Source organism: Mus musculus, chromosome 13 (genome assembly GCF_000001635.26).
Source record: "Mus musculus strain C57BL/6J chromosome 13, GRCm38.p6 C57BL/6J".
In the NCBI taxonomy this organism is placed as follows: Eukaryota; Metazoa; Chordata; class Mammalia; order Rodentia; family Muridae; genus Mus; species Mus musculus.
In genome coordinates this window covers 38,857,127-38,929,215 of record NC_000079.6, presented here as the reverse complement: position 1 = coordinate 38,929,215, position 72,089 = coordinate 38,857,127, and the positions used below count along the sequence as shown (strand labels likewise).

The window sequence follows — 72,089 nt, the reverse complement described above, 5'->3', positions numbered from 1 at the left end:
AGAGTTGGATTTAAGCTTGAGATTCTACCCCAACAAACTGCTGTGCAGCATTGATGCTGCTGGACCACAGACCACCTGATTCGCAGGTCCAAGCTTCAGATGGTGCCCAGCGTCTGAATACCTTATTTGAGTAATTCTCGCCTGTTTTCCTCCATTTCCCCATGGCTCAATTCTATATAAGTTCTCTCAGAGTCTCTGCTGAAAGTAAAATAATACGTTAGCATCTAGTGGCGGTAAAAGGTTCTTTGATCATAACAGAGGGTTGAGACCTTAATATTCATAACGTCTCCATGAAAATGACTCTTCTAGCCTTTACCAAAGTAAGATTAAGCCCTTAATCCCCTCCCAGTCGTGATCCACTGTTTTAATGTCATGAAAGTCAGTTTAAGTACGTTTTTGTTGTAGCGACATGAAAATACTTCAGTGGTTTGCTGCTCTTGCAAGGTGAACCACACATTACAGGAATAGGAGACATAGTCTTAGCACTTAGGGGGCTCTTAAGAATGTCAGTCACAAAATATCTTATTGACCATCTCATCCTATAATACTCCCAGTCTCTAAAGCATTGTAGGTCATTGCGGATAATAATCGGACTCCCCAGACTCAAGTCCAATGATCACAGGTCACAGCCAATTCTTCTTTCTCTCCTAATTCACTGAAAAGAATTAAGCAGGAGATGAAACTCACCCTCCTTCCTGTGTCAGCAGTACATAAGCACATAAAAATGTAACTATTTGGAAAGGAATTTTTTATCCTCTCTGGAATAATCCATTGCTGATCTATATCCTAAGTGCAAGATTTATTTTTGTATGTGATGAGAGAAGTTCATGAGAGCAAGTAATCATCTTTGGCTTCTAGTTATATTCTGTTCATCATGCCGGCCTCAGTATCTGTGCTGAGCAACGCAAGCCTGTAAAATCTCAGGACCATTTGGATGTGTGAGCACTTGCCATGGAGCCGTGGGAAACAACCCAATGGCATAGAGATTGCTGTCTTAAACAGGTAGGAGTTATCGATGGATTCAGGCAAAGCAGGAAGGGACTAGTGCAGCCCAGCAGCCAGGCAAGCAGTGGATAGGACCCAGCTAAGGCTGCATCAGGGAGTGAGGGAGGGAGGGAGGGAGGGAGCTAGGGAGGGAGGGAGGGAGGGAGGGAGCTAGGGAGGGAGGGAGGGAGGGAAAAGCCACACACTGAAATCCTACCCCTCGGCATCCCCATGACCTATGACTTAACCCATTTTCTTAATCAGCTTGCTACCCAGAAATGCCCATCGTTGTTGGGGGTTTTTTTTTGGGGGGGTGTATTTGTTATGACCCCAAGGACTTGTCTGTTTACAAGGGTTTTAAGAATATTTAACAAGTTGCTCTTCACTTGACCTGTCTTCTGACCCTGAGCTGCCCTTCATAGTTTCCAGCCTGATGCTCCTTGCTGATGCTCTTTAGTCTGCCCTGCAGCCTACTTTGTTCTTCATCTGTACAGCTAACACCTGCTGTGCACCCATCCCCCATACAGATGTTTCTGGCACTTCTGCTGTGCACCCATCCCTCATGTAGAAAACTTCCCACACCATCAGTGTTATACATTCAGACCTTATATCTCCATTTGGACTTTCTAATTTGTTCTCTTAGCATGTTTTATGTCACCAGTGTTTTAACCTGTACCCTTGTTTCTTGGATCAGTTTAAAGTCCTAGGATTGATCTTCTAATCACTCTGCTTCCAATGGCAGAATTTTCTCCCCAGTTAGTTGTGTTCCCTGATATTACGCACTTTACCATTGGCAGCTTCACTCCAACCTCTCTTCTCAGTGTCTCTGGCAGATCATGCAGCTCACCCTCAGTGTCTCCAGGACTTCTCTCTCTGAAGTATTGTTTTGGTTTGTCCTGGGATACATAGACACGTCCGACTCTGAGTTTTACCAGTCTCTCTCCTACACTCCATTTTTCCCTACCTCCCTCTGTGCTGGTTGATCTTCATCAACTTGACACAAATTAGTGTTCCCATTTCCCAGGAAGACAGAATACCGACTGAGGAATTGGCTCTATCAGATTGGCCTGGGAGTATATCTGGGGGCATTTTGATGAATGATGTCTGTAGGAGGGCCCAGCCCACAATGGGTGCTGCTTCCCCTAGGCAGGTAGTCCTAGGTTATATAAGAAAGCAGGCTGAGCAAGCCACGAACAAATCAGAAAGCACCTTTACCCTATGGGCTCTGCTTCAGTTCCTGCCTTCCAGGTTCCTGCCCTACTGAGTCCCTGCCTCAGCTTCCTTCAGTGGTAGACTATGATTAGGACACTGTAAGCCAGGTAAATCCTTTCCACTTTAGGTTGCTGGTTGTCTTAGTTAGGGTGTTACTGCTGTGAACAGACACCATGACCAAGGCAACTCTTAAAAGGAGTACAATTGGGGCTGGCTTACAGGTTCAGAGGTTCAGTCCATTATCATCAAGGCAGGGGAGCATGGCAACATGCAGGCAGGCATGGTACAGGAGGAACTGAGAGTTCTACATCTTCATCTGAAGGCTGTGAGCAGAATACTGACTTCTAGGGAGGTAAGATGAGGGTCTTAAAGCTCACACCCACAGTGACACACCTACTCCAACAAGACTACACCTTCTAATAGTGCCACTCCCTGGGCAGAGCATATATGAACTATACACTGGTAGTATTTATCACAGAAACAGGAACTGAGCTAAAATCCCTCCTCCTTTCACTTTTCCCTCCCCTCTCCCTCCTTGAATCCTTTCCTTTCTCCTGTGTCTGATTCTAGTCTCGCTCTTCCCCTGCTCTCTAACTCTTGCTCAGCATCCTCTTCCTATCTCTCCCTCTGACGTGGTTTCTCCTGGTGATTTTTGGAGCTAGAACGTCCGAATCTTCCTCTCATAAAGGTTTATACTCAGGTTTTTCAGGTTTCCCGTTGTGATGCCCATAAATAAGAGAGTTTCTTGGCTGCTGTCTTTGGTTCTTTTTACTTCTGAGATGTTTCATTTGCCAATGTAATTTGGTAGAATTTAAATGTAAGCAGTATTTTTAATGTTTATGATTTAAATAAGGAGAGAAAAAATTAAGTGATAGAAATATAAGCTATTCTCTCCTAACAATAAACAGAAGTTGATGTTCACATTATAGCAAACTAGGGAGGATTGTTTTAATACATATCTCTAATTGGTAGAGTTTAGAAAATGTTCCTTTATCATAAAGCTCTGACTCAAATTCATAGAGAGAAGAGAGTCCCCAGATCTGCAATCATCCGGTGTAAATCATCGGCACAACGTCCAGTGAATAAGACCTCAGAGAAGTCAGTTGCGTTTCTCAGACATTAGTTATGGGTCGCAGGCTGATAAGCACATGTGTAAGGCTCACATACAATAGGTGACAGAAAAAAGCTGAGGTAGTCTAAGTGAAAAAATGTCTCTCCGAGGCTCTTGAATTTTAAAACTTGGTCCCCCAGATGGTGGGTCTGTTTAGAGAGGTTATGGAACCTCTAGGAGGCAGAGCCTTGCAGGAGGAAGTGTATCAATGTGGTGGTGGGGCAGGTGAGGGTTGGAAGTCTCATCCCTGTTCCAGGTGTTCTCACTGCTCCTTGGTTTGAGGTTGATATGTGACATTTCAATTTCCTACCATTTGCTGCCACGGCCTCTGTGGCACCGTGATGGGCTCTCCTCTCTCTAGAGGCCTTTTCATCGGGAAAGTTGCTTTGGCTCATGCTAACTGCATAGCAACAGAAAGATCACTAATGCAGGACCTGAAATTTTTGAGCCTGCATCTGGCAATCCTCTCTTCAGAAGCCCTTTCCCCTTCCCAACACTGTGCACAGGTAATGACTGACACAGGCCAAGTTGCTTGTTCTCACAGGGACCCTAAGGCTGTCTTCTCTGGCTCACTTAAACTGGGTGAGACTCTTTCCAGGGACATGTAGACAACCAATTCACATACCAATTAAGCAACAGAAGGAATTGGCCTCCTTGTCAGGCCCTGCGAGATAGACACAGTATTAATGAAGAGTTATCTTCCTCCTATCAATCCTCAAACAGCCAGATCTACCTGTGTGTGCAGGGATGGTCTGTGTTTCAGGTAGACGCCTTGAGTAATCAGCTGGCAGCTGAAACACATAGAGATGCTTAAAATACTGGGAGAAAGGGCAGAGTCAGTGGACCAATTTACCAACAGAGGCACTGAGCATGGTAAGATGTCAAGACAGGAGACACCACTGGAAATAACCAGGCAAATACATAATCATGCAGAGTGTGGGCTCCAAGGTCAGAAAAGAGATGAAGAAATCTGGTTAGAGAGCTCCCAAGACAAAAGGCATCTTCTCAGCTATGGACCCAGTGAGATTAAGCCTAACAAGAGGGCAGGAATAATAGAAGAGTGGGCAAAAAGATTGGGGATGGAAGAGACAGATTGGAGTTCTACTTAATGATTTCATGGGACTCTCTGAAAGCTGCAAACATTGTTACCGTAATAAATTATGAATCTGAATTGCTGTCAGTAATGAAATAGGAGTTAGCATAAACTGCCATATGTGGTTCATTTACCATGAGGCCAAAGAGGCAACTAAAACTAAAAACAACTTTGGGGCTGGAGAGCTGGCTTAGATGCTAGAGGTTCTTGCCACTGTTCCAAGAACCTAAGTTTGGTTCCCAGCACCCAAACCAAAGCAGCTTAGAAATTCCTGTAAACCCAGCTCCGGGAACTCTGATGCCTTTTGGCCTCCATGGGTACCAGCCCACATGTGAGCACAACAAATGTAAAGAGAATAAACATTATGTATGTATGTGAATATATATGTGTATATATACACATATATGTGTATATGTGTATAATACACACATATACATATATGGAATATATATTTTATATATTATATGTTACAAAACATTTTATATATTATGTATATTTTATATAAATATATACATATATGTGTGTATATAAATATATATACAGTACAAACATAAAAGATATATGTGTGTGTAAATAATATCTATACATGAGATGTGTAATATATAGATATATGCATATCTCTTCTCATCAAACTAAATTACCTTCTTATGCTAGTCTTATTAAATGAAAATTATGATATTCCAAACTCAAATTACACAATCCTATGCATGTCTAGGCAGACAGTTTCAGTATTATGGTTTGTCTGTCATCCCAAGTCTGTATGACTATTAAAATGAAGTGGCTGTAAAGTCAAATGGCTTTATTATAGCCCTGTGGCAAGAGACCCCTCAGATGCATAGTCCCATCCTAACTGACATTTGAAAACAGTGACAACCCAGGGATCTAAACCACAGAAAAGGCTTAAGTCCCCCTCAACAGTCAACCTCTGAGAAGGTAAGCCACTTCTTTGCAGCCCCCACTGGTGACGCCGGTGGTAGAGAATTCGGAAGGCTCTTAGGAAGTAAATGGTGACATAGGAAGAGGACTGGGCACATTAAAGCCAAGCCTTAGGAACTGCTGAACAAGCAGCTCTGAGGGCCACACGTTTTCCTCCATGACAATAATCAATGTTCCAAGCCAAGGCGAATTTGCCTTCTCTTAACTGTACTGAAGACTTTAGAAGCATAGGCTGCCTGTATGTGGAGACTGGGTTGAACCGCAGCTTCACAACCCTGGGGAAATGATGTGCCTCGTTTTCATCAGGCAATGCCGAATTAGCATGTCTTCTTCCCAAAGTGATTGTGAAAAGCAAAATGGCACGTAGAGCAGCATTTTACATAAGCAATTGTTACTTTAAGCACCATTTTAGAGAAGATGTGCAATAAGTAAAGCCTAATGTACAGTGCGTAAGTAGAAAGAATGGGCAAGTTAAATTGCAAATTAAAATGTAGAGTACAGATAGAAAAATGGGTGTTTGAAAAGACTGTGTTTTAAAATTCTCTTAGCTGATCAACAAATTAGATAAAATAACCATTATCTTAAGTGAAAAGCGATGATTTTAAAAATCCTACAAAGAACTCAAATAAAATGTCACTGTTAAGCACTTTCTGTCTACAGATTTAAAAATGTAGATGAGACCAACCAATTCCTACTATGACACACTTTACCTAGAAGATACAGGAAAACAGAAAGTCTGACTAGCTCTTGATCTTCTTTTAAGGATAAATTACTTGTAATTAAGAGCTGTCCCTCAGAGGAACTTCACTGAACCTTTAAAAACAGCCATCAGTCTTACCAAAACATTCTCAAATACTGCTAGCAGCAGACCTGTCCCACTTCTCCCTTTACGCCAGGATGATCCTGGGAGGGAAACCTCCCCAGGGAAAGAGAATTTCCTGACCAGTTCTCAGTGCACACATGAACCCAGCAGGAAGAGCCTAAGAGTATGCAAACCACATTCACGCAAATGCTAACAGGGTGATACCTCATCCTTCAAGAATCCAGCTGTTGCATCCTTTGAAAACCAGTGCTGTTCACTACATTAATAGAAAGAAAAAAGAAACCTCAATTATGTGTTAAAACTACTGAATGGAATTCAATATCAACTCGTGATACATATTAGCAATATAGCTAATAAAGTATTATCTACAGGGAAAAAAATAACCCTACTTGAGTAGGGTGCTTTTTGTCAATTGCTAGAAGCATTCTCTCTGATTTCAGGAATGAAGGGCATTTTTGTAATGGGGGAAGTATTTAATGTTTTATTGCAATTCATTCCATGATATAAAAAGCAAGAAAAGGAAATAAAATTACAACAAAAATATTTTATTGACAAATGATACAACTGTGAACATACAAAAATGCATGTGAAATGTCAGATAATATATTAAGTTTAAAAAGTGGACCTGGCAAACCCTAAACCCAAGGTTAACATGCACAAAGATTATATTGTAGAGAGCAGCAGTTGGGGAGTTTTAAATTGAATTTTAACTTTTATTTACATTAGAATAAAACACCATGAAATTATTTGGAAAATATACAAAAGATAAATGTAAGATCTCTACCAGAAAATAGAAGTTGTTGAGAGTAGTCAAAGAATATATGTGTAAATTAAAAAATACAAGTGGCCATGCATGAAAAAGTGTCCTGAGGCAAACGGTCATTTCCTAAGGAATCTATTCAGTTCAAACCCCGTGAGATTGAGAGCAAGGAAGAGAAAAGTAACGGTGGAAAGAAAGAAGGAAGGAGGGAAGAGAAAAGAAAGGAAAAGAAAGGAAGGAAAGAAAGAAAATAAAGAGAAAGAAAGAAAAGATATATACATATATGTTTGTGTGTGTGTGTTTCTTTTTTTTGGTGCTGGTCATCTTTTTGTGGCATGCATATATATATATATATATATATATATATATATATATATATATATATATATATATATATACATATTGTGGCTGTGGAGGCTGTCACCAAGATTTCAAAAGAAAAAAAATAAAAAGCTAGGAGAAGGTGTGGTATGGGAGCCTCAGAGTCCCTGCAGATGGCTCTTGGGAGGATGGTGTATGATACCACTGTTGCCATGGAAATCCTACTAAGGATTCTAGAACACCTGCAGGAGGGGGGGGGGGGGGGCTGGGGGGAGAGGATCTGCAAGATGCAAGCTGAGCAAGTTCAAAAGAGTATCCCAGTGGACTCCAGAGAACAGACAAAAGGTGAGGCTGTCCAAGTCCTAGTGACCTCAGATCATGCCAGCTTGTGCTTCTTGCACCTTGAGTCAACAAGTTCTCTGTTAATTACTTGGTCTTGCTTTGGTCTGGTTCTTCAGTATCACTTCCCTGTTCCTCTCTTTTAGAGCGGAAATGTTTACCCCATGTCATTGGGTCTTGGACATGTAAATGCTTTTGGATCTAAGTTTGCCAGGAGTCTCCCAAGAGATTTTAGATTGGATTTTCAGTTGTGCTGAAACAAGGAGGACTTTTTTTTTAATTAGGTATTTTCTTCATTTACATTTCAAATGCTATCCCAAAAGTTCCCCAGACCCTCCCCCCCCACCCCTCACCCCCTCCAACCCCCACCCCTCCACCCACCCACCCCCCCCCCCCCGCACTCCCCTACCCACCCACTCCCACTTCTTGGCCCTGGCGTTCCCCATACTGAGGCATATAAAGTTGCAAGAACAAGGGGCCTCTCTTCCCAATGATGGCCGACTAGGCCATCTTCTGATACATATGCAGCTAGAGACACGAGCTCCGGGGTACTGGTTAGTTTATATTGTTGTTCCACCTATAGGGTTGCAGTTCCCTTTAGTTCCTTGGGTTCTTTCTCTAGCTCCTCCATTGGGGGCCCTGTGATCCATCCAATAGCTGACTGTGAGCATCCACTTCTGTGTTTGCCAGGACCGGCATAGCCTCACAAGAAACAACTATATCGGGGTCCTTTCAGCAAAATCTTGCTGGTGTATGCAATGGTGTCAGTGTTTGGAGGCTGATTATGGGATGGATCCCCAGGTATGGCAGTCTCTAGATGGTCCGTTCTTTCGTCTCAGCTCCAAATTTTGTCTCTGTAACTCCTTCCATGGGTGTTTTGTTCCCAATTCTAAGAAGGGACAAAGTGTCCACACTTTGTTCTTCATACTTCTTGAGTTTCATGTGTTTTGCAAATTGTATCTTGTATATTGGGTATTCTAAGTTTCTGGGCTAATATCCACTTATCAGTGAGTACATGTCATGTGAGTTCTTTTGTGATTGGGTTACCTCAGTCAGGATGATACCCTCCAGGTCCGTCCATTTGCCTAGGAATTTCATAAATTCATTCTTTTTAATAGCTGAGTAGTACTCCATTGTGTAAATCTACCACATTTTCTGTATCCATTCCTCTGTTGAGGAACATCTGGGTTCTTTCCAGCTTCTGGCTATTATAAATAAGGCTGCTATGAACATAGTGGAGCATGCGACCTTCTTACCAGTTGGAAAAATCTTCTGGATATGCCCAGGAGAGGTATTGCAGGATCCTCCGGTAGTACTGTGTCCAACTTTCTGAGGAACCGCCAGACTGATTTCCAGAGTGGTTGTACAAGCTTACAATCCCACCAACAATGGAGAAGTGTTTCTCTTTCTCCACATCTTCACCAGCATCTGCTGTCACCTGAATTTTTGATCTTAGCCATTCTGACTGGTGTGAGGTGGAATCTCAGGGTTGTTTTGATTTGCATTTCCCTGATGATTAAGGATGCTGAACATTTTTTCAGGTGCTTCTCAGCCATTCGGTATTCCTCAGGTGAGAATTCTTTGTTTAGCTCTGAGCCTCATCTTTTAATGGGGTTATTTGATTTTCTGGAGTCCTAAAGCTGTACTACAGAGCTATTGTGATAAAAACTCCATGGTACTGGTATAGCAACAGACAAGTAGACCAATGGAATAGAATTGAAGACCCAGAAATGAACCCACACACCTATGGTCACTTGATCTTTGACAAGGGAGCTAAAACCATCCAGTGGAAAAAAGACAGCATTTTCAACAAATGGTGCTGGCACAACTGGTGGTTATCATGTAGAAGAATGTAAATTGATCCATTCCTATCTTCTTGTACTAAGGTCAAATCTAAGTGGATCAAGGAACTCCACATAAAACCAGAGACAGTGAAACTTATAGAGGAGAAAGTGGGGAAAAGTCTCAAAGATATGGGCACAGGGGAAAAATTCCTGAATAGAACAGCAATGGCTTGTGCTGTAAGATCAAGAATCGACAGATGGGACCTCAAAAAATTACTGAGGACATTTTGATCTGTGCACTGATTATAGTTTCACTTTCGTGGCACCTGAGATTTGAAGGCCGACCAAGGAGAAAATGCTAAAGGTTTGACCTCAAGTCTCCGCACCTCCAAAAGCTCACTTGTTAGGCCTCAGTTATGCTATTAGGGAAAATGGCAGAATCTTAAGGTGGGACCAGATAGCTGGCTGCAGTGTACCCTCGAAAGGGATACTGTGAGCCACAGACCAACTGTCCCATGAGCTCTCTCTGCCCAGTTTTTCTTATTTCCTGGCCCCTGTGAAAGCTAGCCATCCTCCCCCACATAATCTCTCCATCAGGCACAATGCTGACACCAGCCCGAAGCAAGGGTCAAAAATACTGGCTTGGAGTTGATACCATATCATCTAAAACCATAAGCCCTGCCCCGCCCCCCATCAAAAAATCTCTGAAGCTGATTCTTTTGTCTCAGTAATGAATATCTGACTAACACAGTGCAGTTTCCAGAGAGTATACTAATTTCCAATAAGGTAGAGTATTCTAACAAGGGGAAATAGAAAACTTTTTAAAAGATGGCTTTAAAAAAATAAGTAATAAAACCAAAGACTCTAACTATTAACTAGCCTATGGTATTTCATCTTAGATCTTGTTTTCTTTATCAGAGAAAGCATCCTTTAAGATTGCATGGGGTATTTTAATAGAATGTGACTTTTTCTTATCACCAAACTTTCTCTTCTTCTTAGCCACACTGAATATGTACACTAAAACAGTTGCTCTTTGGTTAACGACAGCAGTGACCAGTTATATAACTACACAGAAATCTCCCTTTCAAATCCTTCCATCAGAGTCTATGTGACTGCCCGATGTGCACTGCATCAGATACTCCAGCATCGTTGCAGGCTGCCTCAAACGCTGTCCATTTAGAAGACAGATCAGAAGTACCAGCCCTGCCATTCTTAGGTTTGCAATTTAAGTGTAAAATCTTGCCAGAGTGGCAATCCGTTGAAACAAAACAGTCCTGGAAATTAGGCACTAATTTCCCTTCAAATGGACATTTCTGGTTCTTTCCTTTCTAATTACCATTATAATGAAGTGGCCCTGAATTATGGGAGGAAGCGGTTTCAAAGGCAGCAATCTCTTATTATGAATCATACACTTGATTTTCTACCCTAATGGGAATCAGCCTTAGCTATAAAGCATGCACGTGCAAACCCCCTCTCCACTGAGACTGCAATGGTCCCAGAACTGCAAATCCTTCTTTCACTAATTGTTGGCTCAGAGAATGAATAGGCTTGTAAGCTTTGCACTATAGCAAAGCTGGGGACAACCACCCTGATCTTCATGACAGCATCGTTTGCAATCCTTCATATTTGTTGCTCCTGACGACAGTTTCAGTACCTTAAAACACTGTTGTGTTAATACAATAAAACCTGCTTGTCTCAGAAAACCAAGGGCTTTGGTCTGACCACACCCTCCCGGACCACACCCCTCAGTCCTTCCTACTTTAACATGGGTACCTCCCTTTTTATATTACCTGCCAAAGTGAACTATCTGCTTCCATCAATTTAAATGGAATTTCTCACTTTGACTGTATCTCCACATGGACTTCTGGTCCTGTGTCTCCCTAAGTTTATCTTAAATTAAACTCTTCTCAATATGCCACTGTTCTTGGTCTATGTATTGCAGGATAGTGGTCTTAGACATCTTATTAAACTGATATTACAATGATTTATTCCAGTGAAATAATGATAAATGCTCACCCAACTGCTTGGTATCAGTGATGTCAAACATAAATAGGAATGGTATCACAAACAAGCTAAGACATCGATGTGCTGAGTCTGCAGTTTAAAATGCTAGGGAACTCCTAAACAGCAAACCGTAGAAAGTTTTGTCCGTGGCAATTGCTCCTTTGTGCAGCGGGGGATCTCATAAAATTGGCTGTAGGAAACAGACAACACTAGCCTGCTAGCAGCACTCGTACTATTGAGAACTGGTGGTAGACAAAAGGAGTCAGTCTCTTTTCCCTGGGCAGTCCTATGTCTGTTAGAACTTGAATGTGTTTTCTATGGTCATTCTTCGGTCCACAGCATGGCTTGATTGGAGATGCATTTCCTGTGGCTTCATGGGAGGAGAAAATGCAATGTGTACCTTGTAAGAAAACTACCTCTATGTTTTTGTTACGTTTTTATTTAAGCAAGGCAGAGGTTCTTGGAGGCACAAGATGTTTAAGTACAATCCCTGCTGCTTAACAGTTGAAGGGGGATTGTTAATTTTTTTTTTTTGAGATCCTGCAGGGAGATGGAGAATTATGGGATTAAATGTGTTAAGTGTATATAAATCTTTACATCTTGTAGTCACTGCATATGTCCACACAAATGTTTGTTGATAGTCAGGAGATTCACTAATATTTTACCCCAATACCTGATGATAGGCATCACACAGGTCCTTTGTTTCTGGTCAAGGTTCTGGCACCAATGTGAGCCAAAGGCAGTTAGTTGAGGGCTTCCCAGCATCACGTAGAGTGAAGCCATTGGAGCGGGGCTTAGGGTTCTTTTGTCTTCATCAACTTAAAAGTTTTACTTGACTTAAAGCTCTGCTGGATATTTTTCTTGCAGAATCAGAACGATGACAATTCTAGAAGGTTCTTCCAGGTCCCGAGTTTAATCGAAATGTGAAACTGTGGTGATCCTCCCTCCTCTCTTACTAAGGAGAAAAGCTTATGACATGCATACAGAATTTAACAACTTGACACATGGAGGCCATGTGCAATGATATAATTTGATTTTATATATTGCCCAGAAATCAGCAGAGTGTATCTTTCAGTGTTTGATAAGTGAGCTCACTTCATATTTTTCTCTCCCTACTCATTTTTATTACTTGTATTTCTTGAGGTTATAACCATATTCCCTTGCAGTTCTCTTTCAAATCCATGGTTTTGTTTTCATCGTTATTACATGCATATGTGACTACAGATATACCTATTGTAGTGGTTTGAGTGAGAATGGCCTCCATAGGCTCATATATTAGCTTGTTTGGTCTCCAGTTCATGGAACTATTTGAGAAGGATGAAGAGGTCTGGCTTTGTTAGAGGTGTGGTCTTGTTGGATGAGGTATGTTGTTGGGGTCAACTTTGAGATTTCTAAAGTCCATGCCTAGCCCAGTCTCTCTCTCAATGCCACCCCTATCCCCTTCTCTCTCCCTCTCCTTTTCCCTCTCCCTCCTCTCTCTCTCTCTCTGACCCCCCTCTCTCTTCTCTCTCTCTTCCTCTCTCCCTCTCCCCTCTTCTCTCTTCTCTCTCTCTTTTCTCTCTGCTCCTCTCTCCTCTCTCTCTCCTCTCTCTCTCCTCTCTCTCTCTTCTCTCTCTCTTCCTCCCTCTCTCCCCTCTTCTCTCTTCTCTCTTCCTCTCTCTCCTCTCCTCTCTCTCCTCTCTCTCTTCCTCCCTCTCCTTTCTCTCTCTCTCTCTCTCTCTCTCTCTCTCTCTCTCTCTCTCTCTCTCTCTCTCTCTCTCTCTCTCTCTCTGTACATTATGACTTTCAGGCAAGAAGTCTACTACTGAGTTATATCTCTGGCCCCTGATTTCATTTTCTTAATACCTTTCCAAGAGCAGGAGCCTTTTTTTTTTTTTAATGTAGTCTAATTTACCTTCTTTTGTGGAGCTTGGTCTGCTGAGTTCTAAGACATACTCGCCTTACTTTTGGTCAGTAGAGTGAGTTCTACTATATATTTGCACAGTTAATAAGTCCATACAACATGAAGTATAGCTCAAACTTCATTGATGCTCATGTTCCCATTCAACTGTTTCAGCACCATTTGCTGGCGAGATGTGCTTTTCTCCATTAAAGTCCTCAATGGATTATCCCTGCCTCCACCGGTGTTCTGTGTGCATTCTGCCCGTGTAAGTCAGTACTACAGTACCTGTAGCTTTGTATGTCTTAAAATGATCTGATAGACCCTGCACATTTGTTCTGCTCTCCTGGCCTTTTCAGGGTATTTGAGTTTGTGTTTCTATGCATATTGTAGAATTGCCTTTTCAATTTCTATAAAAAAATAAATAAAACAAAGAAATGTTGCTATGATTTTGATTGGGATTGAGTGGAAATGTTAAGGACAATGTTGACCTTAGCACTAATGAACTTTCTGTTCCTTGCTATTGTCTGTCTCTCTACCTATTCGTGCCTTCTTCAATTTCATCCACGTTTCTTTGCTTTCATCATGTGTGCACTCACTGTACGTATCATTAGATTTAGACCCAACTGTGGCTTTAAAAGCTACTCTAAGTTGCACTTCATACTGACTTGAATTTCTTCACGGGCATTGTTGGGATATAGAAACACATTTTTCCTATACTGATAAGAATTTTATTTTCAATTATAAAATTTCCACTGACCATCATACACATGCTAAAATAATGGTCTCTTCAGCATCACCTAAAGAATTATTTACAGATTCCCAGACCTCATCTAGACAGGTTTTTTACCCACAGCTCTGGATGGCCAAGGAATCTGTGTTTACAAAGCTTCCCTGGTCCTCCGTGAGGTTTGTGAATCACTGTTAGGCATTTGTGGGTATCAATTATTCAACAGATATGACAAATAACTGATTCACTCGCCCCACAGATGTGACTAGCCTGCACTCACTCAGCATTTTAATTAGATGTCTGGTGATGGATTTGCAGTGAAAATGTATTTTCTGAACCAGCCCTTCGCTTTTAACCAACCGCACATGTAGGAAACTGAGCCAGATCATTTGCTGAGGTTAGACATTCATTAAAGGTCAATCTGTGGCCGGATTTGGCTGGAATAGCGCATATTGCTAATTATCCAAGTGAATTATACAGACTTGCTTTGGAGAGGGAGCAGATGAAGAGATGCTGGCTGAAAAAAGAAAAAAAAAACCACTAAACCTTTAAAATTGGCTAAATTCTAAAATGGTTGGTTGAGCTAAAAAAAAAATGTGCAGAGAAAGGAATGGTGGTACCAAGTCACATTAAAGTAGCTTTGTTTAAGTGGCTCTGAGAGGTGGCAGGCAGAGTTATTACCAGAACATTGTGAATTCTACAGAGGAATCCAAGACAAGGAATTTCAAGCTTGTTCCCCCGGGGATCAGAAAAGCTCTCTTCAGATTAGATCAGTTTATCACTAAGTGAGCAACTGTGATGGCTAATCTTCATGGTCGACTTGACTAGATTTAGAATCACCCTTGGGTGTATCTATGAGAGTATTTCCAGAAAGTTTTAGCTAGAGAAAGAAGACACACCCTGAACATGCATGACACCATTCCGTGGACTCGGATCATGTGTTAAATGAAAGCAATGAGCAAGAGCTGAAAAGCAGAGGTCACCTCCCTACCCACTGACTGCAGAAGTGATAGGACCAGCTGCCTCACGCTCCTGCGGAGCCTTCCCCACCATAATTAAGTATCCCCTTCAACTGGGAGCTAAAATAAACTCTTTTTTTCCCTCAAGGTGTTTCTGTCAGGTGTTTGCTCACATAATGATAAAAGTAACAGAGACTCGGTATGAGCCAGGTACTCCTTTAATCACAGTATTTGGAAGACGGAGTCAAGCCCATCTCTTGGAGTTGGAGGCCAGCCTGGTTTACATAGGAAGCTCTGGGACAGTCAGCACCACACAGAGAGACTCTATTGGAAAAACAAACAAACAAACAAACAAACAAACAAACAGGGTGGGGAGAGGGAGAGAGAGAGAGAAACAAACAATAGAGAGCTGGGTCTGATGAAGTTTTAGGGAACACTAGTGGGCACTGGGTCATTGGTGTGATATTTTGGCAAGAAGTCTGGCTGTGCCCTGCTGCTGTCTTGAAAGTTTGACCCAGTTGTGTGTCTTCCAGGCTGTGGTGTAGCTATTGTGGGCTCTCCGAATTCATACCTTCTGTCAGAGAGGAGAGACCCAGCCTGAACAAGTTTAAAGCTACAGACAAGAAGATGAAATGGCAGCTGTAATTGTTAAATAGATTATCCCCCCCACCACCACCACCCCCATTAAAGGGAAACCTAGTGTTCTGTGCTGGGACAATAGAAAAAAAATGTCCTCGGGGTAAGATCCATCCATCGAAGGCTCCAACCAGTGAAAATGCAAATTCGCTTGAAAGAGGGGAGTCACTGTTGAGAAGACACCCCCAACCCCTCCCTAGGGACTAGTTTTCCCAGGGCTAGCCTCAAAGGCAGCAACAACTGTTGTCCTAAAAGGACAGAGAATCTGGCAGCATCGCCTGTGAGGACTGGTTCTTTTTTAGGAATGAAAGATGTAAAAACTAGAAGGGTCGAGCTTCCCAAAGCTATGGCCTAGATGATGCATCATGAGCCCCAAATTTCAGATATGGATTTGTAGAGTTTTCTATCTTCTTTGCTGGATTTTAGCCTCACTTCAGTAGGTTTTTTTTGTTTTTGGTTTTGGTTTTGGTTTTTTGGTTTTTTGGTTTTTCCGAGACAGGGTTTCTCTGTATAGCTATCACTGTCCTGGAACTCACTCTGTAGACCAGGCTGGTCTCGAACTCAGAAATCTGCCTGCCACTGCCTCCCAAGTGCTGAAATTAAAGGCATGTGCCACCACCACCCGGCATCAGTAGTATTTTTCTTAGCATTCCCCTCATCCCTCCCTTTTGGATTGGGAATGGTCACTCATTTTTTGCCACTGGCTACTGGAAGTAACTTGTGTTTTGTTTGTTTGTTTGGTTGGTTTGTTTTGTTTTTTGTTTGTTGTTTGCTTGTTTCTTATTTACAGAGAATTGGAGTTAGGAAAGTATCTGGAAACTTTGGACTTTTAAACTTTATTGGAACTTTTAGACTGTGCGGACTTTTAGAGATGGAGTAAATATGTCTGTACATTATGGGGTGAAAAATGAAACTTTAGTGGCCAAAAGTGTCATCTCATAATTTAAATTAGTACGTCTGAGTGTCCTGTTGACAAGAGGTAGATTGTTGATGGCCAATCTTCACTGTTAACTTGATTCGATTTAGAATCCCCACAGAAAGAAATCCCCGGACGTTAAGTGTATCCAGAAAGACTTTACTGAAAGGGGTAGACCCATCCTGAAGGTTGGTGGCATCCCATAGTCTATAGTCCTGAATTCCCAAAAGGAGAAAGCCAGATGAGAGCCGGGATTTGTCTCTCTTTCCTGATGGTGGCTGTGGTGTGGGCAGCCACCTCACATTCCTGATGGTCTCTCCTTCCTGATGGTGGCTGTGGTGTGGGCAGCCACCTCACATTCCTGATGTTCAGCATCCCTGTTGTGATGGACTGGACCCTCAAACTGCAAGCCAAAACGAATCCTTTCTTAAGTTACTCTTGGCAGGTGTTTGGTCACAGCAGTAAGAAAAGTAATTTCTTATAAATAATAAAGCACCCTTTAGATTGACTGGCAGAGACTGTGGGAAACCCTAGGCGGGGAGGAAGGATTCTTCAAAAATAAATTGGAGTAAGGTGTTTAATTTGATGAATTTCGTCCGTCAACACAATCTCCTTTCTTAAACATGAATGATGGCCATGTGTTCCTGCCCTATAGTTTTGTGAGCACACAAGTGTCTTTATTCCATACGTGTACATATTTTGAATCGTCTAATAAGCTCAAAGCAGCATTTGCTAAATAAAACTCTTGAGTTAGTAAAGAAAACAACCTGTCTTAAACACATAAACTTAGATTTAGTCCATTCTTTGAACTCTAGCTTTACGCAAACCATTATTAGGGTAATTAGAGCTAAATGACTTTTAAATAAAGGATTTCTAACGACGCGATGGCATTGGGGAAATAAGGGCATTGGTTGGGTGTTGTGTGATGTTTTTCTTCCTTACTACTTCTCAAATTATAGCGGCTTCCAGATTGGACCTCAGAATTTAATGATTCTAGGGGTAAGGCTTGGCTTTATAGACCCACCGGTATCTGAGAGGGGATGGATGGCTTTCCTGGGTTGTTTATGAAATATTCTAGAGAAATAAACGTAGCATATGCCTTCTCTCACAGAGGTGGTGCAGTCCCCAGAATCAGGCCGGCTAGGGGAGAGTGCCTCGTGGTGAGCTCATCTTGCTTTATCAAAGAAGAAATGAGGACCTGGAGAATTATGTCTTGTCTAAACTCTTAATGTAATCTTAGAGTAGTGACCTGGAAGAGAAGCTGGCTCCTCTGCTCTCTACACTCAGCTGTCTCCTGCGAATCCACAGTTCTCCACCTCCACGCCCTAAGTATTGAAAACCTAATCAACAGTGAGCTTCTTTAGGCCAACTCTCGTGTTCTCATTGAAGAAACAACTCTACAGGCTTTCCTCCACTCTCACCCTGTTGTTTCCAAACTGTCTCCTGCTGTCTGGGATTCTGACAGCCAGGCTTCTTGCCCGCTGCTGTAGTAGAATGAGCGTTTCTTTCATTCCACAGGTCCGGTGGTGCATCTTAGCATTACTCAGTTGTACACACTGGTCCTAAATTTTCAGACTGAAGCCTTGTATAAGAACTCCATGAAACAAGTCGCATATATGTGAAGATCTAACACTAGAGCCGATTCTCCTTGGTGGGGTGGTTCTCAGCTTGTGGATTGCCACCCCCTTGGGGGTAACATATCAAATATCCTGCATATCAGATATCTACATCACAATTCATAACTCTAACACAACGACAACTATGAAATAGCAATGTATGGTTGGGGTGGGGTCACCACAACATAAGTGTCCACTGAATTAAAGGGTCATAGTGTTAGGAAAGTTGAGAACTACTTCCCCTGGTGGCTTAGAAAGGTTTAGTAGCTAAAGCTGTGGTTGGTGAGCCACGGAATTACCTCTGCTCACAGTTGATGCTAATGAGTGTTCTGGACTGAACGTGCCATGCACATCCTCTGACATTTATATGCCCCACCCCCAGTGTGGTCTGTTCCTGGATATGGAGGTGATCAAAGGATTTGAGCTTCTAAAGCAGTGATGCCAGTATCCATATAGGAGAATAAAGGGCAGCAAAGGGCTCTTTCCACCTCTACTCGGAGGAGCAAACTTGTAAAGACAGTACGACACAGGGACCTTCGAGAGAGGCCTTGCCAGTACCCAAAGCTGGCTCCTTGATCTTAGGCTGATGCCTTCCAGAACTGTGGAAAAATAAAAGACTGCTGATTCAGACAGAGTTGCTGGTACTGTATTGTGGCCACCTGGCAGAGTGATGTAATGAGCAAGATGGCACAGTGTGTTGTTTGATGGTGAACGGGAATCCAGAGATTAGTGAGAGAGGCAGCAAAGGCACCCTGAGAGCGTACTAAACTCTAAGGCCTGTCGTCATTCCCTTGTTTCTACGCTTTTATTTTCTTTTTAGTGGTTTATTTTTTTTCAGTTGTGCAATGCTAGAGCTTGAACCCAAGCCCCTATGCACACTGGGCAAGTGGCAATCGTCTCACCAAAAAAATCTATACCAGCCAAAAGTTCTCAACCTGTGGGACTCCCCTTGGGAGTCAAATGACTCTTTCACAGAGGTGGCCTAAGACCATGAGAAAACAGATATTTATGTTACAATTCATAGCAGTAGAAAAAATGACGGTTATGAAGTAGTAATAAAATAATGTTAAGGTTAGGGAGTCACCACAGCGTGAGGAACTGTATTAGAGGGTCACAGCTTTAGGAAGGTGGAGAACCACTGGTCTATACCTTTAGGTATTATTAATGTGTTTGTCTGTAGATAGTTCTACAATAAAATGTTTTGTTCAATTGCTCTTAACAGTCTAGAGCAGTTTGGATATTTTGATTTCTTAAATTTATTTCAGGTTTACCATTTACAAAACGTGTTCTCAACGGCTTACCTTTCATATTGTGTGTGTGTGTGTGTGTGTGTGTGTGTGTGTGTGTGTGTGTGTGAGTGAGTGGTGTATGCCTGCATGCCTGTATATGAGGAGGTACTGTGCATATGTGTGTGCATGCAGGCCTGGGGAGCCAGAGATTGATGCTGGATATTTTCTTTGACTCTTCTCTGCTTCAGTTCTGGTGCAGGTTCTCTTGCTGAGATAAGAGCTCACTGCTAGCCTAGCTCACTACCCTGCTCCTGGGAAAATCTCCAGGCTCTGTTTCACAAGCCAAAGATTACAGGCTAGCAGCCACACCCACCAAGTTTTTATGTGGATGCTGGGAATCCGAATTCCGGTCTTCACAGTTGTGAAGTAAGGTCTTTACCCATGGGACAATCTCCCAAACAACTCATCCAATTTTCCGCCCACAGTTTTGTGGCACTTTATCTACTTCTCCAAAATATTCAAATATTTTGTTAAACTGTATTAATAGGTACACTTAATAACTGTTATTGAAATACTTTAAAAATATTTAAAATGTCAGTCTTATATATCCTAATGTATACAATTTTAGATGGTGTAATTTCCATTGACACTTAAGGTTCCCTGAAAATAAGCTATTACTTACTGACTGTCTCATGGCCCTGATAAAGAGCTTCTAACGTCTCTGCTTCCGTCATCTCCACACCCCACTCCCAGCGAATACAGGTACCCACTAGGATAATGCCACCCTTTTGTTTTTAGAGATAAGATCTCACCAAGCCTCCCAGGCTGTTGAACTTGCAGCAAGTCTCTTGCCTCTACCTCCTGAGTGCTGGGATAGTGGCTGCGTACTAGCACACTGGACTCCCGTGCAGGCGCTTCTTTTCTGATCCTTGGAATCCTCCAGAGCTCGAAATGCCAGTATATTCCATTTCACCAATAAATCCTGATGTAATATGGGAAATTGACATTAGTTACAGTGTAACCGTTACACCATCCATCCCAAGCAAGTTTCTAACAGAGAGCTTTAGGGGATAATTTCATAGTAAACTGCATGGCAAGATTGCGTGGTTTTATTCAGAATCATGTGAAGAGAGCATGCATTAGTGATGTTGCTATTGCTGTGATAAAACACCGAGACCAAGCAGCTTAGAGAAGCTCACTTAGGCCCACAGGTCCAGAATATTAAAGTCCATGGTGGCAGAGTGAAAAATGGTGGCAGGAGGAGGAAGCTGAGGATCCCATTCTGCACCACAAGTGTAAAGCAAAGGGGCTGAAATGCAGATAGGGAAAGGCTTCGAAACCTCAATTGGTAGTTGATGTTCTTCCGCCTCAGGGTCACATCTCCTAAACGGTTCCAAGAAGTGCCACCAGTTCGGTAGCAAGTTTTCATAAGTCAGAAAATATGGGGGACACTTCTCTTCAAACCATTACTGACCCCAATGAAATCGTTCATGCAGTCTCTTCTAAGTAGTTCCATTGTCCACCATTTTTTTTAATAACATTTGAATCAAGGAAGGAAGACAATATCTACAAGTTTGGGGTTTTTTTGTTGTTGTTATTGTTTTGTTTTGTTTTGTTTTGGTTTGGTTTGGTTTGGTTTGGTTTTTACAATTATAACAGGGTCTGGGCAAATGCAATTTGTTGAGGTTATTAAATAGGTTCAATTTTTGAGAAAAAAAAAGTCTTTATAGAGTTCAGATCTGTTTGAGCACACACACACAAATGCTAAATGGTGCAATGGAAACTAAACACGCTGGAAAACAGACAAAGTTAGTTATCTGAGGAAGTGTGCCCTTAACTTGTATAGCCAAGCATTGCACTCACTTTCTAGGTCTTGTGTTTTACTGGCCAACTTGGGGCTGGTGGGTTTGATGGCCCTGTTCCTGCAACCTGATTTGGTCATCTGACCACATGGCATCATGCACAGGAGACTCGCATCACCCGAGCCTCACAATAAGAATGCCAGAACAGGACCATGGACTCTGATGGCCTTCCAGATCAGCACCAATGTCTTGAGAAGGTACAGAGAATCGGGGTGACTTCCCTTTCTTCTCCTCACCCTGCTGCCTTCCAGTCCCTCCTCACAAACCTGCACTCTCTTCAACTCCTTTCTCCATGTCCTGTAGAATATCTATGTCCTGTCTCCATCGATGTCAGAATCCCTTACTACGGTGGACCAGCGTGCCTCTGGCTTGGCTCCAGCCTGCGCCTTCATCCATCACTCTCATTGTTTCCAGCACACAAGACTCGCTGTAACTAAAGGAAGATGCTCGGTCGTTCAAAAAGTCCCCTTCTACTAATGGCTATCTTAATTGCGGAAAACCACGGGATAGGGTGTAACAATTTGATACACGGGTCTAGTGTGTAATAGAAGCAAGTGAGTTAGTCGCTTCTCCAGCTCCTTAAACTTTTGTTTAAATCGATGAATGTGGTAATCGTTCATTTGATGAAGGATGATACAGTATTCCTTTCTTCTTTCCCTCACCAAATGATTCCAATCACCTAGAATGTCAGTTCCAATCAAATTCTACGTAATTCCTTCTTGTCTTAGCGTTTCTCTTGTAAGATTCCTGGTAAGCAAAACAACTACAAGGAACTTTTTCTCCTCCTGCTTCGCCCCAGCGGAGTCACGTGACCTCCCTTGGCTCGCAGGTAAGATACTACGCGTGCCTGCTTTGGCGTGGCTCCCACCACACATATTAAAATAGTTTCCTTAGAGTCACTTCCATCTTGAACTTCATAGCAGGAACCATGTCATTTATCTTTGTGACTCTACCTCATAGATGGGTGAGTGGAACCGTAAACGTTTATCAAACCCGGAAACCAAATTCTACCTTCCTTAACCCGCCTTGCCACCCCACCCCCGCCCCCAAGTCTTCAGTCCAGCCTTCCCACGCTTCACTCTTAACTAAACTCCACTCAACTCTATCCCTCTGTGATTCCTTTTCCGAATCTTTCCCTGGAGCATGCGATTCATATCTTTCAACCTTATTTCCTGGAAGTATGCTATGTCCAAACCTGAGTAGAAAGCCAGCTGCGGAGAAGCTGCGCCTTAACATCTTCACACAGCCTCACGCTGGGCACACAGAAGCTTCCAGTATTTATAGTTTGATGTTCTCGAGTGGGATGGGGTGGGGTGACACAGTCTGGAAAGAGGGTACAGACTAAGTCCTCCAAAAGGTGACCATCTTCGCAAGCCCCAACACCATTTTCTAAATAAAACACTTCCCTTTGTTTAACAGAAGCACTCCCGTGGTCCTTGTCCCCATCCCTCTTCTTATTATTATCCGTTGCCAAATAAAACGCATCTATCCTGCAGCTAAGAAAGGCAATAAGAACGGGTGGCATGCTTTGAGTGCGTTTATTAGTCAGAGCACCCGTCCTTTACATGCACGGGTCTTTAATATGCATGAAACAGTGTTCTCCGATGCAACAGATGATTAAAGAAATATATTAAAGCATTCATTCTGAATGAAAATACACGGACAAGGTAATTCCCACGGCTCAGGGCAGCGACGGGGAGTAATGTCAGCTGAAGTAGGTCATTTCTCCTGAGAGAGACTCTATGGAGATTGCTTTCCATCTCTCGCACTGCTGTTAAATCCAAGAAGTTGCAGCACGGAGAGACAGAAAAATAAGTTTCTTGCGTGTTCATAGGCGAGATCTGGTGTTTTCGATGTTCCGGTCTTCTTCTGTCCTCCCTTTGTTTTCTACTTTAATGATGGATGGGATGATGTCATCACGGGGCTGGCTCATTGCTAAAGCCCCAGACGCTCTCTTTGCTCTCCTGGACTCCAGCTCGTCATGGTAGTTGCAGAAGCCTCTCAACCTTTCCTTTCTTCTTATTGAAAACCAAATGTTGCCCATATTTGTCACATCCATCATGATATTTTGAAATAAGTGGATATTATAAAATAGTTAAACACAATTAGTTAACATATGCATGGCCTAGTGTGTCCCTCCTCCTCCTCCTCCTCCTCCTCCTCCTCCTCTCTCTCCTCTCCCACCTCCCCCCCCCCCCTTTCCTCCTGTTCTTTCTTCTTTCTTGAGCCAGAATCTTACTATGTAGCCCTGGCTCGCCTGGAATTGGCTCTGTAGACCAGGCTAGCCTGGGACAAAACTTCTGCCTCTCAAGTGCTGGTATTAAAGGCATTCGCTGCCACACCACATTCTTTTTTATTTGTTTGCTTTACGGCCAGAACACTGCATACCTTTGCCCTCAGCATGTATAATGAATTGTGACTAACTGTAAGCACCAAGGTCCTTCTTTGTATAAAATGTAAAACTGCATTTATCCATTTATTTGGGGGCAGGGCATGTGAAGGTCAGATGACAACTTGTAAGGCCCTGTTCTCTGCTTCCTTCCATCATGTGTGCTCTGAAGGCTGAACTCAGGTTGTCAGGCTTGGTGACAAGTACATTTTCCCCTGACTGATCAGTCTTAGCGGCTCTCTTCTGGCCTTTCCTAACCTTTGCTTTTCATCTTTCAAATAGGAACCACAAAGTCTTTGCCTCACTTAGGTTGTTGTGGATAAAGTAAGAATGAGAGGCCAGATAAAATAAGGACTTCAAAACTTTCAAATTGGCAGATTAATTATCACTGAAGTGGCAAGACCAGGGCCAGCATGGCTCTGTACCAGGTCCTCTGGGTATCTGTATGGCTGTTAGCTTGGTGTTTCCGTGGGACTCCAATAAGGAAGTGGGTGTATCTCTAGCTCTTTTGCCTGCTCTTGCGACTCTTCTTCTCCTATTGGATTGCCTTGTCCAGCCTTGATATGAGAGTTTGTGCTTATTGTTATTGTATCTTGTGTTGTCCTGTTTGGCTGTCTTTTCTTGGAGGCATGCTCCTTTGTGAAGAGGAAATGGAGGGGGAGTTGATCTTGAGGAGATGACAGGTGGGTGGCAGGATCTGGAAGAAGTGGAGAGAGGGAAAACTGTTGGGATGTATTATATGAGAGAAGAATCTAAGTACCCAAGGAGTTGAAGGGGTCTGCAACCCTATAGGTGGAACAACATTATGAACTAACCAGTACCCCCAGAGCTCGTGTCTCTAGCTGCATATGTATCAGAAGATGGCCTAGTCAGCCATCACTGGGAAGAGAGGCCCCTTGGTCTTGCAAACTTTATATGCCCCAGTAAAGGGGAATGCCAGGGCCAAGAAGTGGGATTGGGTGGATAGGGGAGCAGGGCAGGGGGGAGGGTATAGGGGACTTTCAGGATATCATTTGAAATGTAAATGAAGAAAATATCTAATAAAAAATTAAAAAACAATGTTTAAAAAATAAAGCAAAAGAAAACAAACAAACAAAATTATCAAGACTTTCTTGATTCCACAGTGTAGGATCCCCCAAATTTGAATGGCATACTATTTCTATGTTAAGTCATGAGATCAGTCCCAACACATACATAGTATGGACTAAATGCAAACTTGGCTTTACTTAATCTAGAATCAGAAGGACAACCTTTGGACAAACTGGCACCTTTGAGATAGGGCTGTGAAGTCCCTAATGGGGACTCTGCTTTTAAACAATTGATCCACAAAGAATTGTTGATTAGTGACAGCCACAGGCGGGTAGGGTGCACACAGGATACAATTTCCCAAGTGTCTGGAATTATAATGCAAATTTGATGTCCTGTGACTTGCGTCTGTGTCAAGTTCATCCACTGTGTATGTGCAGAGACAGGGCTGAGTCGCCACACGTGGTCTGAGATGAGGAAAAGAAGGAAAGACAACACATCTCTTTCCCTACGATGCCTGAGCAATGCATTGCTGACACGGGACTTGAACGGCAGCAGTTCATTCCCCCACGGTTCTGGAAGCTGAAGTCTGAGCTTTAAAAAGGGCTGATTACTCTGAAGTCCTATTCCATACCTTGTAGTTACTGTCTTTCTCCAATGCTTCAATGATCTTTTGAGTGTGTGTGAATGTGTGTATAAATATGTGTGTGAGTGTGTTTATATGAGAGTGTGTATAAATATATGTGTAAATGTGCATAAATTGTGTATGAGTGTGTTTCTCTGTGTATGTATGTGTATTTGTACTTGTATGTGTGAGAGTGTTTATAAATATGTGTGATTGTATGTTTGTGAGTGTGTGAATGTATGTATATATATAAATAAGTATGAGTGCGTATAAGATGTCTGTCCATGTGTATGTGTGAGCGTATGTGAATGTGTGTATAAATATTTGAGCATGGGGGGAGTGTTTATAAATATGTGATTGTGTGTGTTAATGTGTGGGAGGGAGTATGTGTATGTGTATATCAATATGTGTGTGAGAGATGTCTGCGAGTGTGTATGTGAGCATTGTGCTTAGTTTGTGTGGAAGTTTGTATATGTGAGGACATGTTTGTGAAAATGTGTGATTGTGTGTGTATGAGTGTGTGTAAGTGTGTGAGTTTGTCTGAGTATGTATATATAAATATATATATGCATAAATATATGTGTTTGAGAGTTGTTTGTGTGTGTTTCAGTTTGTGTTAGTGTGTTAGTGTGTGACCATGTAAATATTTGAGTGTGAAAGAGTGTTTGTATAAGGTGTGAGAGTGAGTGTATGTGTGTGAGAGTGTGTATGCATGCATGTATATGAGTGTAGGTATGTGTGAGAGTGTGTACATATGAATGCGTATATGTGAGTGTGTGAGCATGTGTGAGCATGTGTGTGCTTGTGCACATGTACATGTGTGTGTGCCTATATCCTTTTTTCCCCAACTTTCCTCTAAGTCAGTTTGGATTATGGCCCACTCTAAACAATTCATTCAAATGGGTTTTCCCTTCCAGACTCAATATCAAAATACATGCGGCTTTGAGGTCATGTGGACTGGGACTTGTGGGGTGAATTTGGGAGGGACACAAGTCAGCCCCGAGTAGACAGAAGCAGTTCAAAGATTAGAGGGAAAGTCAGGAAGATGGTCCAGGCAGAGGGAAGGAGGGATCAGGAGAAGGCAAGCATGTCATGCCAGCAGCAAATTCCTCAAAGGAAAATGCACTTTTCAGTCACAGAGCACAGTGCTCTGGGTCACAGCAGACCCAGAGGAAGAGACTGAGTTTTACCGATTGGGAACTGAAGTCTGGGTCTTGCCTCTTAACAGGGTTTTTTTACAACCCAGGACCTTCTGAGGGTACTGCCCACAGTGGGGTAGGCTTTCCTACACCAATTAATAATCACAACATCCCCCCCTCCCCCAGACAAGCTTATATGCCAATTTGATGTAGGAAATCCCTCAACTGAGGCTGTCCTGTCAGATGACTGTTCCCTGGGTTAAACTGACAATTAAAGCTAACCAAAATATTAGGATTAGACCAGATCCTCTGCAGTGACTTTTCTCCATGATATTGATGTCTTTTAAGTGATATTGATGTCTTTTAGGTGATATTGATGTCTCTGGTCCTTGCCTATGCTCTGAATAGCAAAGACACAAATGCAGGTAGACTCTATCAGGGAAAAAAAACCTATATTTTTAAAAATTCTTATTGCTTGAGAATTTCATGCATACATCTAATGTGTCTTAATCAAAGCCCATATCCCAATCAACTGATTCCTCCCCTGCCACACCCTTCACCACGTTTCCTGCCCAACTGCACATGCTTTGTTTGTAAACACACTGAGTCTCCTTAGAGCTCATTCTATTGACATAGTGTAGGATCCTCTACTGGAGCATGAGCTCTGGGATCACATTTGTGAAGACACTGACCCGCTCTGCCAGCAGCCATCAATTACTCCTTAGCTAGGGGTGGGGCTTCCTAAGCCCTCCTCCCTTCCAGGCTGGGATTTGGGCTGATTTGATCATGTGGAGGACCCGAGCATATAGTCACAGGTACTGTGCAATGACCCTGTCATGCCAAACACATACTGTTTCTCTGCACCTGTCCACGACCCTCTGAGTCTCACAATCTTTACACTCCTTTTGCAATGATCTCTTAGGCTTAGAAGAAGATGTGATAAAGAATGAATCCTCCAGCCAGGCAGTGATGGCACATGCCTTTAATCCCAGCACTTGGGAGGCAGAGGCAGGCAGATTTCTGAGTTCGAGGTCAGCCTGGTCTACAGAGTGAGTTTCAGGACAGTCAGGACTACACAGAGAAACCCTGTCTCAAAAAAAAAAAAAAAAAAAAAAAAAAGAAAAAGAAAAAGAAAAAGAAAAAAGAAAAAAAGAAAAAAAAAGAAAAAAAAGAATCCTCCAAAGTACAATAATGACCTGACCTGGCCTGGCATGGCCTGGCCTGGCCCACTTGTGTAATAGTGGTTCTAATATTACAGGAGTAACCAAGCATTTTCTAGCTGGATTTAAACCCACTTCTACAAAGTATATTTTTCAAAAGAATATGACCAGAGTAGGCTTTGAGATCTGAATAAACATTGGTGTTGTCACAGATCATGAATTAGATTAGACATCATCTTATAAAAATCAAACAAACAGTAGCGTTGGCTTATCAGTTCATAGAAAAATAAATTCTTGAATTCAGTTCTCTCAAGTTTTTCATTTAAAAAATTACACTGCTCTCACACATAGTGGCATATACTTTTATTCCCAAAACTCAGCAGACAAAGGCAGATAGATTAGTGTGACTTTGAGACCAGCCTGGTCTACATATCAAGTTCCAGGCCAGACAAGGCTACCTAGTGAGATCCTATCTCAAAAATAATAAACATTATACATTATTGAAAAATAAAATGTAACCGGAAAGTTTCTGAGAGACTGGAAATGAGCCAGGCATGCTAGAACACATCTCTAACCCCAGCACTTGAGAAATTAGAGACAAGGATCCAGAGGCTAACGTCAGCCAGGGAGACACATTCCCACGATAGATTTTTTTTCCACTTTATGGCTTTTATATTGGAGGTAATATAAACATTTCCAGCTATACTATGATTTTTCACTGTGTTGAATGGAATTTGATAGAAGATAATTAAATGGAATTGGTCAAACAATATCAAAAGTTCCAAATGAATCAGCTGGAGTTGACTCTATAGGAATGAGAACGGTTGATGTTTATGGACCAGGACCAGGGCATAAGTTGATGAAAATGATGTTTGGAAAGGTCAGGCATGGAGTCTTATACAGGATGGGCTAGAGGGAAAACAGGAGTGGAAGCAAGAGTCTGGTATGTTGCTAAGAAGCTATAAGCAAGGACTGGAGAGATGACACGGTGGTTAAGAGCACTGATTGCTCTTGTCAAGGTCCCGAGTTCAATTCCCAGCAACCACAGAGTGGCTCACAACCATCAGCAATGGAATCTGGCATGTTTCAAGACAGTGACAGTGTACTAGTGTGTGTGTGTGTGTGTGTGTGTGTGTGTGTGTGTGTGTGTGTGTGTGTGTATAATCTTTTTTAAAAAAGAAGAAGCTCTGAGCAAGCATGGCAATATAGGGAAAAGGAAGGGAGACTAAATTATTCAGTTGGGGTGGAGAGTGTCTATCCTGACATCGGCATTCTATGCTTGTATTCCAAAAGAACGCCTTCCCATGCTTACCAGTAGGAAGGGATGGTAAAAAAGTAGTGTGATGCTTAACCCTCAACAGAGAGGTTTCTTCTTGTAGTGGATTGTAATCAGTACAGAGACTCAACACTCATCAAAACACAGAGACTGACTGTGGAGTGCTCAGGACTAAATTGGACCCCTATAGCATAATCTTCTCCCTCCCCCACGCCCACCACCCCCAACCAGGCAACAGCAGAGAAGAGGAGGAAACAGCCAGAGGTCAGGAAGTGCTGCTGCAGTGGACAAGCCAGGGCTGTGACACTCATGAACTCATATCAGCTGTGATTCCCTACACAAGACCTGTACAAGATTAAGCCAGTCAGCATGCAAGCAGGGACAGGGCAGTGACTCTTAGCATCCCTAGCTGGGGAGCTAATGGCAGCTGGTGGCTTCAGGTGAGGGGAGGCTCAGTTTTCTTTAGGAGTGTGGCCACTAAAAAACTCTTTTCCACATCACTGTTCCTCTAGTTGTCCTCAGAGTTCACAGAAGAGGCAGGAGGCAGGTTAAAAAACAACCTTGGCCAATTGGGCTTGAAACATGTAAGACACGAATGCTTATTTCAGAGACCTGCAGCCTGTTTTTTTTTTCTGTATTCTATGTGCCTGCATTCATCTATAACAATAAGATATTCATAGTAGAGACTATGGCCTGGAGGCACAGGGTATATTTTATTTGCCTCTTTATAGTAAAAGTCTTTGGCCTGGTTGTGATCCTAGCTGAGGCAAGCAGATTTTTGTGTGTTTGAAGCAAGCCTTGTCTAGGAAGTTGCAGACTGGCCAAACCAAGGATACATTGTGAGACCCTGTCTCCAAAAGTTAAAAAAAAAAAAAATAGGTTAACAACTTTATAACATACCGTGGAAACCAGAAACCACCTTTGTTTAGATGATAAGTGTTCCCCTTGGTGTTGAAGACTTACCCGCCTGTGTTCTGCTATTTGAGAGGTGGTAGGGTCTTGAAGAGGTGATCTTGATTGCCACTGCATCATGGGAGCATGACCTAAAAGGAGTCATGGGGACTCTTAGCTCTTCCTCTCCCTGTGTCTGTGCAACGGGGTTGCAGCTTCACAATAGTCTCTCCTGGGATCCCTTCAGAGTTGCAGACCCTGCCACATGGACCAAGCCTCACCTTCTCTCCGTGAAATCCTCAAGTCTCTGGTTTCTATTTCAACTGAGGCTGCACGTTCACCAGTGGCTTCTGGCTTCTCACTGTGCTGAGCCTCAGCCGCTCTCCATGACCCCTTCATGCCTTCAAAGCCTGCACAAGGTACACAGTATCGGCCCCTTCTCAATACACCCAATGTAGACATGGTGAAGGCAATCTTGTGATCTCACTGTCATTTAATTTATGTTTTACTTTAGCTGGAAAAACCCAGAGGGACTGGCACTGGAGCACGGTCTGATTTAGATTAGTCTAGGCAATGAATTCAGAGTACATCTAACCATGGATAAAGTTACACAGCTACATATACGTAAAGTTACATGGATCAAGGTTGGCACAGACACAGTCTCCACTCTCCGACAGCTCACAGTCTACCTAAGAGTCAAGTCCAAGCCTCTGACCCAGTCTTCAGCAGCTTTCCACAGAGTCCGATGTGCCACACACATCCCCAACGCTGAGTGCACAGGGATATGATTTGCAGAGCATCTGATGGTAAAACTGCCTGTCAATAGATTCCACTGTCTAGACTGTTTTAATTAGATGGTAATAATGGCAAGTTAAGCATTAAGTTCCAACTCACCATGGTTGTTTTAAAACATACCCTTTGTGTATGAGGGTGATCTGGCTGTGATGTGGGTTCATTCGACTGATCCAGCTGGCTAGGTGAGTGTCTCCTTTCTCCCTTTCATGTCCTGAAGCTGAACACTCAGTTAAAGGGGACTACCCTTCCTGGACAGAGAAAGACCCAGACTCCAATCAAGGGTATATAAGCAGCTGTGCCCCCTATGAAGACGACCAGACAAGCTCTCAAGGCTACGCCATTGGCCTAAACCACCCTCTTTCCTACCCTGACCTCTCCACTGACATTTATGTCTGTCTACTCCTTCAAATTTAAACTAAAAATAGAATTGTGAAGTAAGCCTAGCTGTAGTGAGCTTTCTGATTTATAAATACATATGTATGAATTTGTAATATTTGTATTTTGTAATATATACAGTATACTTAATTACATATTAAAAATATAGATCTGTCCAAAAATATCACATCTAACAAATAAAGGAAGCATAGACATTTTCAATATGAATAAAATAAAACAGAAAATCATTTAAACATTACAGTATAATGATATGTTGTTTCCAGTTAATCAAAGACATGCATTTTTTTTCTCTCAGTGAGAAAATAAATACATTATTTTATTTTTAAGCAAGTAGTTTTAGGAACACTGTAACTCAGATGGAAAATACCTTTGCTTTGGGCACATCCATTGTGTATGATAATCAAAACCATTGCATGCTCAGTTGACAACCCTCTGGGTCTTCCCAGACCAAAGAGGAACATGATAAATTAAATACAGATGAGATCAGAATGCAGCTTTTTAATTTTTGTGGAGCCCTCCTGAGATGCTGCTGGTGGTAACTTCTGAACTGTGTTTTATTGATGTTGGAAGATCTTGCTTATATTATAGCTAAGTTTGATATCTGAGCAGAAAAAAAAATGATCACGTGGGGGTGGTGAGGTGGATGCTGATGGTGGTGGTAGTGGTGATACGGATGGTGGGGATGACCATGACAGTTGTGGCAGTAGTACGGTGTGGCTTTAGAAATGGTAAGCGTGCCAGCATCCCCCTCCTGGTGCTGGGTTAAAAGGCAGCTGCTCTGTGTTTGTGTTTTTGCCATAAGAGCTCTGGCTCCTATTTTGGTCAGCTGCTCTGTCAGTTACACACACACATACACACACACACACACACACACACACACACACACACACACACACATACACACATGAAAAATGGGCTCCCCACCCTTCATTCATGTCAGAACTCAACAGTTTGAGTAGCACAAATATTCTGCAGTCACTCATGAAAAGAAATTTTTAATAATAAATATCTAACAATTAATGGGCTGGTAGCCGCGATTGTCTGCGGGGCATAATATCTAATTTCCCTGCAATGTTTCATATCCTCAGTTTTCACGCTGCAACAGTCTATCATTAAAACCAAATGCAGGTTTCTATCACTTTTATTTATTTTTCAAATCAACTTATAAATCATTGCCAGGCCTTGTTATAGATGAGTTCTAATAAATTATCGGCTGTGGACAAATTCTGAATGTTAAACACTTCCTTTCTCTTCCTCTGGCCCCGGGTCTCTGTCTGTTTCTTGCTATTGTTCTCTCTCTCTCTCTCTCTCTCTCTCTCTCTCTCTCTCTCTCTCTCTCTCTCTCTGCCATGTCTACCGCCCTCCAGGCCTAGATACCCCACTGCCTGTCCCGTAGGTGTAAAGAACACAGAGCCCTTGGTGCTTAATTATGTTCTATTTAAATAATGCAAAAACACATTTATTTTTCAGAGGAAAATACCAATATAGGAGACAAGAGTCATTTTACAGTCCTTGAGAAATTTACCTTCCTGGATTTCCAAAGAGAAGCATTTTCCTTAGAGGTGTCCTTGCTTTCCCCACAAGCTGGAGAGTGAACACACTGAGCCTGTCCTTCACATCTGTCAGGTGAGGTGCCCTGTCGCCGTTTCTGAAACTACTGTGACATGTCTCTGAAGTCCTTCCACTTGTCCCAACAGCTGCCGGTGCCCTGTAAGGGTATGGAGTTAGTGTCAGGCACTGCTCCCTCTGAACAGGGTTAGCAGAGCCCATGAGAGACAGAATGCTCCCTACTCTACAGGGGCAACCCAAGGGGCAAATATTCTTAAGGGTCCCCACCTTCACAAGAACCTTAAATAAAAATAAGGAAATAACCACATATCAGTGGCACAACACACACATAGATATTTTGGTATATATACCAAAGCAAGCAGAATTAGAATCATCATGGAAGAAACATGCCTTAAACTTATTGAGTAATAAAAATAACTATGACAAACTTCATTGAGAATTATGCTTCAGGCATTGTACCAAGCTCTTTTGTAACCATTAGCTCCAGGAGGTAGGTGTTGTCATTAACTTTCACTGTTTGACAGTTGAAGGATTTAGTCGTCAATTTAAGAAGTTTGGGATTACAGAATAGGCCATTGTGACTGTTTCTTTGTTTTATTTTTGTTTCTTAATGTAGACACTAAGGATGCAAAGTTAGGTCACTTTACCAACAAATCCATCTCCTCAGATTGAAGGAAGTCTTAAGATTCCCCTTAAGCATCTCTAAAAGGAAAAGGGAATTTAAAATGCTCAAGTAAACTTAATGTAAGACTATTGGCTGAGCTCGCTGTTGTAGGTCAGTTCTTTGTAACCTTACAGGAGCAGACCTATGCTTGTTGCAATAGGGTTACCAAAGTGGCATCAGGCAAAAGGATGTGGCTGAAGCACCTATGCCAGCCACTGTACCTGTGGTCAGTCATCCACTCTACCTGTGGTCAGTCATCCACTGTACCTGTAGTGTACATGAACCACAGAACAGCTCAAAGCTAGAGCAATCTTGGGGTTTTTAAGAAATTGCAGCATCTATTTCTCAATAATCAACATCCATTGATTTACTAAACAACACATTTCCTTCACATATTTTTGTGATTTTGATAGTTAAGTGGTTAAATGTCTATCTTGACTTGAGACTGCAAAACCAAGACCAGCAACCAGATATCTGATTACCCCAACATGGAGTAACAGGGGGCTGTGGAACCGAAAAGAAGCCCACAGACTGGCAACGTGGAAATACATAGTGGCTCAGTCCCATTCCTCCCTGACAGAGATGCCCTCACTGGGGTCTTTGCACAGACGACAAGCTGTATGGTTTCAAATGGGCTAGATGCAGTATTATGAGAGAAAAATGCTTATTTTCAAAGGACTTTCCAACTTTCTATAAAAGGCTTTAAAATGAAAGTCATAATATATGGCATCTGATTTCTGATATGTGATCTTCAATCATGAGAGCAAAATATTCGAATCCTTGCAACTCTCCCACCTCATTTCTGATTGAGCCCAGCAACAGTGAAGATGGCTTGAGGGATATAAACTGTAGGAGAAAGGGGAATGGCTCATGAGTGAAAGCTACCCAAGGAAACACCTCACCTTTCATTCATTGCACTGTTTGCTCCATTTCAGTGTTGATGATCATATCTGCTCACCAGTGTTTACTTAGAACATCACCAACCTCCCATAACAGTTCTAATATGAGCACCTACTACTTGCCACATATGACCTGTCTATATGGGGCAGATCATCAATGGAATAGATGTTGTGCATCAGTCAACATGTTAGACCGATTCCTTGAGTTTAATGCAGGGAATAGCAATAGACCCACAATAACATGTGTATGAATTTAATTCCATCTATGTTTGATATTAAGAACAAAAACCACAGCTGACAATGAAAGAGTAGAACAGGTCTGAAGACCCGACAAAGGATCTTTTAAGCTGAAACCTAAGAGACAGGGAGGTAGGAGAACATCCACCCGTGGACAAAAGGGATACTGGCTAAAGACATGTGTGATCAAATGATACAGGCAGGTCACAAGGTACCTTCAGCTGTAACAAGAGTTTGGACATTTGATGAAAGCAAAAAGGATTTAAAGAAGTGGGTGTTTGTTCTTTAGATGTGACCAAGTGGAGGGGAAGGGACTTGATGAGCAGAGCTGAGAAGTGTCACTCAATAGAGGAATACGGAGCATCATGACAACTAAGACGAGGGATGTGTGCTCTAAACCACACAAGTGGTCCCAAGGGTCAGAGGCTGCTCAAAAGGCCAGCAAAATGAGACAAAGATTTAATAACTAAGCCCTAACCCTAACCCTAATCTGGACTTCCCAAAATAAAGTTTAATAAGAACCTTAAGGAGTGACTGGACTTGACCAGTGCCCATGTCCAGCAGGTCATAATTGCCTGTAGCCCCTGTGCACATCATGTCACACACACACACACACACACACACACACACACACACACACAGAGAGAGAGAGAGAGAGAGAGAGAGAGAGAGAGAAAGAGAGAGAGTGTGTGTGTTAAAAATAGATCTCTTTAAATAGTAGAATCTTAAGATTCTTTTTTTGTGAGATAGAAGCAGTAAGTATAAACAAATTCTGAAACTGAGCATATGATCCCAGCACTTGGGAGGCAGAAGTAGAAAGATTGTGAGTTCAAAGCCAGGCCAGGCCATAGAGTAAGACCTTGTCAAGAAAGAAAAGAAAACAGAAAGAAGGGAGAAAGGGAGGGAGGGAGGGAGAGAAGGAGGGAGGAAGGAAAGAAGGATGGACAGAAAGAAAGAAATTCACTATGAAAAATTTCAAAACAGAATGGGGTTAACAAAACTCCAGTATGCCCAGAATCAAGATTGGGTAAGATCAATAGTTTGCCCCATCTACTTTATCTGTCTCATTTCTGCCTCTTGTTCCTGAGTGATAAACCACAGAACAGCTCATCTGTACTGGAACACTTTGAATAGCATTTACACTGCACTGGTTATTATCAGCTACGTAGAGATGACTTGAATTACACTTAAAGATGTGCCATTACATGTAAAGGACTTGAGTGTGTGTGTGTCGGGGGGGGGGGGTATCTGTGGGAGTCCTGGTCATGCCCCGCCACACATGTAGATCCTGAGGAATACCTACACAAACAAGGATATGGCCACTTTTGCTCATAAGGGGATATTACTCTTGCACAGCTACCCAGCGTGAAGTTTTAATTGGCTAAGCTTATATATAAAGAATTCATTCAACACTGCTTTTCATGTTTAAAGACAATTTGCTATAGATGCTGCTTTTCTGCCCTTCTGTCACTCAGTCCTTCTTGTCTTCACTCTACACATATCTGCCAGCCTTAATGATCAGGTAGGTGCAAGATGTCCACCCTCCCTCACATTAATTACCCACCTCAGGGAATGTGCAAAATGACTGGGCCAACTGCTGCCGCCACCTGTGACTGTTTGTATCAGACACACCACAGCATGTCCCATCCATAGAAAAAGTTGCTTCATCTCAAAAAGCCATTCAAATGGTGACCTTTTTCCATGTCTACTCAGGAAAAAAAAAAGGTGAGAGCTGTTTTTCTTTTGCATAGTGATGATCACCAAAGATAGATCTTCCTACATCAGCTCCTTCATGCTTGCCAGACTGACTCCATCACCTCCCCTCATCCCCCACTTCAGTGACCTGTCCTTGGGTTTCCTGTCCACTCTTCACACATCTGCTCAATATTTATGAATAAAGCCTTCTCCCATGGAACTGTGGACTCTGGGTGTCAGATTGTCTCCAAAACACATTTTTATCTGCTTAAGTGCATAGTGTGGTGCCAACTACAGCTTAGGTTCTTGGTAAACATCTGCCAAATGGGTGACTGGAAATATAAGAAGCCCTGCTTTTCACAGTCTGAGGCTACACTTAAATTATCTCCCATCCCGCTGCCCTGTGCCACCCACTAACTCTGTTCTAGTCCTCTGCAGACAGGACACATCACAGCCATGGCATGCATCTCTAGTTGTATATAGATACTTTTCTTAAAATAATAAAATCTTATGATTTAAGTTTTCTGCCTGTAGAGGGAAACATATAAACAAACATCCACAGATGCTATTACATACTTCAGCAGGGCAGGGGCTTCGCAGCCACCATCCTCCCCCACCCAAAAGCAATTTAATGCACCACTGGAAATTGCCTATTAATTGGACTGGAAATAAAGTAGCCTGTGAGGGTTGATCAGGGAAAATACAGTCCCCACATGTGTGAGTGTGTATATAAATACCTATGTATGTATGTGTACAATATTTCACCCACAAGTAAACAAGCAATGGTGCTACGTCATTTTCTAATTACAGGGTTGTTTCATAAACTGAAATGCTAACATGGGAGAGGTAAATCATAGCAATGTAATTAATAAAACGTTTAGATACTTAAACCCATGTGTATACCCCTGGGGCACCATGTCGATAAGAGAAGCTTGCAGGCATATTTTAAAAATTTTATGCAATCATTTGCAGATCTTGTAGTCAATAATTGTTACAAACTGCATTAACTCCTTTCTTGCCAGACCCCTAGAGTAAAATTTTCATTTGTTAAATCTTCTTTGCACTTCCCAGGGTCTCTTAGGGTGGCCAGAAATGGTAGAGCAGAAGGCAGCTCTTGCTGGCTTAGCTGGATGACTAAGGCAAGAGAAGTCCCCTTTCTACAAAAATAGCAATATACGGCAAGGGAGAATCCTGGTACTCTAGAAGAAGTTACCCCTTGACCTTTCATAAGAGGGAAACCGTAGCAGATAATTAATGCCAGAGAATGGAAATTTGCCGTTTAAATTTGTATATCTTTTTTTATTTTGACCTTTTAAAATTGTGTCTGCAGAACATTCCAGCATTGCTTGTGGGAATGCAAAACCAAGTAGTCACTTTGGAAAACGAAGTTAGCAGCTGAAGTTAAAGGTGTAATATAAACCTAACATTGTACCCGGGGCCAACTATCCCCACAACTCCCCAGCAGCAAGCTGTGTGTCCTGTAATCCAGTAAAGCAACCACAATTAGCAGCGGTGCAAACTGTATCTCAAAACAGCCAGAAGGATGAATTTTGAGTGGACTCATCATACTGAAATGAGAAAGCCCTATGGTATATGTATCCACTACCCTAGTTACTATTCATATAATGTATACATCAATCAGGATATCATGGTGCAATATAATTATTATGTATAAGTTCACTCAATAATTTATGCATAAATGGTCATAGGATATTATTATCCTTAGCAGCCAAAACTAGATACAATCCAAATACACAATTGTTGAACACAGTCATACAGTAAAAACAAAAACAAAAACAAAAAAAGCCAAAACATGCCTCAGTGCAAAGGAAGAAATATTAAGAGTCTATAATGGGGATAATATCATATTTCCTGAAAGAATTCAGATATACAAAAGCATATTATGTATGGTCCACTTACCCAATGTCTTGAAAAGGCAGCATGGAAGCAGAAGGTAGGTTGAGTGCCTGGACCTTGTGTAGGACCTGAGGTTAGCTGCAAGTAGGTGCAGACTATCTGACTAAGATGATGCAAATGTCCTAAACCTGGCCTGTGGTGATGGGTATGCACCTTACTGAATGTTCTAGGATATTTAATTATGCACTTAAGATTGATAGATTCGACAATATGAGTGCTTTAATAGTTGTCTTAAAATTGTACTCAAATGTTTACTGATGTTTATATCATTCCTAAAAGCAATTCATATCGAATTATATCCGTATAAGAGAATGTATTAATCTAACGTAAATTTGCCATATAACCAACAGTTCTAGTTGTAAATATCCAACCCAAAGAAATAAAACCATAATAAGAGTTGCTAGAAAGAGAGGCTCATCAACCCCACCCACTCCTGAGGCTCTGTGAGTACTTATTGGTTGCTGGGGGAGATGCACTTTCTTCCATGGTGACCTTCCCAGGCTCCTGTAAATAATTCTTTCTCTTGTGAGTAACCCCGAGTAAACTCAAAAAAAAAAAAAAAAGATATAAAAGTTAGGGGGAACTGGTTATGAGGAGAAAGAGGCCCAGAAGGAGTAGGAAGGGTAAGAGAGAGCAATGGGAAGTGAATATGATTGAACTAGTTTATATGTGTCTATGAAAATATCACAATGAAATCCATTATAGTTGTTAATATATGCTAATAAAAACTGTTTAGAAATGAGACAACACAGGCGGAAGCACAGAGCCACTGAGGCAGCACCCTTGGCGGGCTGCAGACAGCCGGCCACCGTCCGGACCAGAGGACAGGTGTCCGCCTGGCTCGGGAGGCGGCCTCAGCCTCAGCAGCAGCGGTCGCCATCTTGGTTCCGGGACTCAGCAGAACTTAGGAAATTAGTCTGAACAGGTGAGAGGGTGCACCAGAGAACTGGGCAGCTTCTGGGACAGGCGGAAGCACAGAGCCGCTGAGGCAGCACCCTTTGCAGGCTGCAGACAGCCGGCCACCGTCCGGACCAGAGGACAGGTGTCCGCCTGGCTCGGGAGGCGGCCTCAGCCTCAGGAGCAGCGGTTGCCATCTTGGTTCCGGGACTCCCTGGAACTTAGGAATTTAGTCTGCACAGGTGAGAGTCTGCACCACAGAAGCTGACAGCTTCTGGGAACTGCCAAAGCAACACAGCTTCTGAGAAAGGCCCTGTTTTGGGCCTTCTTCTTCAACCAGGAGGAGGTCCAAAAACAAGATATCTGCGCACCTTCCCTGTAAGAGAGCTTGCCAGCAGAGAGTGCTCTGAGTACTGAAACTCAGAGGAGAGAATCTGTCTCCCAGGTCTGCTGATAGACGGTAACAGAATCACCAGAAGAACAATCTCTAAACAGAGTCAACTATAACTACTAACTCCAGAGATTACCAGATGGCGAAAGGTAAACGTAGGAATCCTACTAACAGGAACCAAGACCACTCACCATCATCAGAACCCAGCACTCCCACTTCGCCCAGTCCAGGGCACCCCAACACACCCGAAAACCTAGACCTAGATTTAAAAGCATATCTCATGATGATGGTAGAGGACATCAAGAAGGACTTTAATAAATCACTTAAAGAAATACAGGAGAACACTGCTAAAGAGTTACAAGTCCTTAAAGAAAAACAGGAAAACACAATCAAACAGGTAGAAGTCCTTACAGAAAAAGAGGAAAAAACATACAAATAGGTGATGGAAATGAACAAAACCATACTAGACCTAAAAAGGGAAGTAGACACAATAAAGAAAACTCAAAGTGAGGCAACACTGGAGATAGAAACCCTAGGAAAGAAATCTGGAACCATAGATTTGAGCATCAGCAACAGAATACAAGAGATGGAAGAGAGAATCTCAGGTGGAGAAGATTCCATAGAGAACATCGGCACAACAATCAAAGAAAATGGAAAATGCAAAAAGATCCTAACTCAAAATATCCAGGAAATCCAGGACACAATGAGAAGACCAAACCTACGGATAATAGGAGTGGATGAGAATGAAGATTCTCAACTCAAAGGACCAGCAAACATCTTCAACAAAATTATTGAAGAAAACTTCCCAAATCTAAAGAAAGAGATGCCTATGAACATACAAGAAGCCTACAGAACTCCAAATAGACTGGACCAGAAAAGAAATTCCTCCCGACACATAATAATCAGAACAACAAATGCACTAAATAAAGATAGAATACTAAAAGCAGTAAGGGAAAAAGGTCAAGTAACATATAAAGGCAAGCCTTACAGAATTACACCAGATTTTTCACCAGAGACTATGAAAGCCAGAAGAGCCTGGACAGATGTTATACAGACACTAAGAGAACACAAATTCCAGCCCAGGCTACTATACCCAGCCAAACTCTCAATTACCATAGATGGAGAAACCAAAGTATTCCACGACAAAACCAAATTCACACATTATCTCTCCACAAATCCAGCCCTTCAAAGGATAATAACAGAAAAAAACCAATACAAGAATGGGAACAACGCCCTAGAAAAAACAAGAAGGTAATTCCTCAACAAACCTAAAAGAAGACAGCCACAAGAACAGAATGCCAACTTTAACAACAAAAATAACAGGAAGCAACAATTACTTTTCCTTAATATCTCTTAACATCAATGGTCTCAACTCCCCAATAAAAAGACATAGACTAACAAACTGGCTACACAAACAAGACCCAACATTTTGCTGCTTACAGGAGACACATCTCAGAGAAAAAGATAGACATTACTGCAGAATAAAAGGCTGGAAAACAATTTTCCAAGCAAATGGTATGAAGAAACAAGCTGGAGTAGCCATCCTAATATCTGATAAGATTGACTTCCAACCCAAAGTCATCAAAAAAGACAAGGAGGGGCACTTCGTTCTCATCAAAGGTAAAATCCTCCAAGAGGAACTCTCAATTCTGAATATCTATGCTCCAAATACAAGGGCAGCCACATTCATTAAAGAAACTTTAGTAAAGCTCAAAGCACATATTGCACCTCACACAATAATAGTGGGAGACTTCAACACACCACTTTCACCAATGGACAGATCATGGAAACAGAAACTAAACAGGGACACACTGAAACTAACAGAAGTGATAAAACAAATGGATCTGACAGATATCTACAGAACATTTTATCCTAAAACAAAAGGATATACCTTCTTCTCAGCACCTCACGGGACCTTCTCCAAAATTGACCACATAATAGGTCACAAAACAGGCCTCAACAGATTCAAAAATATTGAAATTGTCCCATGTATCCTATCAGATCACCATGCACTAAGGCTGATCTTCAATAACAAAAAAAAATAACAGAAATCCAACACTCACGTGGAAACTGAACAACACTCTTCTCAATGATATCTTGGTCAAGGAAGGAATAAAGAAAGAAATTAAAGACTTTTTAGAGTTTAATGAAAATGAAGCCACAACGTACCCAAACCTTTGGGACACAATGAAAGCATTTCTAAGAGGGAAACTCATAGCTCTGAGTGCCTCCAAGAAGAAACGGGAGAGAGCACATACTAGCAGCTTGACAACACATCTAAAAGCTCTAGAAAAAAAGGAAGCAAATTCACCCAAGAGGAGTAGATGGCAGGAAATAATCAAACTCAGGGGTGAAATCAACCAAGTGGAAACAAGAAGAACTATTCAAAGAATTAACCAAACGAGTAGTTGGTTCTTTGAGAAAATCAACAAGATAGATAAACCCTTAGCTAGACTCACTAGAGGGCACAGAGACAAAATCCTAATTAACAAAATCAGAAATGAAAAGGGAGACATAACAACAGATCCTGAAGAAATCCAAAACACCATCAGATCCTTCTACAAAAGGCTATACTCAACAAAACTGGAAAACCTGGACGAAATGGACAAATTTCTGGACAGATACCAGGTACCAAAGTTGAATCAGGATCAAGTTGACCTTCTAAACAGTCCCATATCCCCTAAAGAAATAGAAGCAGTTATAAATAGTCTCCCAGCCAAAAAAAGCCCAGGACCAGACGGGTTTAGTGCAGAGTTCTATCAGACCTTCAAAGAAGATCTAATTCCAGTTCTGCACAAACTTTTTCACAAGATAGAAGTAGAAGGTACTCTACCCAACTCATTTTATGAAGCCACTATTACTCTGATACCTAAACCACAGAAAGATCCAACAAAGATAGAGAACTTCAGACCAATTTCTCTTATGAATATTGATGCAAAAATCCTCAATAAAATTCTCGCTAACCGAATCCAAGAACACATTAAAGCAATCATCCATCCTGACCAAGTAGGTTTTATTCCAGGGATGCAGGGATGGTTTAATATACGAAAATCCATCAATGTAATCCATTATATAAACAAACTCAAAGACAAAAACCACATGATCATCTCGTTAGATGCAGAAAAAGCATTTGACAAGATCCAACACCCATTCATGATAAAAGTCTTGGAAAGATCAGGAATTCAAGGCCCATACCTAAACATGATAAAAGCAATCTACAGCAAACCAGTAGCCAACATCAAAGTAAATGGAGAGAAGCTGGAAGCAATCCCACTAAAATCAGGGACTAGACAAGGCTGCCCACTTTCTCCCTACCTTTTCAACATAGTACTTGAAGTATTAGCCAGAGCAATTCGACAACAAAAGGAGATCAAGGGGATACAAATTGGAAAAGAGGAAGTCAAAATATCACTTTTTGCAGATGATATGATAGTATATATAAGTGACCCTAAAAATTCCACCAGAGAACTCCTAAACCTGATAAACAGCTTCGGTGAAGTAGCTGGATATAAAATTAACTCAAACAAGTCAATGGCCTTTCTCTACACAAAGAATAAACAGGCTGAGAAAGAAATTAGGGAAACAACACCCTTCTCAATAGTCACAAATAATATAAAATATCTCGGCGTGACTCTAACTAAGGAAGTGAAAGATCTGTATGATAAAAACTTCAAGTCTCTGAAGAAAGAAATTAAAGAAGATCTCAGAAGATGGAAAGATCTCCCATGCTCATGGATTGGCAGGATCAACATTGTAAAAATGGCTATCTTGCCAAAAGCAATCTACAGATTCAATGCAATCCCCATCAAAATTCCAACTCAATTCTTCAACGAATTAGAAGGAGCAATTTGCAAATTCATCTGGAATAACAAAAAACCTAGGATAGCAAAAACTCTTCTCAAGGATAAAAGAACCTCTGGTGGAATCACCATGCCTGACCTAAAGCGTTACTACAGAGCAATTGTGATCAAAACTGCATGGTACTGGTATAGAGACAGACAAGTAGACCAATGGAATAGAATTGAAGACCCAGAAATGAACCCACACACCTATGGTCACTTGATCTTCGACAAGGGAGCTAAAACCATCCAGTGGAAGAAAGACAGCATTTTCAACAATTGGTGCTGGCACAACTGGTTGTTATCGTGTAGAAGAATGCGAATCGATCCATACTTATCTCCTTGTACTAAGGTCAAATCTAAGTGGATCAAGGAACTTCACATAAAACCAGAGACACTGAAACTTATAGAGGAGAAAGTGGGGAAAAGCCTTGAAGATATGGGCACAGGGGAAAAATTCCTGAACAGAACAGCAATGGCTTGTGCTGTAAGATCGAGAATTGACAAATGGGACCTAATGAAACTCCAAAGTTTCTGCAAGGCAAAGGACACCGGCAATAAGACAAAAAGACCACCAACAGATTGGGAAAGGATCTTTACCTATCCTAAATCAGATAGGGGACCAATATCCAACATATATAAAGAGCTCAAGAAGGTGGACTTCAGAAAATCAAATAACCCCATTAAAAAATGGGGCTCAGAACTGAACAAAGAATTCTCACCTGAGGAATACCGAATGGCAGAGAAGCACCTGAAAAAATGTTCAACATCCTTAATCATCAGGGAAATGCAAATCAAAACAACCCTGAGATTCCACCTCACACCAGTCAGAATGGCTAAGATCAAAAATTCAGGTGACAGCAGATGCTGGCGTGGATGTGGAGAAAGAGGAACACTCCTCCATTGTTGGTGGGATTGCAGGCTTGTACAACCACTCTGGAAATCTGTCTGGCAGTTCCTCAGAAGGTTGGACATAGTACTACCGGAGGATCCAGCAATACCTCTCCTGGGCATATATCCAGAAGATGCCCCAACTGGTAAGAAGGACACATGCTCCACTATGTTCATAGCAGCCTTATTTATAATAGCCAGAAGCTGGAAAGAACCCAGATGCCCCTCAACAGAGGAATGGATACAGAAAGTGTGGTACATCTACACAATGGAGTACTACTCAGCTATTAAAAAGAATGAATTTATGAAATTCCTAGCCAAATGGATGGACCTGGAGGGCATCATCCTGAGTGAGGTAACACATTCACAAAGGAACTCACACAATATGTACTCACTGATGAGTGGATATTAGCCCAGAACCTAGGATACCCAAGATATAAGATACAATTTCCTAAACACATGAAACTCAAGAAAAATGAAGACTGAAGTGTGGACACTATGCCCCTCCTTAGAAGTGGGAACAAAACACCCTTGGAAGGAGTTACAGAGACAAAGTTTGGAGCTGAGATAAAAGGATGGACCATGTAGAGACTGCCATATCCAGGGATCCACCCCATAATCAGCATCCAAACGCTGACACCATTGCATAGACTTGCAAGATTTTATCGAAAGGACCCTGATATAGCTGTCTCTTGTGAGACTATGCCAGGGCCTAACAAACACAGAAGTGGATGCTCACAGTCAGCTATTGGATGGATCACAGGTCCCCCAATGGAGGAGCTAGAGAAAGTACCCAAGGAGCTAAAGGGATCTGCAACCCTATAGGTGGATCAACATTATGAACTAACCAGTACCCCAGAGCTCTTGACTCTAGCTGCATATGTATCAAAAGATGGCCTAGTCGGCCATCACTGGAAAGAAAGGCCCATTGGACACGCAAACTTTATATGCCCCAGTACAGGGGAACGCCAGGGCCAAAAAGGGGGAGTGGGTGGGTAGGGGAGTGGGGGTGGGTGGCTATGGGGGATTTTTGGTATAGCATTGGAAATGTAAATGAGCTAAATACCTAATAAAAAATGGAAAAAAAATTTAAATAAGTGCATTCCTTATTCAAAGTCATTTTTCATGCTGAAAATAACCCCTCTTTTCGTAGAAAGGAACATCTAAGAAGACCCTAAATATTTGTTAATTGCATATTTTTAATGTTATTAGTCAAATGTAGATTTGTTATTTCCACTGTATTTCGTCACAGCAATGTTCATTTGTGCCAACATATGCATCTCCCTAGACTTGACAGAGGTTAGCTTGATGGTTGTTGTAGTTTGATTGAAAAAAAAAATGGATCAGATATTTGAACATTGATTCCCCAAGTAGATGGTACTGGTTGATGGTTATGGTACTTTTAGAGATCAGAGTCTTGCTGGCAGGAGAGTGTCACTCGGGGATGGACTTTAAGATTTGATAGCTTTGTGTTTGCCATTGAACATGTGCATGCTCATCTCCCTACTCTGGCCGCCTTCTGTCATGCCTCTACCTCTATCGTGGGGTCTAATCCCTCAGGAATGTAAGCCAAAATAAAGTTGCTCACAAGTTGCTTTGCAAAAAAAAAAAAAAAAAAAGAAAGAAAAAGAAATGAGACAACACGCAAATTCAATGCAATTCACTTCTATTCTCCAAGGTCACTCTTAGGAGAAATAGAAAAAAAAATCTTAAAACCCATCAGAGACATGAAAGAGCTCAGAAAGACACCAAAATTCTGAGCAAGAAAATGTTTTCTTGGATTACAGATCTTAGATTACTAATAATAGATAATAGACAAAATGATGCAATTTAAAATGTTCACCTGTTGTTCAAGCGTGCAGTGTGAAACATGGTGAGGTTTCCTGTCACTGTGGAGTTCAAAGCCTATGCAAATGTAGTTTTTTCAGGGGGACTTAATAGTTACAGCTATTGTCCGTGTCCTTAGATTCCCATTTACCACAGGGCCATTCTTGTTCCTTGTCCTTCCCAAGAGAAAGAAAACTGCTGTTTAGTGTTGTCTCAGTGCTGTCCATGGTTCTTGATATTAATTTAATAATCCTCATGTTATATTATAATGCTCCTATTTATATGAATCACGGGTGTCAAAGAAAAGGCAAGGCACTCGCTCAAGTCATGCAGTAAGTCATGGAGATCAGCTGTCTCCAGGAATACCCAGCTCCAGGCTGCCTGCCATCACTGAACGCTCAATAGCATAGAGGTGCTGCACTCTCGTCTTGAAGCTGAGACTGACTGTCATTGATCAGCATTGGAGAGGAAGCAAGTACAGAGCTCCGTGAGCCTTGCTTGGTAGAATGAGTATGGACGTATATTTATTGGTCAACCTATCCACACTCCAAAGAATCATGGGTAACTGTAAACTGTGTAGTTGTCAAACTCTGAGTTGTTTGGCTCACTACTATGAACAATTTATAGTTTTGTAATAAAAACCAGAGTGACTGGGGAGATGGCTCAGTCAGTAAAGAGCCTTTTGTGCAGGGCAGAGGACCTGAGTTTGGATCCTTAGAACCACGTCAAAAGCCAGCCGACTAGCGTGTACCTAGTCTGGTACCAGAGCTAGAAATAGAGATGTACTCATTGGCCAGCTTGACTAACCAAAGGAATGAGCTTCCTGCTTAAAAAGCTGCCTTAAAAAAATCAATCTGGAGAGTGGCCTCAGAAGCACACTCAAAGTCAAATTCTGATACACATGCGTGCACATACACACTCACATGCACACACCACACTGACAAGCACACACAGCCTATACATAAAAGGCAAAAGCAAAAGCAAACAAAACAAAACAAAACAAAACAAAACAAAACAAAACAAAACAAAACAATGAACCAGACATTTTTCTCTAAAAAACTACAGTTGTTCTTCTGTGTCACCAGGTTGTGCAACCTTGAGTTCAACGCTCTGTAGGAAGCGTTAGAGGGGAATCTGTCCACACTGAACATGCATAGACTGTTTCCTTCCAGTTGTCCCTTAAACTGTACACTACTCACAATGGCATTTAATGTGTGATGAAGAAATAATTTCAACTCTGCAGGAAGCCATATATGGGATATATAGAACTTGAATGCTCTCTTAACTAAGGGACTTGAGGAGTTCACAGATTTTGATATCTATGGAGATCATGGGAGCAGACCCTTTAGATACCAAGGACTGAATATAAACAGGTAACAAAAAAAGCCACAATTCCTCTGGACATGGTCCTATGCATCTCTTCGGCAGGAAAGTGAAACAATTTATTCATGTGACTTGCTGTTTTCAGAAGCCATCAAAGCTTAAAAGAAAACAGATCACAGATAAAGACTTAATGTCAATAAATACAATACACTCAACATGGTTTGGGTCCATGTTCCCTCAGCATGACGCTGTCCTAACAGATTATCACCATGTCCAACTTTATGAAGAACTATGCTATCTGAGATTTCCTTGGATATTTGGGAGAACCTTCAGAAAAATGTTTGCAAATCCATTCTTGTATATCTGAAGAAGGTATCCATTTATAAATATGCTATTGATAATATTTTGAGACAGGTGTCACTACATAGCTATGAATACTTCTGGGAACAAAATGACACCAAGTCTTACCCTGCTGTGAACCTTGTGAAATAAAAGTATTAACAGTGTGGTACAATAAGGCCATCCATTCAATGGCGACAGTAGTGTCAGAAGAGTGGCCAACCACTGTCTGCTGAGATTTAAGACACACTCCACAGAAAGAAACACATGCCTGGTACTGGCACTGTAAATCTAATCATAAGCCCATGGCTAGGAGCTGAGATACCAAAGCAGTGAACCTCTATTACTGTCCTGTTAAATGAACGTAGTGTCGTACTGCCCCGTATATTCAAATTTCTGTAGTAATAGATTAGCTCATCTCTCAGATCTCATCAGACAAGTTTCCCTGTGAAGTAGACGGTGGCTAGTACAGAAACTCACAACTGGTCCAAGTACAGAAAACAAACATTTGTCAAGGTCAATAGAATGCTCAGTCACTAATGATGTCTATATAACACTCATTTCCCAAGGCTCAGAGAACATCATGGGATATGGGCAGAAATATTGTAAGATCCATAAGGCAGGAAGAGCCAGTACCTTCAAACTCATGAATGCAAAACAGCTGTGGTTACCTGGACTAGATCAAGCCAGTCAACATTCTGGCATATAGTGGGAAGCTATTCCTCATCCCCCAGTCCTAATTGGGGAACTATGGACAGCAGATAGCTTCAGGAGTATAGCTTCTTTTAAGTTTAAATCAGGAGGTAGGGAGTTCATGTTAGATCCGAGAGGAACTAACTAGGGGTGATAATATGTTGTATGAAATTCTCAAGGAATTGATAAATAATATCAATCTGAGGTTCCATCCCAGCCCACCAAGCTATTGCATGGAAATCTCTTGAGACTGGGACAGGTCATTTGTATATGTAAACACTTTCCCTAAGGAATGCCTGGGTATATCTCAGGTCCAGGATGAGTTCCATCACTAAACAGTAAAAGGAATAGGTCTGTTGTAGTGGGAACTAATGACCTTCAGGTTTTTATCCACTCTATGAAGATCACTTCTAAAAGTAAAGGAAAATGAGCTCTTCTAAAAAGGATCAACTGGGAGGTGTTAGGCTTCCAAGACAAGAGGGATTACCATCCATAACTCCATCAACAGTGTTCATAGTCTATGCTTTTTAAATTATTCTTCTTCATCTTTTTTTTACAGTCCAGTCATTATCCCCCTCCCTGTCCACCCTCTGACACTTCCTCATCCCATATCTCCTCCTCCCATCTCCAAAAGGATATCCCTACCCTCCCCACCTCACCAGACCTCCTCACTCCCTGGGGCCTCAAGTCTCTTGAGGGTTAGGTGTTTCTTCTCTCACTGAGGCCAGATCAAGCAGTCCTCTGATGAATATATGCTGGAGGCCTCATAGCAGCTGGTGTATGCTGTCTGGTTGGTGGCTCAGTGTCTGAGGGGTCTCAGGAGTCCAGGTTAGTTGAGACTGCTGCTCTTTCTATGAGGTCATCCTCCTCCTCAGCTTCTTCCAGCCTTTCCCTTATTCAACCACAGGATTCCCCAGCTTCTGTCCATTGGTAAATATCTGCATCTGACTCTTTGAGCTGCTTGTTGAGCCTCTCAGGGCAGCCCATATTCCATATTTAAATGTATAAAAACCACTATTAATTTGTGCACCATATGAAAACAGGCATCAGATATGGTTCATAGACCTGTTTTTAAATCACCAATGATCTACTGATTGACGAATCTAAAAGCCCATTTAAATGTATGTTATACTCTCACATTCTTATAGCCCTTGGCAAGAATGATCAAGCTTGCTCTCTTAAGCTTGACTTTTGTGTGATTACATCATGTTGGTTGTCCCACCCCCATCCTGTTTCTTTTCTCTTCTGCTTCCTACTCCTTTGGGTGTATATATGTGGACCATAGGTATGATATGCAAATGTCCCCAGATGCTGGCCAATTTGCTTCCATGGACCTGCTATCCATTAACCTAAAGATAGCCTTCTTTAAAACAACAACAACAACAAAAACAAAACAAAACAATAAAACAAAAACAAAAAAACAAGATGCAGCCTGCCTGTAGCAGAGCAACCCTGACCCCAACTCCTCTTCAGGTGAACGACTCTCAAGCTCCGAATAGAGAGAGAAGCACTGTCTCCCTCCATGGTGTGAGCTGCACCTCAGGCTGCCTGACCCAGTGCTCACTGCTCTGTCTAAACCCAAGGCCAGAGCTGGGCAGCTGTAATTGCTGAGAATGGCCACGGCATCTTGTGGTTTCCATGGCACCATGATGCAAGAGTTGATATTCTTATCAAGGTCAGTTGAAGGAACAAAATTTATCTTCCTACTGTGGAAAACTGACATAAAGTGTGTACTGAGAACAGTTGTCAGTTGCTCAATATATGCAAATCTCTATTCAAATGGCCTCTCTGCCTTGCACCCCCCCCCCCAACAGCTGTGTGAGGCAGCTACTCCTCCAGCTGGGGCCTGAGCCTGGGAAAGGACTCTTGCTTGGTTTTGAAACCACTCAGCATTCTAATGAAGTTGGCTTGATTTACATTTTAACAATGCCACCCAAATGTACTGCATGGCACTTTTCCAATAATCATCTCGATATCATTCACTTTGACAGCTCCCATGATTATCAAAAGCAGACTGAAGAAAGCCATGTTCTGTATAATGTGGCGTATGGGGAAAAAAGGTGCACTTCCTTCCTTTTCAAATCAGGTAACTCTGGAGCTCCATTTGTGATGTGCAGGGATCTGAAAATCCACCATGGACATCCCCAGTTTCATGGACCTCAGCCCTGTCCTCTGCCTCCCACCAGGATTACTACACAACACTTGACTCTTAGAGACACTCTGGGAACCCATATGCTCCCATCTCAGCCCTGCTTAAGTGTTCACGTGCTTCTGGATAGAAGACATCTTCTACTGAAATGAGCCAGCCAAGGCTTCTAGCCCTCACTCAGCTCGCTGTCCTGGCAAGAAAAGGAAAATCCAATCCTACTTCCCCTGTGGCAACAGCTGGGTCCTTTTAAACATGTGCCCTGGTGGACTGGGTCAGGACTTTCCCAGGACTTGCTTTCCTCAAAGCAGCAGATCTCTTGACTTCCATGGAGCTGTGTGAAACCATGCTAATGGCCTCTTCTTCTATCATGTTCTCCTTCCAGCCCTAGAGAAAGCCATGATTCCTCATGTCGCCTGCCTTACACATGTGGGTATCCCTGAGGGTTAAAAATGCCAGAAGCAAGCTCAGTAGCCATAATCACTCCACTGTCAAAGGTTCTCTACTAGTTGAGCAGCCCCATAGACAGCTTCAAGTTGGATTCTGGCTCCTCCTTTGGTTTATGTCCTTCCTTCCTTCTTTCCTTCCTTCCTTCCTTCCTTCCTTCCTTCCTTCCTTCCTTCCTTCCTCCCTCCCTCCCTCCCTCCCTCCCTCTCTCTCTCTCCCTCTCTTTCTTTCTTTTTTTCTTTCTTTCTTTCTTTCTTTCTTTCTTTCCTTCCTTCTCTCTCCCTCTCTCTCCTCCTTCCTTCCTTCCTTCCTTCCTTCCTTCCTTCCTTCCTTTCTTCCTTCCTTCCTTCCTCTCTCTCTCTCTTTCTTTCTTTTAAGTTTTACTTTATTTTTTAATTTATTTTTTACACTCCATATTCTATTTCCCTTGCCCCAATCCACCCTCTGACTGCTCCACATCCCACACCTCCTCCCCACCCACCCCATCTCCACGTGGATGCCCCAACCCCCAGCCCCTCCTGACCTCTAAACTCTCTGGGGCCTCCAGTCTCATGAGGTTTAGGTGCATCATCTATAAATGAACACAGACCCAGAAGTCCTCTACTGTATGTGTGTTGGAGGCCTCATATCAGCTGGTGTATGCTGTTTGCTTGGTGGTCCAGTGATTGAAAGATCTCAGGGGTCCAGATTAATTGAGAGTGCTGGTCCTCCTACAGGGTTGCCCTCCTCCTCAGCTTCTTTCAGCCTTTCCCTAATTCAACTACAGGGGTCAGCTGCTTCTGTCCATTGGTTGGGTGCAAATATCTGCATCTGATTCTTTCAGCAGCTTGTTGGGTCTTTCGGGGGAGGGGGGCAGTCATGATAGATCCCTTTTTGTGAGTGTTCCATAGCCTCAATAATAGTGTCAGGCCTTGGGGCCTCCCCTTGAGCTGGATCCCACTTTGAGCCTGTCACTGGACGTTCTTTTCCTCAGTTTCCTCTCCATTTCCATCCCTGTAATTCTTTCAGACAGGAACAATTATGGGTCAGATATGTAACTGTGGGATGGAAACTCCATCCCTCATTTGATGTCCTGTTTTCCTGCTGGAAGTGGGCTTTATAAATTCCCTCCCTTTGAGTCCTAGGAGTCTCTCACCTCCCAGGTCTCTGGTGCATTCTGAAGGGTCCCCCCAACATCCTAATTTCCTGAGGTTGCCTGCTTCCATCCTTTATGCTGGCCCTCAGGGCTTCAGTCCTGTTCCCTCACCCAGTATCAAATCAGGTTCCCCTTTTCCCCCTACTCCCTCCCTACCCCGTCTACTTTCCCTCCCAGGTCCTTCCCTTCCTCCCCACTTGTGATTGCTTTCTTCTCTCTCCCAAGTGGGACTGAGGGGTCCTCATTTGGGCACTTCAGCTTGTTGAGCTTTTTGAGTTCTGTGGACGATGTTCTGGGTATTCTGTGCTTTACTAGCTTTTTTGGGGGGTGGGGGGCTAATATCCACTTATTAGTGAGTACACACCATGCACGTCCTTTCATAGAGCCGGACATGCAGTGTTTGTCCTCATTGATTGCCCAGGAAATTACATCATCATTAGAAGGAGTCAAAGGCAGGTCATCTGGTCAATCCTTAACAGTACCAAGTAAGCAGTTGTCTATATCATGCTTTCAGTACTCCAACAAGAAGAAAAATCCCTGCCACATGTGCAATTGACTTTGGATCACTTGACCTTTCTCACAGTCCTCATATGGCAAGCATGGAGACTTCTCTTTTATATATATTTCTTCTGGGAAAGTCTAAAAACCAAGGAAAATTTTGGTTCCATATTAGAGCCCCAAAGTATAGATCATAACTATAATTAACATCATTTTTGTCCTTTCAAAACAAAACTTTGGCATGTCCAATGGATCCAGAGGATAAAGCCATTTGTGACTGCACAAGCCTGACTTCCAGAGTCAGATCTATGGACTCCAAAGTGGGAGGAGAGAATCAACTCCCAAGAGTTAACCTTTGAGCTCCAAATGGTTGCTGTGTCATACGTGTGCCTGCACAACGCTCACACACATGTGCATGTGCACACACACACAAGTTAAATTTGAAAGCCACAAGTTCCATTGCCCACTTGTTAGATTCTTTTTTTTTCCGATAAATTATAGTGAATATATTCCAGGATTTGAGAGCATATATAAACCAAGCAAGATCTTTGCTCCTTGGGAACCAGCATTATTTTAACAGAAAAATTCAGAAATGAAACCAATATATTTTTTTAAAATGGGTTAAATGGTTGCTGTGTGACTTTTCTTGGGCAATCATAACAAAGTTTCATTCACCCTACAGGGCACTGACAACAGACCAGAGAGACAGTTCCACCTAAGTCCATCTGGGAGGACCGTGACATTTGAGGGAACACTTACAGGAGCTCAAAGGACTCAAAATCAGCCAACCTTGCAAGGTCCACCAGCATGGCTGACCATGTATTCCCAGCTGCCAACCTAATTTATGTGAGGCCATCAAACATATTCCTTTTCCTGGGAGTTAGTTTAATACTTCTACATCCTTTGGAAGGCCCATCAAGATCCTGTAACTTTCTGAGTGTTCTAAGTTTTCTGAGTGTGTTAGCTTCATGACTTCTTAACCCCTTCTCGCTCCAGGAGCTAGCTAATGTTTCCCATCAAAGGAAATACCTGAATTAACAGTATATTGTGTAATAGAAGAGATCTAAAATGTCTATGTGCTAGGTGTGGTGGCGCATACCTCTAATCCTAGCACTTGGGAGGCAAGAGCAAATGGATCTCCATGTGTTCTAAGCCAGCCAAGGCTACATAGTGAGAGAGAAAGGGAAATGTCAACTTCTCATGGTGTCTATATGAAGTAAGTTGCTATTAATTTGGGGGGTATACGTTCTGTGCTTTTAGATATAACATGAATTTTTTTAGCTACATTATCCCATTTTTTTCTACCTACAGTCAAATAAGATAAAAAATTTTCGATACATATGCTACCATACTGATTCTAAGGCTAAGCAGGTTAAATAATATGCCCAAGGTCATCCAGCCAATGAAGGGAAAAGCCAATGGTCATGTCTATCTTGCCCCATAGATTTTACCCAGTGTCTTGCACACACGAGGATGCAAAAGGCATCCTGTTTTGCTTTGCTTTCTTTTTCTTTCATTCCAAAGTAGTTGTTCCTACATGGTACACAGAGTGAATGCCGGTTAAGCACATACCTCTCACCTAAATGAAATTTTTCAATAAAGATGAATATTTCTTCTATAACTGAATGAATATTGCACTGATCTTGACCCCATCCTTGAAAGCCGACTTTCCATTAAAGAGTTCCCCCTAGATTGTATCTTTCTTCTATAAGATTTAATTGAGAAAATGATCCCTTAATATGGGTAACTTAGATTAGATTCATTAGTATATACTTTTATACTGAGCAGACAATGCAGTTTGATTTTTTTACAGGAAGTTTTTCAAAAATTTCATAGCAAATGACATTTGCCTACAATTATTAGGCATCAGAGAAGTTAGTTGATTGACTCTTAAGAATGAAAATATTATTCCATCTTAAGTTCACCAATTTTCAAAGAAAATAAACCCTAAACTGTCTTTAGTGCCAACACTCATCCTTGCTCCCAACCAATGAAGTATTGCAAGGTTGCTTTTGTGTTTTGAGGATGTAGTTGTTTATGTAAGTTCTTACCATGGCTGCATGAAATTCAGCTAGGAAACAAACACCAGAACCAGTGCAACCTCGATATGCATCAAAGGTGTGTCAGGAATCACCAAGAAGGATTCAAGACAGAGAGTCAGAAGGTAAGCCCAAGGAGTTGTGCATTCTTCTAGGATGGAATACTTCCTGGGCTAATCCAGCCCCAGCTGTTCTGCATGTGAACCCAGGCCTGGTTCTCACACTCACTCTCTCTCACACACACTCTCTCTCACTCACACACAATTTCTCTCACCCACACACACGTACTCTCTCTCATATACACATACTCACTCTCACACACTTACTTTCTATCACACACAGTCTCTCTTTCTCACACACACACTCTCAAACACACACACCCTCACTCTCTCACACACTCTCTCTATGGGTAGATTTTTGTATCAAGTCACATCCTCAGTAAACTCCCTGTAATCCTACAGCACTTTGTAGCATCATAGACCTCCATGGGGCAATGTGATCTTTATGTAGAATGTGTAGCATTTTCACAGTGATAAGAGGTAGATTGTCACTACCTGTCTTCATCACTCAACAGACCTAGCAGTAAGTACCAGGTCTGTAAAATTCTGTTCTTTGACTGGCCAAAACCCAATGGTGAGAAAAAGGTTAATCCAAACTAACCGAGTTGCTTTGGAGTTGTAAATGGACATTGTCAGTAAATAAATAAATACCCTACTTACATTTTCCATTTATTAAAAACAAAAGCATACAGAAGTATCCATTTCTTTTTAATTATGGAATTATAATGCGGTAGCACACATGACTGGGTTTAATTTTTTTCTTAATTTTTTGCTCAGTGTTGAAAGTCGGCTTGAAAAATATACCTGAAATATGTGCTAAGCTGTTCAATAAAAACTAATTTTTAACGATATTCAAGAAAATTTTTCCAGTTCCCCAGTCGATGTCAGTGCTCCTCAATGAGGGAGGAAAAAATCAATTCAATTATCAAAGCTCGGTTAATTGCTTTCAGGATTAGGGCGATTTAAAGAGCAGCAAAGTATTTTATCTGTACTCAGCAGTTTTGGCTAAGGATATTCTCCTAAACTCACTAGGAAGAGAACTTTCAAATCCTCTCCTTTCATTTATTATATCCATCCTAGCTTTCTCCAGGCTGGCCATTAAGGAGCCAATGGCTGCTCTTGAACACAGGAGCCACTAGGCAAGTGTGTTTTCAGTTAGTTCCATGATTCAAAAGATGGGTGTTTCGCACCTCGGTACTTGGTGCTTCAACCATGCTAACTATCCATTACCATTCAGCCAACAAAATATCTTGAGCATGCACAGACTAGGGAGAAGTATCTTCTAGGCTGAGGATTTACCCACCTTATATAGTTACTGATGACCAGAAGTCTCTCAGCAGAGTTCCTTTACTTCATTTCTGCATTAGCTACTTGGATCATGTTGGAAGAAGATTTTAGAAAACTGGGACATCTGCTCTCACCTTAAAGTCTAGCAATGGAGTGAGAGAGGAATACAAATGATGTAATTGCCCAGGACATAATGCACTTAGACACTAGGGGGGAAAGGATAGTTTTCTGAGGTTGCCTGTTTGCATTCTTTCTGTAGGCCCTCAGGGATTCAGTCCTTTTCCCTCACCCAATACCAGATCAGGTTCCCCTCTCCCCCGCCCATTGCCCCTCCACACCATCCACTTTCCCTCCCAAAACCCTCCCTCCCTCCCCACTTGTGATTGCTTTCTTCTCTCTCCCAAGTGGGACTGAGGCGTCCTCACTTGGGCACCTCAGCTTGTTGAGCCTTTTGAATTCTGTGGACTGTATCTTGGGTATTCTGTATGGGTTTATTTATTTATTTATTTTAGCTAATATCCACTTATTAGTGAGTACATACCATGCAAGTCCTTTTGGGTCTGAGTTACTTCACTCAGGATGATATTTTCTAGTTCCATCCATTTGCCTGCAGAAGTCAGAATGTCCTAGTTCTTAATAGCTGAGTAGTATTCCATTGTGTAATGAACCACATTTTCTGTATCTATTCTTCTGTCATGGGACATCTAAGTTGTTTCCAGCTTCTGGCTATCACAAATAAGGCAGCTATGAACATAGTGGAACATGTGCCCCTGTGGCATGGTGGGGGTTCTTTTGGGTATATTCCCAAGAGTGGTATAGCTGGGTCTTCAGGTAAATCTATTTCCAATTTTCTGAGGAGCCTCCAGATTGATTTCCAGAGTGGTAGTACCAGTTTGCAATCCCACAAGCAATGGAGGAGTGTTCCTCTTTTTCCACATTCTCTCCAACATGTGTTGTCACCTGAGGTTTTGATCTTAGCCATTCTGACTGGTGTAAGGTGGAATCTCAGGGTCATTTTAATTTGCATTTCTGTGATCACTAAGGACATTTCTTTAGGTGCTTCTTGGAGGTTGGGGGACCCCTCCCCCAAATGCACCAGAGACCTGAGAGGTGAGAGACTTCCAGGACTTACAGGGAGGGACCTTTGATGAAATGCCCAACAGTAGGGAGAGGGAACTTATAGAGCCCACCAACCCACAATGAGAGATGGGGTTGCCAGCCCACAGTCACACCTCTGACCCATAATTGTTTCTCTCTGAAAGAATTACAGGGTTGGAAATGGAGAGGAGCCTAAGGAAAAGAAGGTCCAGCGACAGGCCCAAAGTGGGATCCAGCTCAAGGGGAGGTCCCAAGGCCTGACACTCTTACTGAGGCTATGGAGCTCTCAGAAAAAGGGATCTATCATGACCAACAAGCTGCTGAAAGAGTCAAATGCAGATATTTGCACCCAACCAATGGACAGAAGCAACTGACCCTTGTTGAATTAAGAAAGGCTGAAAGAAACTGAGAAGGGCAATCCTGTAGGAGGACCAATAGTCTCAATTAATCTGTACCACCAAGATCTCTCAAACACTGGACCACCAAACAGACAGCATACACCAGCTGATATGAGGCTCCCAACATACATACAGTGGAGGACTTCCAGGTCTGTGTTCATTTAGAGATGATGCACCTAACCCTCAAGAACTGGAGGCCCCAGAGAGTTTAGAGGTTGGGTGGGGTATCTGGTGAGGCATCCACATGGAGATGGGGTGGGGTGGAGAGGAGGTGTGGGATGTGGAGCAGTAGGAGGATAGATGGGGAGGAATGGGGAATAGAATATGGAGTGTAAAAAATGAATAACAAAATTAAATTTGAAAAAAGATGGTTTTCTGAGGAGCAGGTGCTTAAGATTGGAGGATGGCAAAAAGGAAGCCAGGGAGAAGCTATCTCCTAGATAGGATTAATCAGTAAGCAAAGACAAGAAGATAGGGATGAGCTTGGTCCCTGCAGGAAAGCCCCTGTTTAGTATCCTAAGAGCACGGATTATAAAATAGAACTGGGAAGTGAGGAAGAAGGCACGCTCTACAGCTCAGGATTCAAATATCCCATTGGCCAACAAGAATCATGGGAACTTACATGGGTAATGCATTTAGAGAAGGTACTAAATGCGAATATATCTTTAGGATCAAAATCCACATATCAAAGAAAATTTAGAAAACTTCAGAAAAGTATGTGTAATTTCACCATCCAGAGTCAGGCAGCATTAATCTAGTGTTGCTTTTTATCTTCCCTGTGTATGTGGGTATATGCACATGTGTGTATGATGTATAAGCATAGTGCATGTATAGTTGTGTTGGTGTTTGCTCTGGTTGTACATTTATTAACTAGACGGTGTCATATGTCACTGATTATATATATATATTTCCAGAAGCAGTAAGCAAACAAGAATAGAGATGTGTATCTAGCACGAAACTGAGTGCCAGTCATTCTGTTTGTATGAACTCTTTTAATCTATGTCATAACTCTAGGGACTGTAGACAGGTGAGAAAGCTGAGACATAGACAAGGGAAGTAACTCAAACCCCATAGACATCAAGTGGCAGAGATAGTATTTGAAACCAGGCAACAAGATGCCAGATCTTTATGTTTAATCCCTAGTGGTTTGGCTTAGACCCCTGCTGGTCAGAGAAGACATTGACTGTGATCATTTCCTAAACAAGTTTGTTGTGAATATTTGTCACATTCAGGAGCCAGAGGGGCTGGGTGAGCCTGAGTGGGTGGTGAGGACATGACAGACATTTCAGGGAGAATGAGAAACTCTAGGCATAGACTCTCTTATTATGTCATGAGCCTGCAGACACTGAGATCAGCTGTCAGAAGAATTGCTTTTCAAGTGACTTTCTACAGTCCTACCTTTCTAACTCATTATGTAGTATTATGTATGAGACATAGAAGTATTCTTTGGGAAGTATTACATTTATATACTACATAAACTGGAATCAGTATTTCCATTTAAAGAAAAGGAAAACAAGGGATTTAAAAGCTATACACTAAACTTTCATTTATGATAAAAGTCATGGAGATACTAGGGACACAGGGGACATATTTTAATATAATATAATAATATAATAAAGGAAATAGGAGAGCCACAGCCACATTTATTCTAAATAAAACAAACAAACAAAATACTCAAAGCAATTCCTATAAAGTCAGAAACAAGACAAGGATGTCCACACACTCACTTTGCTGCTCAACATAATACTTGAAGTCTTAACTAGAGCCATCAGGAAAGTGACAGGGATAAAGGGAATACAAATATGAAAGGTTAAGTCAAAGTATTTATAGATATATTATTCTATAAATGAAAGACTCTGAAAATTCCTGCCAGAAAATGTATACAGCTGATAAACACATTGAACAAAGCAGCAGGATAGAAAACACAAAGTTGGTAGCCTTCCTATATACAAACATCACACCAAGAAATAATCAAGAGAACAATACTTCCAAAATAACTTGGAATAAATCTAATGAGAAAGTGAAAGAACTGTGCAATGAAAACTTTAAGATACTGAAAAAAGAAAGCAGAAAAAATAACAAAGGTTGAAAGACCTCCCGTGCTCACAGAGCAATAGAATTAATATTGTGAAAATGTTCATTCTATGAAATTAATATATAGATTCAACATAATTCCCACCAAAATTCTTATACAGTTCTTTACTGAAATTGAAGAAAATCATATTAAGTTTTATATGGAAATACAAATGACTCAGGATTGTCAAAACAAGCCTGAACAACAAGAAAAAAAAAAAAAAGGTGCTAGAGGTATCATCATTCCAGATTTCAAATTACACTAGAGAGCTATAGAAATAAAACCAGAACGAAAAACAGACTCATTGATCAATGAGTTGAGAACCTACATATAAATTCACACTACTCCAGCCATTTGATTTTTGACAAAGGGCCAACGATATACATTGGAGAAAACACAGCATCCTTTAAAAAATAGTCATGATCCAGCTGGATAGCTCCAAAAAAGAATAAAAGTGGATACTTATCTCTTCCTCAACTTGAAATGGATCAAGAACCTTAACATAAGACCCTGAATCCACTGGAAGAGAAAGGAGCAAACGTGCTTGAACACACTGGCATAGGAAAGGACTTTCTGAACAGGACCCCAGTGGCACAAGTATTAGACCAATGGTTGGTAAACGGAAACTCACGAAGCTTAAAAGCTTTTGTACAACAGAGATTTCAATAAAGGCTCAGCATTCTTAGCAATTAGTGAAACAGAGATTAAAACAAACCAAAAAGACAAATTCTGACAAGGATGTAGAGAAGGGAAAAGCATTCAGTACTGGTGGGACTGTGAGTTGGTTTAGCTGCTGTGGAAATCAGCGTGAAAGTTCCTCAAAAATCTAGAAAGAGAACTATGTCAGGACTTAACTTTCCCACTCTTGGGCGTATGCCCCACGGACTCTGTATCCTACTATGGAGATACCTGCTCCTCAGTGCTAAGGGATGCTCTAGTCAGAGCAGCCAGAAAACGGAAAAGACCTCAATACCTACCGCCTGATGAATGTGTAATGAAAACGTGGCACATTTACACATTTTAATATTTTCATCTATTAGAAAAATTGAATTAAATTGACAGGATGGTGCAAGAAACAGTCATCCTGAGTTAGGCAACCCAGAAAGACGATTTGCTCTGCTCTGCTCTGCTCTGCTCTGCTCTGCTCTGCTCTGCTCTGCTCTGCTCTGCTCTGCTCTGCTCTGCTCTCCTCTGCTCTCCTCTCCTCTCCTCTCCTCTCCTCTCCTCTCCTCTCCTCTCCTCTCCTCTCCTCTCCTCTCCTCTCCTCTCCTCTTCTTCTCTTTTCTCTTCTTTTCTACCTGTGGATGTTATCTTTGAAACTTCAAGTATGTGTGTTCAATCTGAAATATCCTTAGAGGTCAGAAAATTACTAAAGGATTTTGGTGGTTGACTATCAAGTGTATAAGAAACAGAATTCACTGGTATAAAGCATTTAAAGGGAGAGGAAGGCAGAATATAGAAGAGAACATGGAGAGGAATAACTATGTTAAAGACTTACAAAAAATATACATGAAACCTACTACTATAGAGGCATCATAGTATATGTGTATTTACATGTGTATACATGCATATATTATAATGCATAATACACATTGCACTATGTATTATATATAATAATTTATATTTCTCTGTATTGTGGCAACAATGTTCCTACCAGACACCAGAGCCTAAAAGCCAGATGTCAAGAAGGGGATACTTCTTTGGAAATTGCTGGCTGTTAAGGTCCCATAGACTCCCAAACATTACAAGAGCATTGCCAATGCTCTTGATTACCCTTCAGGACATGACAGTAAGACCCTATCACATATATTTGACTCGTGTAACACATGTAGAAATCGAGCTGGTATTGACATGGGAGCCTCATTCGTACTTGCGGGTTTTCATAGTGCTGGAAGGTACCATTCACACTACCAGAAGAGAAGCATGATCATCAGTCTTAGCCAACTATGAATTCTGAGAGCAAATGACTGGGAAAACATGGCCGCTGGTGCAGCAATGACATGAACATCATGGGGGTAACCAACCATATGCTGATTGGATTTAAGTTTCATTCCATGGGATGAAACTCATCCCTGACCATCAGCAGGTTACCATAGTAACCTATGGCTAGACACGTCATAGGCCCTAGGGTAGAACCTAGTTGAAACTTCATCTGTGGGTGGTCTGCAGTACTTTGGATAGGTAAGGTAGTGAGTCAGACAGTTATGTTTAGAGGGTCTGGAAGGCCTAGGCTGGATAGATCTCAGGAAATGTGTCTACATGGTCTATTTCTCATCTTTTCTGTGAGGATCCGTTAACATGTCCACTCTGTCACTGAGTTCATCTGGGGCTCTTCATAAAAGAGATTCCAGATGTCCTTGGTCCCCAGGCCAGTGTGGAGCCATGTTTTCAGCTGTTTCCTAACACTGTTGCTTTTGACAGATGCTGTAAAATATAATTTATTCTGGACTCAAGGAATTTTTATTTCGGTCTTCTTGAGGTAGTTCTGGGAAAATAAACTTTCATGATTGACTTTAGTACTCCTATTCTCAAGTTCTATGGATGTTATTTTAGTTTCTAATTAAAATATTTTATTAGATCTTTGGAAATTTTGTACAGAGTTCTGATCATATTTCACTTCCTCTCTCCAAATATTCACAGGTCTACCTTCACTTCCCTACCTACATAATTTTATTATTTAAAAATATTTATTAAGACCAGTTTATCCTGCCCAAATATTCTTGGATGTGTGGCCTTCTACTGGAGCATGGTCAACTTATTGGGGGCTATACCTTTAGAGAAAACTGACTTTCCTTCTCCAGGTAGCTAACAATTACCAATGGTTCCACAGCTAGGGTGGAACTTCATGTTCAGATCTCCTCTAGCCACAGGAATTTCATCTGACTTGGGATTACACAGGTCTTGAGCATGATGTCACAACTTCTGCGAGTTCATATGTGCACCTGCTCTCCTGTGTCCCCTTTGTAGTCATCTACCACCTCTGTTGTTTACACTCTTTCTGCCCCCTCTTCAAAATGATGCCTGAGCCTTGGGAGTAGTGGGTGCCATATATATGTTCCATTTAGGGAAGAGCACTCTATAGTCTCTTATTCTCTACACCTTGGCCAGTTGTCAGTCATTGTGTTAATCCCATCTACAACAAATACAAGATTCTCCGATGAGGGTTGAGAGATGCATTAATCTATAGTAAGTCATTAGAAATTGTTTTAATAGTAGGTCCATAGCAGGGTAATAATAGTAGCTTCTCCTCTGAGGCTTATGACTTGTCTGATAATTTCCTTTTTATTTTCCTTATAATACATACATATCGTTCCCAACAATATCCATTCTGTTTAGGTTCTCTTATGAGTTCATGTTCTCCACCCTGTCTGGACCATGCTTCCTCTCTGTTCTCTGCAGTATAAACTCCTCCCAATTCTGAGCTTGGTCCTCACCTCCTTCTCTAAGTTTCCCTATATACTGTGGTTGAAAGGAACACCCCCTTCCCCGGAACTCCTCAGCCTAACCTGCCCCCTTCCCTTCACTGCACCGAGAAAATCTCATCGTTAGGTGGGTAAAGCATGGAGCAGTTTCTGAAAACTGTCTCTGTCACCACACATCTTAGTGACCTCAGAAAACATGTCTTCCTCTCCAAGCTGTGATCTTCACCAGTAGAGTCAGAAAAATACTGACCTTGCACTGTGTGGCTATTCCACTAAAGAATTAAGAGTTATTTAGTGTTTTACTTAATGCTGTCCCTCATTCTTATTATGCTTGCCTGTGTTTGATTATACATCTAATCTGCTGGACATGAGGTTCCTAATGGCAGAAGTGCTCAGTAATAGACTTTCATGATACTCCAAACACATGAGATTCAAAACCCAAGTCAATCCTCAGTTTGTACCTTCCTACAGAAACCAAAGCTCTGACTGTTGTTAGCGAGCATGTTCTCTTTAGCTGTGTTATATGTTTACCTGTTTTCTTTCTGGATCTTTTTATTTTTATCAAAGTCCTTTAAAAAGCAAACCAGAAAGCCAAACAAAACAAACAAGTGACACTGTGTTTAATTATCTATCCACTCTGGATTAATCTCGACTTTATGAGATTTTATTGTGCACATCTCTCAGGGTCCACATTACAAAAAATTACTCATTGCATGAACACATATTTTATTTCATATTGCACATATGAAGTGCCACAGAGTCTGGCCCCCAGTAAATGTTTAGTCACTGTTAACTACTCATGTAGCTTCATGATTTATGAATAACTGTTTGGTTGTTTCAACCAGAGCTTTGGTTGTAAGTGACAGAAATGCTTTAGCAAGAAAAATGGATATTTGGGATGGCCGCTTAGAGGTTACGAAATTAGAGAAAGAACACAAACACTAGAGTTGGAATCCAGTGGGCAGAAGTCATGAGGCACTTCTCGAGGATGCCATCATTGGATAATGAGCTGCAGCTAGCTGCTCTCTAAGAACAAATTTCTTTCTTCCACTTTCTAAAGTGAGTTGAAATACAGTGTGTGTGTGTGTGTGTGTGTGTGTGTGTGTGTGTGCGCGTATGTGCCTGGCAGGGTGTGTGTGTGCATGAATACCTCTATGTGTGTATCTTTGTGTGTGTATCTGTCTGTCTGTCTGCCTGCCTGCCTGTCTATATGTGTGTGCTTCTGTGGTGTGTGTGTGTGTGTGTGTGTGTGTGTGTGTGTGTGTGTAAGTGATGATATTGGCAGCATAAGACTAGGTCAGATAATACATAGGGAAATGGACCACGCATCTTTGTCAAATTACCTTTCCTGGAAAGGAGCATATGTCCAGCTTCCCATCTTTCTTGTACCCACCAGGGAAACAGGGGCTCATGATGGGCAGCTCCTTCTGACCCAAATATCAAGATATCAGCAGGCCTGCAATAGGAACAGATGTTCCCTGTGAAATCTAGACAAGAACTAACTCAGAGTGATATGATGCCCCATGTTTGTAGATTGTTCTGGTCTCCAGCTGTGATTTTCAATTTATGATGATTAAAAAATGTGACGAACTAGCAACTCCAGCACTGTTTTCTGACGAGTCAATAATTCCATCCAATCTGAATGGAGTAGAGATCTGAAAGTACAAAGCCCCCCTGAACATGTTATTAAATAGAAATTGTTGTGAGAATTAACCCTACACAGATATTACAGCTTTTCTTTGCATGTGATGGGTAGATTTTTATTGGTTTTCTCTTGCACAAAGGTCTTAGGGCAGGATCTCCCTTCAGTCAGTCAGTCAACAAATGGTCTCTGGTCTGTTGCCAAGGGAGACTGAGATAAATACAGTTGATAGGCCAATAATAAAGAGAATACACACTGATAATTGCACGGACAGGTAGAAGCCTTCTGACAGGGTTCAGTTCTATAATTGAACAGTGTAGTTCTGATAATAAAGATGAGGTTTTTTTTTTTTTTTTGCATAACACTGTGAAATCAAATATTGCTCCTCTGAATGAATGATGGTGATAGCGATGATGATGATGTTGAAAATATGGACTCAAGACATTGTAAAAACCTCATACAACTTGACTGAGATTGGGTGACTTGCTGGCTTCTGACGTGAGAAATGGCTGTGCTATTAAAACAAGATGTGGCCACTACAGTAACAATAAATCTAGAAGGGGTAGAGAAGTGTGGAGGTTGTTAAATTTGAGATGCTGCCTGATATTCAAGACAGGCAAGCAGTGAGGTGTAAAAGTCTGAGTTTCAAAGGCTCTGGGAAGAAGATGTAAATCCGGATGCCATTACTATCCATGCTGTCTGTAGTGCTGACAGGAGAAAGTTACTGCAGAGTAACTGTAGAATGAGGTGAAGCAGAGATGGGGGCCAGGCTCTGGAAAGGGTAACTCTAGCCATTGAATAGAGAAGAACACTGCAGAGATCAAAGCCATGTCCGGTGACATATGAGGGAAGAAGAAACGAAAATGACCAAAACACCAAAAGCATTCACACAGAGCAATATGGAAAGTCAGAGAGAAGTCCCAAGCATCTAGACTGTTTTCATCAGGCTGGACCCAGCCTTTTCTTATCTCTCTCAGGCACAATGTGTCATCATGTTATCTTAAAATTCAGGCTTCAGAAGACTACAAAATCTAGGGATGGAGGAAATGGTTCAGCCATTAAGAGCACCAACAGTGCTCTTCCAGAGGACTGGAGTTCATTTCCCAGCTCAGAACCATCTGTAACCCCAGCTGTAGGATTAACCCCAGCTGCAGGATTAACCCCAGCTGCAGGGTTCTGGCCTCAAGGAATTGCATTGAGGTCCATACACATAAACACACACACACAGTTGAGAGGAGAGAGAGAGAGAGAGAGAGAGAGAGAGAGAGAGAGAGAGAGAGAGAGAGAATTAGAAATACATGAAGACCACATCCCAATGAAAAGAGAAGATAATCCATGAACTGACCTGGTAGAGAACCTGGGATGTGAGTTGAAAACAGGATCACGAGGAGGCAGACACTTGAAGATAAAAATGTGAAAGAGAAGCAGGCAGAGACATTATGTGCAAACATGTGCAAATGAAAGGCAGGTGATCACAGAAGACAGTGTGTGTAGTGGTCAGACCACCAGAGACTTAAATAATAGCACAGTCATGAGGGGGAGGAAGAGGGAGACAGGGCAACAAAAATCAAGCAGGACCAACTATGTCAAAACAAAATCTCAAACTGGTATCTTTCCTCTGGCAAGCAGAAGTAGAGATGACAGTCTGGGTGGGAGGTTAAAATAGGCCTGTATTTTGCTCATTTGTTGTTATTACTTCATATTGGTATGATGAATGTAAACAATCTCCAGTCAAAGTAATGTCTGAGTGTGAGGCTCCCTAGTCAAGAAAGCAAGCCAGAGGCAGTGGCAGGACAGAGGACATTATACCAACAAAGCAACCAAGAGCTGGTGACAGCAGGAGGCAGCATGCATCACTTGCTGGGTTCCAAGCCAATGCCTGCCGGTCAGCGTCACTCCCTAGGCTTTGACACCTGTGACCCAGGGCCCAGAAGTAGACGTGTGTCTGTTCCTCCACTGGGCACACTTGCCTCTACTGAACTTTTCAAGGCTGCCAGTCTCTCAGTGCCCTTCCTCCCGCATCCAATACAAAGAGAAAGCTGTGTTGTAGAAAGATAACCAAGTATGGTTGTCCCTGTTCTCCACGAGGAGATCCTCAATGGATCTGTATGCACAAATAAGGCTAAACCTTATCTAACCTATTTTTCCTATCCCTCCATATGACATAGGTCACTTTATAGATTAGACATAGTAAGAAATTATTACTAATAATCATTAATGAAAGCTTTCTCTATGCAGCCATGGGGCAGTGTGGACATAGTATCCTGATTGACCCTTAGCAGGATAATGTGAGATTTTTTTTATCATATTACTAAGAATAACAATTTAAATCTTATAATTGTTTATTTCTGGAATTGCCTATTTAATGTCTTTGGATCACCCGTGACCATGGAGAGATGAAAATACAAAATCAAAACTGCATAAACTAGAACAATATGGTAGGCAAAGTTATTTCTAGCTAGCTTCTAGAGCGGCTATTCTCTCTGACAAGGCTAGAGAGCCCAAGAGAAAAGAAGATGAGGAGAAAGAAACCCAGAGGCAGGGCTAAGAACGTGTCAACTTTGAGGGTCCTCGATAGTAGAGTTGGCCATGGGATCCAAGCTTACAAGAACTATGTCAGTCAGAGTTGCCAGTAGACAGTGCATCTTCTGGGGGGAACCTGACAATCACACAGTCGTGAAGCATGACCATGGGGAAGGTTTGAAGACAAAAATAATGAGGGAGATGCCTGCTCCTTAACAGGCTCCATTTGGGGAGTGACAGGAAGAAGTAAATTCTAAGAGGAAGGCCAAGGAGAGGATCGTGGGGCAGAATCCAAGTGGGGGGGGGGGAAGGGGTGTGCATAGGGACATTCAAAACTAAAAAATAAAGATGTAAAAAACCATTAAGGGGAGGCTTTGGATTTAGTGACTAAGATGTTACAGATGAACTTTCATGGTAGCAAGGGCTGAGGTCAGGCAATAAGAGACCACAGGAAATGAGTAGAGACAGAATTTCAAGATTGGTTGTGAAGAAAACAAGGTGGGGTTGAGGAGGTGCCGTTCATTTCAACATGGCATTAACTGTTAAGATGACTATGGATAACTTACTTGTAAGTCATCTTTGGGAAGAAAGATACGACACACTGTTGAGAGTAGAATGATGAAGCAGACCAACACTTGAGTACCTTAGCCACCAAAATGTTTCAGCACATGAATCCAGGCCGTGCTGGCTGCCATGGCAACCGTCTTGGCCAAGAATCTGTTCTGCCACCAAATAAGCTCGCTTTTCAAAAGGTTAGTTTTGTTTACTGCTAGGAGTAGCTCCAAACTGGAGAGACTACCTGGGTGGGAGAGGGTCTTGGAGGTACACCAGAAACAGGTCCCCACTACAGCTAGTGTGTGTGCGCGCGCACTGGTCCTAAATGGTTAGCTTCTCCAAACTGACCAGAGCAAAATAGAAACTGCCAAAGTCAAAGCTGGATGACCCTTCATAAAAAAATGAAAAGTCATTGCTACAAGCCTCTTTCTCTTCTGACCATGTCTGCTAATTCTAAATATCAATGAAAGTTATCAGACTCCACAAGTGGAGGTCTCTGTCCTCTTAGTAAATCAGAATGTAAACTTGTTAAGTTTGGTAGTAGTTTCCCAAGTGGGACGATCCCCTCTGCCCTAACTAAAGACAAAGGAATGAAAGCATGTTTCAGCCTAGAGAGACAGCCGAAGAGGTTATCGACATCACTGATTTCCATTTGTGATTACTAAAATACAGACCCATGACCACTAATTCATCAACATCATCAAGTTTTTAAATTGCTTTTTACATTTTTTTTTTTTTACAATTTCATACTCATATACAAAGTCATGTGTAGTGACATTCTGGAATTTTGGTTTCTTAAAAATTCACAGAAATATTTTTTTTTTGTTTTTTTGAGACAGGGTTTCTCTGTATAGCCCTGGCTGTCCTGGAGCTCACTTTGTAGACCAGGCTGGCCTCAAACTCAGAAATCCACCTGCCTCTGCCTCCCGAGTGCTGGGATTAAAGGCATGCGCCACCACGCCCGGCTTCACCGAAATATTTTAAGAGAGTGCTTTGATTTTAGTCCCAAGTATGGGGATGTGGGGCTCCTTTGGACTGTCTACAGCAGCTGACTATGATTTGCCTCATGCTCTAGCAGAGGCGTGGTTTTGCCAGCTGCAGATAGTTTCTGTGATTGTGTGATATTTGGAATTTTGGGAATTTTGGGAATTTTGATGAGGGTATATAGATGTTATAAAAATTTTAGGGCACCGAGTAGAGGGGTTGATGGTTGGTGGTCGTTCAGGGGGGGGTTGTTTGCAGTTTGTTAGTAGTCATGCTCAAAGAAGAAACAAAAGGAAGGAAAGAAATTAGATTCATGATCTCCGTCTCCCTCTCCCTCAACCTCTCCCTCAACCTCTCCCTCTCCCTCTCTGTCTCCTTCTTCCTCCCCACTCTGTTTCCCTCTCCCTCCCTCCCTCCCTGCCTGCATGACTGCTATCCGTGAAACAAGATGTAAGGTCTCAGTTACTGCCCATGCACCATCCCTGCTATCCTGCCACCACACTTCCCACCATGATAATCATGGATTAAACCTCTTAAACTGTAAGCAAGCCCCCAATCAAATGCTTTATTTTATAGGCCTTTCCTTAGGCATGGTGCCTTTGCACACCAACAGAATGGTAACTAAGATACTCACCAATGTTTAGAGGAGAGAAGCAACTGCCAGCTATAGTTTGGATATTATTTGTCCCACAAAGATCATGTGCCCAAAGGTGGACTGCAGTATGGTAATGCTGAAATGGAGAGATATAGTGGTGAGAGATAATTAAATCATGAATGTACTAACCTGTCTTAACTAGTTGGCGATATTCACAGGAATGATGGAGTCCTCATTGAGCCGCTTGTTACAGACTGAGGTAGTCTCACCTGTTTCTTCTCTTCTCACATGGATGTTTCTCTTTATATTTCTCCACCAATGAGCCCTTACCAGGATCCTGTTACCATGCTGTGGTGATTTGAACAGGTTTGGCCTCCATAGATTCATGTGTTTCAGTTCTTGGCCATAAGAAGTAGCACTATTAGGAGGTGTGGCCTTATTGGAGGAGGTGCAGCTTTGTCAGAGGAAGTGTGTCAGTGTGTCAGTGTGTTTGTAGCTGGGCCTTGAGAACTCCTACGCTCACCTCTGCCCATGTGGAAGATTATCTCCTCCTGGATGCCTGCAGGAAATGGTACCCCTGGCTGCGTGAGGAAAAGAGGCTTCTCCTGGCTGCCTAAGGAAGAAAGTCCCTTTCTACTGCCTGAGGACCAAGATGGAGAACTCTCAGCTCCTCCAGCACCGTGTCTACCTGAATGTTGCCATGCTTCCTGCCATGATGATAATGGACTGAACCTCTGATACTGTAAGCCAGCCCCAAATAAATGTTGTCCCTTGTAAGAGTGGCCTTGGTCATAGTGTCTCTTCATGGCAACGAAACCCTAGCTAAGACAGAAGCTGTCGAGATGCTCTGTGATGGATAGTTTTATGTCAGCTTGACACAAGAAAGAGTCATTTGGAAGAGGAATTCTCAGCTGAGTAAACACCTCCATATGATTTGCCTGTGGGCAAGCTATGGGGTGGGGCATTTTCTTCCTTAGCAATTGATGTTAGTGGGCCCAGCTCACTGCAGGCATTGCCACCTCGGAGGGAGGTCCTGGGTAGTATAAGAAGAAGGCTGAGTAAGCCATGAGGATTAAGTCAGTACAGAGTTTCTCCAGGCCCTCTGTGTCAGTTCCTGCCTCTGGGTTCTTACCCAGAGTCCTTTGCCTTGGCTTCTCTCAATGGACTGTGCCCCGAGAGTGGTAAAATAGAACAAACCGTTTTCTCCTCAAGTTGCTTTTGGTCGTGGTGTTTTATTACAGTGATAGAAACCTTAACTAAGATATTTTCCATCAACCAGAGTCATGCATCCCATAAATCATTTTTAAAGCTTAGGTATTGTCTTAGTCAGGGTTTCTATTCAATTGACCCCTTGTCAACTTGACACACAAACACATCACTAGTAAGCCTCAACCCTTAAGTTCTTATTCATCCCCAAGATCTAAATAACTTTAAAAGTCCCACAGTCTTTACATATTAAAAGTCCAATCACTTTAAAATATCCAATATCTTTTAAAATCTTTCAAAGTCTCTTAACTGGGGACTCCAATAAAATACCTTCTTCCTTCAAGAGGAAAAAATATCAGGGCACAGTCACAATAAAAAGCAAAAAAATCAATCTCCAACCATCCAATGTCTGGGATCCAACTCACAATCTTCTGGTCTCCTCCAAGGGCTTGGGTCACTTCTCCAGCCATGCCCTTTGTAGCACACACATTGCCCTCTAGGCTCCAGATGCCTGTACTCCATTGCTGCTGTCTTCCACTATAACTAGGCTTCAACACTACCCTCTCATAGGCTCTCTTCATGGTGCCAAGCCTCATCTCCTTTGCATGACCCCTTCAGTTCTGGGCCATCAATTGCAACCTTCACCAATGGCCTTCCATGGCCTCTCACAGTGCTTCTGTGACCTCAGCTGCTCTGCATGACCCCTTTACGCCTTCAAAACCAGTACCACCTAGGTAACTCTTACACATTACCAAGTCCAGCCACAGCACAAGGTACAACCTTGGCTATCTCTAGAACACAGCCTCTGTGCTCTCAGAAAACACTTCCCAGAAGATGTCACCTCAATGATGCTGGTCTCTTCTTAATCACCGCTAATTTCTTAGCTCCAGCTAACTAGCATCAATAGTCCCAGTAAGGAAAAGTTTTCACTTTAGTAGTTCTGGTATCTTGTTAATCACAGCTGATTCTTCAGCCCCAGCTAACCAGAACCACAGAATCTTCACAATCCAAAATAGCAATGGCCCTGAAAAGAGTCTTTAATTTTCCCTCTGAAATTTCACAATACAGTCCTCCATTTTCTGCACTGTTCTCAACATTATCTTCCAAGCTCCTACACAACATCTCACAGAGCTCTTAACACTGAATGGATCTTCTGGCCCAAAGCTCCAAAGTTCTTCCACAGTCCTCCCCAAAACATGGTCAGGTTGTCACAGGAATACCCCACTCCTGGTACCAATTTGTCTTAGTCTGGGTTTCTATTCCTGCACAAACATCATGACCAAGAAGCAAGTTGGGGAGGAAAAGGTTTATTCAGCTTACATTTCCACATTGCTGTTCATCACTGAAAAAAGTCAGGACTGGAACTCAAGCAGGTCAAGAAGCAGAAGTTGATGCAGAGGCCATGGAGGGATGTTCTTTACTGGCTTGCTTCCTTCCCCTTGCTTGCTTAGCCTGCTCTCTTATAGAACCCAAGACTACCAGCCCAGAGTTGACACCACCCACAAGGGGACCTCCCCGCTTGATACTAATTGAGAAAATGCCTTACACCTGGATCTCGTGGAGGCACTTCCCCAACTGAAGCTCTTTTCTCTGTGATAACTCCAGCCTGTGTCAAGTTGACACACAAAACCAGCCAGTACAGGTATTTTTCTATAATGACATTTTCAAAGACTACTAATTTAGTGAGTAGTATTGACACTGGCTGCTTAAATAGTAGAAGAACATTATTGTATAGTAGGCAAAATCCCAATCTACACAACACAAAAGATGCCATATGTCATGAGCAATTAAAATGGTTAACCTGGAACTAATAGTTCCAGTACCAGAGAAAAGACAAGAGATTGGTACATGCTGTAACATCCTCTAAAAGGTGCCATTGATATCTGCTGCCTCATACAATACATGGTGC

At 42.0% G+C, this 72,089-nt stretch overlaps 1 long non-coding RNA gene across 1 annotated transcript; it reads right to left on the bottom strand.

The window, feature by feature from the left end:
• Positions 1-20,978: 20,978 nt before the first annotated feature.
• On the bottom strand, positions 20,979-67,486 carry Gm46392. The gene is made up of 7 exons (XR_001780837.1): positions 67,407-67,486; positions 56,225-56,409; positions 55,700-55,825; positions 32,417-32,599; positions 29,982-30,110; positions 29,773-29,852; positions 20,979-24,280 (listed from the first exon to the last, which is right to left on the bottom strand). It is a non-coding gene; the product is annotated as a predicted gene, 46392 (long non-coding RNA).
• Positions 67,487-72,089: the final 4,603 nt, after the last annotated feature.